Below are 71,350 nucleotides of genomic sequence, written 5' to 3' on the forward strand. Positions count from 1 at the left end.
TTCGAGTAGATTGAACTTTTTATATGTAAATTTTACTTATATGCTAATGGAGTCAAGTTTGAGTCGAATTTGAAAGTTTACCAAATAAAATCTGATGTTCAAATTTAGTTTGATTAGCTGGCAAACAAAAAAAGAACAAGTTCTTACCAAATCGAGTTCGATTCGAGTATCGAACAGTTTGGTTCGTCTTTCAATCCTAAATTTGTTTACTCAACAGGTCAAGTTTCAAATAATCAACTCAATTTTTTAATTTTGCTTAAATTTTGACAATCTATTAATTTTTGTAGTTTAATCTTGTTGACTCTATTAATTATGAATGGAGTTGTGTTGACAAATAATAAGTCAAACTGTAAAACATAAAATTCAATTTACGTATGCTCTTACGAAGAAAACAATAGGATACCAAAAAAAAAAAGTATGACAATCAACAAGAGGGAAAAGAAAGACAAGGTCACTTGTTCTGTTTTTTCTCTTTCATTTCCGCAAAAATAGAATATTTGACATAAGTAGACCTCAAAGTTTAACAGAATTAGAAAGACTTAACAGCAAAGAACCATTACTTTACAAAATCAAAAGTTTAGTGTGTAATTTAAAATTTTTATTAGTTAAGTAGCCAAAAACTTAATAATCACAATAGTTTAATGATCTCATAAGTAGTTTTCCTTTTCTTTTGTCTGTTTTAGTGTTTAGTACTTTTTTGGGATACATTTCAAGTCTAGACAAACTAACACAAACACAAAAAAAAAAAAAAAATTTCATTAAATTCCATATGTAAAGAGCAAATTACAATTTCGTCTAGGATCTCCACAAATTCTTATATTTGAATCTTGATTCGGATGTTTATTAGTTTGATCTTAAACTTTGGCTCTACTTCAAGAGTTTGTCAACTTGGTCGAAAACTACGATTTAAGCATTTTAGAGCTTATTATAGCAATTGATTCAATGCCTTAAAAGCTTAATCTTGAAGTTAAAAGATCTTATTAACCCATTTCTTGTTTGATTAGTTATATACTCCTTCTTTGTTTCTGATTTTTATGTGCCAGGAATTGAATCCTAAGGCTAGAATTAAGAGCCCATTTGCTTCACTAGAAAGATGATTTCTATCTTTCTGTACAGAAAGCATCCATATTATGTACAAATCTATCAAGAACCTAAATACCACCCAGGGTAATAACGTTTTGAAATTCTTATGAGAACCAAAAAGAAACAAGTTATGACCCAGTCGACTACCATTTGTGCACAGGCAACAGAATGAAATTGCTGGAAATAAGCTTAATCAAATGAAAAGATCCTCAGCGCAGATGTTGGGACTGCTCAAATTTACAAAAGCTCAATCAGCTCTGTCAACTCATTTCATGCATAAATTCCCTTCCATTCAATGAATATGCAGTCAATTTCATCATTCTATCACTCAGCAGCTGGTCGAATTCTGTAAGAAAAATGACCTCAAGTTTACAATACTTCAGCAACTTTTAAAGAATGGCAACTGAAAACTGCAGAAAATTTGTAGGAAGCTTTAGTTTTGCCATTTGCTGACTCAGCCAAGCAAAAATTATAGCACTAAAACTTCTATCCAAACATGTGATTCAGGCAGTTCCATAGCAGCTAATGCCTATCAAAATAATGTCAAATGACTGATCTTTGTGCTCAATCTTTCATGTAAGAACATGGTTACGCCTTATCTTGTTATGACTCTTACTACTGATAATACCAATCACAATATACAGAAATGTAGAAATAATGCTACAAATCAGACAAACAGCACGACATATATAGATACCATCTGTATTCCATTCGCTTTTGCACTTTCTGCTTCAGCTGAAAATTTTAACTACAGGCAGAGTAAATTGCTAGATAATTTCGACAAGAAGTTAAAGTTGAAGTAACCACATATGCTTATGAAAGGTGAGTTGAGAGAATACAGCTGCATATAAAATGAAAAAAAATTGTTAAAAAAAGAATCCCCACAATCTTAATACTCAAAAACCATCAAGTGGCAAATAATTTTGAGGTTATGGTGTCGTGGTGGAGAGTGGTTGCTGACTAGTCTGCACAATTCTTGTTGCAGCGGGCAGGTGTTGTTTGATGGAGTATTTGAAACTTGAGGGGCCATTGTATTTTATTGTGTTGGGAAACTCTCTTTCACAAACTACTCTGAATTGACTTCGAGATTGGGACTGCACTAGTTGACTTTGCAACCTGATAGCAGCCTGGTTGATTTTATGATTTTGATACATGATCTGAACGAAGTTTCCCCTGATAGCTAGCCAGCTAGATACAATCAATTCCTTCACAAAAATCAGTGGAAAGCCATAACCATCAAGATTAATCAATTTCTTCACTAAAATCAGTAAAAAGCATAGGCCGAGATTATTAGTGCAGATGTCTGCCCTTCACGCTGAAGATCCTTTGAACTATCTGATTGACTTAGAAGATGGGTGCTCTGATCTTGACATGAAGCACAATGTCCAGACGCTTAGACTCCTGATAAGCATCTTGAGGCCTTTTCTCAGGATTTTGTTCGAGTGGCCACTGGAACACCGAGAAATTCAAGAACTTGCGAAGCATATGGTCAATGTGGTCCAAAAGGTGAGTTGGTCCTTTGAGCCCCTGCCACCAGTACGACGCTTGAAACCAGTTGAGGATTCATCAACGAGAATTGCAAAACTGGTCGCTCCCAATTTGAAAACTGTGAAGAGCTTGAAGGAGAATTTTGCTCGCATTATCACCATTTGGACTTCATTTCCAATTGGTATGTACAGTAGGAGGTATGGAGATGAACACCTGATACACTTCTTGGATTCTCTCTTACAAAATCTGAAGGATATCAGTATCATCTGTAAAGCCGAAAGAATTATCGGTCAGAGGGAAGAACTAGCAGAAGTCGAAGAGAGGCTAAAATATTTGAAAACTTTTCTCTGTCTTATTTTTGTGCCATTTAAATTGATTAATGTCGTGGATTCTGTTGTGAAGCTTGCTGCGGAAATCTCATATAAACTTTTCCTCTGTTTTGTGGATGACGAGTTGGTCACCGGTGATCTGACAAGAAAGCTTAATTCTCTCCTGCCGGAGCTCAAAGAGGTTTGTGGTGGATCTGATCCATTAAGATTGCAAGATAAAGAGCTGATGATAAGTGGCGATGTTCTGGGCTTCGTTGACCTTCTCATTTCTAAATTAATGCTTCTGATAACCAAGGCTAGACTCATGGATGAGCTAAAAGTTCAAATTCAGATCCTGGCTGACGAGCTGAGGTCTATTAGGATCAGGCTCATGGATATGCTATTGCAGAATCCCATTCAAGAAATAAAATCTCTTCATCTCCCGATGGTAACTTTGATCGTGGACGCTGGATTCTTCATTTACTTCTCTCCTGATAAAGTGGGGGATGAAGAGTTAACAATGACCAATCATTGGAGTCGTGGCCTTCGTGATTCGCTTGAAGCCGTCCAAACAATCCATCAACAAGCAACTGATTTATTTAAGAAACACTTGCCTCTGTCATTGCAATCTAATTGCCCCGCCAGCAACGAGTTGGAAATCATTGATTTCCTCATACAGAAAATTGAAGGGGCAACTTTCGATTGTCCGTTGAAGCATCAAATTGTAATGTTGAATGAGGAAATGGTAACCTTGAGAAAATGTTTGAGTGGAGTCGCAGAGCTGATGGGGAACTCACGAATGGAATTTCTCTTGACACAGTTTAGGCACGCAGCCTACCAAGCCAATTATGTCCTCAATTCATTGGTGGCTGGTGAAGGATCGCTCTGGCTTCACAGGTTGGGCATCTTTGTCATCACAAACGATATCAAGATACTGCAGAAAGAGGTGAAAACTATCAAGATACTGCAGAAAGAGGTGAAAACTATCAAGATCATGCAGAAAGTGGTGAAAACTATCAAGATGCTGCAGAAAGCGGTGAAAAACACTTGGAAGGTGAATTTGGACGGTGGTGTTGGCAGCGTTTCCAAGGCTTCTACTCATGCTTCAACACAAATTCATCAACCCCAATCTATTAATGCACCTGACTGTTCCAAGGATGGGATGCAAATCAAACTAGAGGAAGATGCTAATAAACTTGTCGGCAGGAAAGATGCAGTAGCAGAAATAGTTGGGCTACTTACTGAAGGATCAAACCAGCTAAAGATTCTCTCTATTGTGGGCATGCCAGGACTAGGTAAGACTACCTTGGCCAATGCTGTATATATGCATCCTTCTGTTGATACATGCTTTGAGGTTCGTGCATGGGGTAACTTATCTCAAGTTTACCAGAAAGAGACCTTGTTGTCCAGTATATTAGATCAAGTGCATGCCAATCCAAGCCACAACACCAGTGGAAAAGATGTTGGTCAAATGCTTTACCAAAGTTTAAAGCGTAGAAGGTACCTAATTGTGTTAGATAATATATGGGACATAGAGACCTGGAGTGGTTTACGTTCAATTTTCCCTGATGACGAGAATGGGAGTAGAATTTTATTTACTACTCGAAGCCATGGCGTTGCAACACAAGCCAATAGTTTTCCTTATGCTCTTCACCTACTCTCCAACGAAGAGAGCTGTGAATTGCTATGGCTAAAGCTGTTTAATGGAGAAACTTGTCCTCGGGAATTGTCAAGTATCTCAAAGCGCATTGCCTGCAGTTGTAAAGGGCTACCACTTGCAGTGGTTCTGATAGCGGGAGCTCTGAACAGGACAAAGAAAGAAAAAGATTCTTGGGAAAAGGTTGCTAAAACCTTCATCAGGTCGCAAAGCATACAGGAACGAATCTGGGACATCTTAGAAGAAAGCTACAAGCTTTTACCAGATCACTTGAAACCATGCTTCTGGTATTTAGGAACATTTCCAGAGGGCACAACAATTTCTGTATCCAAACTGATGAGGTTGTGGATTTCCGAAGGATTTATTCAGCAGCCAAATTCGGGCCAGAGGAGCTTAATTCAAGAGGCAGAGACTTGCTTGAAGGATCTAATTGATAGAAGCCTCGTACTGGTTACCAGAAAAGGTTCCAAAGGTGGAGTCAAAGAATGTCGCGTTCATGATGTACTACGGGAATTTTGCTTAGCAATACTCAAGCAAGAAAGATATGAAATGCAAGAACACATCTTTCCTGGTGGAATTTCAGTTCTTTATGGTGATTTTAGAAGGCCCGAGCAGAATCTTTTGAGCACTTTCCCTACAACCAAGGAGCCACAGATAAGTTCTTTGACGTACTATGATATGACCGATATAGAAAAAGAATCCAGAGATAGAGAGGATCTGCTTAAACAGAAGGAGTTGAGGGATTTGCATCCTCGAATTAGAGATGGTACTCTCTCTGAACAAGCCATATTCTCTGATTTGATTCCTGTCGGTAGAGGTCTTCTCAGTGAACAGGTGCCTAACCGATATAGACGATTACATTATGGTTTTGTTCTCAAGTATAAATACCTCAGGGTGTTGGATTTGGCAAATGTTCTATTCCAAAATAGCGCCGACACCTCTGATCTCGTCAATATAGCTAATCTGGCTTATCTGAGGTATTTAGCTGTTAGAATTCGGACAACTGAAATCCCCTCTGAAATAGGCAATCTCCGAAACTTGGAAACTTTTCATCTTAGCGGAGCAATTGGTAGAGTCACGTTACCAGAGGCCATTTGGAAGTTGGTATGCTTGCGGGATGTTATAATGGATCATTGTTTCTTCAGTTTCCAGCACTACAGTAGAGAATTTTTTGAGGACTCTTCCCAGCTGGATAACTTAAAATCACTCTCCACGATTTATATATGGCATGGAAATGTTGAGAAGTTGATGCGGATGCTACCTGGTGTTCAGAAGCTAGGATGCATATTTTCAAATTCTTGGCAAGAGTGTTGTGAAGCCAGCAATCTCTTTAAAATGTTGGAGTGCTTGCGTGAGCTTCAATCACTCAAGATGTCCTTCCATGCTATGGCACCATATCCTTTTAAGTTTACTTTACCTTCAAACCTGAAAAAGTTGACAGTATCGAATGCTCGCCTACCATGGGATGAAATTTCAGTCATCGGTCAGCTACCCAACCTTGAGGTTCTGAAACTACTCAGCAAGGCATTCGAGGGACAGGAATGGGACATGAGAGAAGGTGAATTCCAGAGACTGAAGTTCTTGAAACTGGACTCTCTGGATATTGTACAATGGAGTGCCTCTGGCGAGCACCTGCCCTGCCTCGAGCAACTCGTGGTGCTAAGCTGTCAGCGACTCGAGGAGATCCCTTCTTCTTTTGGAGAAATTTCAACTCTACAGTTGATTGAGTTGAAATGGTGCAGCACTTCAGCCAAGGATTCTGTCAAGCAAATTCTAGATGACCAGCGCGATTATGGCAATCATCAGCTCAATGTCACTGTTGTCGGCTAGCAAGGTGGTTACCCATAACCTTCTTGGTTGATGCAGATAGCATATACTCTCACACTTACTTTTGCTTTGCTTCTTGTAATGTCTGTCCTGGTTGAAAGATGTATGTATGCTTCTTTACTGAACTAACTTGTTTGTAACTAACTTGTTTGTCAAACATGACTTGATGAAATTCATGCACTGATTTGGATCCGTTTAATAAACTAGCCGAGTTTAAATGTGTTTGAGAAAAAATCATTGCAAAATGAATTATATTCTGATCAATAATAGTAGCCCAAAATCTTAATGAAAGAAGTGGTGCCATCAGTCACAGGAGATTCAAACAAAATCATCAGCTAAAAACCAAAGCTTAAGGATACTGCAATCTTTTGAAGTAAACTTTTTTATCAAAATTAATCTATCACCAACTCTGTAAAACCCAGGTAACAATATCTTAGAATTCTTTCAAGTCAACTACCGAACCCAAAATGTATTGAGAAACACCGGAAGCAAAATGAAATGAGTAACGGAAACTACTATCTTGTACTCCAAGCAACAAATTGCCAATCGCTGAAAGTAAACAACTTGTATTCTTACATATGTTTCTGTAGGCTAGGATCGCTCACTGACAACTTTTTCATTAACTTCAAGCAAGTGAAAAGATCCTTATTCCAGATGTTGCAGCTGCTCAGGTTTACTTAGGCTCAGTCAACTCTGTCAACTCATCTCATGCTAAAATTCCTTCTTTTCAAATTGATATGCAGTCAATTTTTTCACTCTATCTGTCAGCAGGTAGTCAAATTCTGCAAGAAAAATGATCTAAACTTTACAATACTTCAGCAAAAGTCAAAGAACAACTGCATAAAATTTGAAGAACTCCCTTTAAGTTTTTGTTGTCCCATTGAAAGCACAAATTAGCAACATGGTAGTTGTAGAATTGATAGCCATGCATACTTTTAGCATGAAAATTTCCATTAAAACAAGAAAATCAGGCAGTTCCAAAGCAGTTAAGTCATATCAAGATAATGCAAAAAAACAGGATCTTTGTGCTCACTCCTTCATGTAAGAATGTGAATACATTTTTTATCTTGCTATGACTGGTAATACCAATCACAGTAGATAGAAGGTGACATAGATCACCATCTGTATTCTATTCCTTTTGCACTTCCTGCTTCAGCTGAAAATTGTAGCTGCAGGCAACCTAAATATCTGTACAATTTCAACAAGAAGTTAAAGTTAAGACAGTCAAATGCCTAGCCGAGAATAAGATTTGACATGACGTGACCACATAAAAACATTCACAGGTCTAAGAACAATGTACACAGAAGTTCAGGAACGCCTTTATCAGCACACTGTGAAACTGTTAATAAGAGAGAAAAATGTAGAAATGCCTATAAAATGCCAAAAAAAAAACTCAATCCTAATAAATCAGAAACCATGAAGTGGGCTACAATAGAGATATGAAGTTAATTCCTGCATCATAGGATTACCAGTGTCTTAAGCTGACCAACTCTATATCGAATATTAGGGTCCCCAATGTTGATCCTTCTCCGTTGGCAAGACGAGTTGGATTGAAAATGGTAGTAAAGAGCCTCTGCCTATCAAAAAACTGAACACCAGAATATAACCAAATTAAGGCATAAATTTGATGGAAAAATTAATTAGATTAGTTGTAGCATATTAAGGAGACATAAGGCAATGGAGCTTTCATAGATGAGATAGAAAAGAAGGTTATTTAAGCTCAACTTAGCCATAAAATATGGTCCACTTTACCTTGGATGCCACTTGTTCACACAAATTTAAGTGAAAATTCTGATATTTAATCTCTCATAGAAACAGAAGACCTTCACTATCTTTTCTAGTAAAAGATCATTCAAATGAACAAATTTAATGGATTACATCATGACACATATAGGTGCAGTATCGTCTCATCTAAACCTCCAGTTCTCCCAGGCTGGGAAAAGTTAATGCGTCAATTTGTTTAATTAACCAGACACAGATCCTTTAGAAATCAGAATATACCAGGACTTTCTAGGAAGGAAAATGCATGTGTCTCATGTTACTCATCAAAAGAATCTTCTAAACTCATTCTTGCTTCTCAGTTTTCCACTGCCTAGACGGATAAAGGGGGGAAAGAGAAAAAAGAGAATAGCACATCCTAAAGATATGAGCTCTGAGTTTTGAATTTTTGAGTCCTGCAGAGTTTTACCTGACTTAATTGCCTGACCTGATAGTAATAGAGTTTAAAATATGAACTTATAGCTTGTACTGTTGGCAACTACATCCACATGCACCCTTATGTTAGCATTAGGCTTTAGACACACTACATGCAGAACACTCTTAACCTTGCGTTAGCATTGAGATTTAGTCAAATAGAGAACAATTCATCTGTTCTAACAGAATGAGGCTGTTATCATCAAAATTAATATCAGCTTTCAAAGTTCTCCTCAATTCCTTGAAGTTTCATTGCTTGAGGTTGTAACCTCTACTTGCTTGCTTGCTTACTTGGTCATTACAGTATTTTCTGAATAAAGGCTCAACATACACTCAGTGTCTTTCCCTGAATCAAACATTCTCCACCTCTCCAGATGCCTGTAATGTCATCACCATTTCTCTCCTTTAAGGTTTCTCAGAGAGAAAAGGGGAAAGAGGGTAGAAGGCCAGAAAAAAAAAAAGGAAGTCCAATCACAACTTGTGTAAAAACTCCCTTCCTCATCAGTCACCTAGCATCAAGCCAAACAGTATAAGATTTAGGAAATCATGGGAAGCCATTGCCGAATGCAACCCATCACAAGTTGACCTAATTAAATGTCAAGGGTGGAGTGAAACCAAATTCCAGTTAGTATGTATGCACTTTACATGTGTTGTTCTAATGCTTTCCTTAACTCCACAAGTTTTTGTCTTTGCAATATTCCTTTAATGATCACCTGCATCTTTTGTTCCACCATCCAACAGTTTGTTTAAGTTCCCAATAAGTTTCTGATATTTGTTTAGAGGATGTAGAGAGAATGTCAATTGGATACATGAATCCCCAGATATTTTGAAGCTTGACCTTTTTTGCATACACTGTAGAATGACAATAAAATTAAGTAAATATCATCTGCTTGAATGTTTACACTGATCGGCACAAAATAATGCTTATTATATATGACAACAGCAACAACAACAAATCATCTTACATGTTAGCATTCCATGAGAAATTGCAGCAGGAAGTTCCAATAAAACAGTCAAGGCACTCTTAACTATTTCAGAAATGGATTAACCAACAACAACATAAAATAAATCATGGCAACACATCCTGTCCATTTCACTAATTATTTCACTCTCAATCTTTGAGTGCCTCATTTATGTTACTCTCAGAACAATCCAGAATAGAAGAGTTAATTTCATTTATCGCCAATCAAACTGCCATTTGAAGTCAAATCTTACCTTATGTTCCACCAACAAATTCACTTCACTTAGAAATTACAGATAATAGTACTTGTGACCAGCTCAGTAAGTAAAACTGTTATGTCTCACTATGTATTCGGAAACTCTTTATTTATTATGCATGTATGTTTGGAGAAATACGAAAAAAAATGCTCCAAATTTCATAAATATTGCTCTTGAAATAATCAAACAACAATTAGGAAACAAAAGAACAAGACTCCATAAATGGTATACATACATTAGGTGGAATGGGTTCTTGAGATGTGCTCTGATATCCTTCAGATGGTGGAATAATGATACGACGAATGCCTCCCACGTTCATTGATCTGACTGCTGATTCGATTCCAGATATGACCTGCAAGATCATTATGTTACAGGACCTCAGTTAGTGCCACTCAAATAGGGCGGGGACAAAAAAAATGGGAGAGAGAGAGGAGAAGATGAAGAAGAAGAGAGGGAAACAAAAAAAAATCTAAAGAGGGAATAATGCTGTTTAGAAAAGGTATCACTCAGTTACCAAATTTGTTTTGTTGATGGAATTCGGTTGAAAGAATAAAATATGCAAGATTTATTTCTGCCCCATAAAGTTTTTCATTTTTATACTTGCATGTGGTGGGAATTAACTAGAATTCAGAGCAGCAAATAGAAGTGGTTTTAACAGCCCATTTATGCGCCAGATGTATAGGCACATTCCCAGTTTCCAAGCATCTTTGAAGCACAACTCTATGCAGCAAGAATATCATCAAAGCTTGAGTTGCAGCAAGAGAATTCACAAGTAATACTGGTGTAGTCGCAAGGCTTTCTCACCTTTCCATTTTCCATTTTGCAATTCCTGATTAGAGTATCTAATAAAAAAATCGCTAGAAGTCTCTTTCTCCTATTTGTTTAAGAATAGAAAAAAAGGTAGAAAGTGGTTAAAAATTCCTAATGTCCTAAACAAACGACTACCATATTTCAGGAAAAAATCAGAAACTATAGTATACCGATTTATTGTACAGCCAAATATGAGAGATCACAGAACACAGACACCATTACCATCAAATGTTGTCCAAATCATTATATAACAGGCACCGTGCGAGTCTACTGGCTGTTCATTGGCTTGTAAAATGCAGCTAATAGAGAGACAAATGTCTCTATGGAAGTGATTGAAAATTATATTTTCAATGTTCATGGAGAAAGAAGGGCATAATGCTGTGAAATGGTTAGGAGAATTAGCAAGAAATCTAGAATTATAAGAAGCAATTTCCGGGATTAAAGGTAAGGGATCAATGCATCGATTTGTAATTTCACATCTAGCAGGGAATGCAGAGAAAAAAAATGTCATCAAGAGGTTTCTTTTGACAATCTTTTGATGACTTACTTTTCCTGAACCAAGGATGAACTCAAAAGGAATTGGTTCGCCTGTCGCATCTTTGTGGTCATATGTAGAATCAAATCGCCATCCTTGTTTTGCTGCTAACCTTCCATAGTAATGAATTGCAACCTTTTCAGTGAACATGGAAAGTAGCATGGTTTAATTTGCAGTGTTCCTTTCTATACCTTAAATGCAGCTTCAGCACAAAGCCTAAAGACATATGCACAAGGACTACAGTAAAGAATCACATCATTGTGCATCTCAGCTACATATTCTTTAACAGCCAAGTGCAGAAAGAGTACAGAACAAAAATATATGGGATTCACAACATATATTTACTCAATCACCCCCTTATCAATGCAACCAAAGCAAGCACTATTAGATCAAAAGAAGGCAACTTGTTCCAGAACTAAAAGCACCATAAAATAATTCAATGTAAATCAGAGGAAATATGAATCAGCATTAATGTCATTTTAAGGTCAAGCAACCTAATTTGCTCGATAGAGAAACGATTTTTATCATTCATAGACAAGTATAACATTCACAAGGATCTTGAGGGAAGGGAAAGTAATAATCTGAACAAACTTCCAAACATAATACTCCACATGTACAGCAATTGTTGTGGAAAGTTGGTACTCAGCTAAAACAATTGAAGAGTATCTTTCTCTTTCTCTACTCTGATGATTCCTTAGAAAGATAGTTTAATGTAAACTGTGCTTCTCTCTGGTTTTTTTAACACATATGATAGACATTGATAAGAACTTAGATGACCAGAGCTGAGAGAGGCCCTCTATTCTAAGCTCTTCTGGAGGAAGGTGGATTTCAGTTTACAATAGCAGAGTTTGGTTGTCCTAATCAGAGTCACCGTGACTTGCTACATTCTTGTGCTTCAATAGTAACTATGGTTAGTAATAGAAATTCTATAGCTGTGACTACAAACAGAAAAGGAATGTACATTAGATGCACAAAGTAGGTATGCTCAGTGGTATATTGCATATTGCATGGATAAGGTTTGTTTAAGGAAAATGAGTGTAGCTGTGTTCAACAATACCTGGAATTTGTTCCAGAAGGCTGACTTAATCTGCAACATATGCTAACAATGGAAAAGTTTCTTCCAAGAGACAAACAATAAAATGAAAATCGTATTGTTGCAAAAGATCAATTTGATTTACAGCTTCTCAGAAAGCACGAAATTCGTGTATTTAGCTAGTTTTTAACAGAATACTATCTAGTCTAATCTTTAAGATGATAGAAAGGATAATTGTTCATTTATTTAGACAAAACTGTATGTACATACCTCCCCATTACTTGTATCTGTAAAATCTACTATTAATACAACAGAGCAACAGAGTGCTTCAATCTAGTCTATGAATTGTTTGCATTGATCCTAATTCTTAAAGAACATTTAGAGATTCTAAGGTCCTGAATTTGGGGCATTTTGACACCATACTAGTTGCCATTCACTTGCTAGGCACATAAGAAAATGTCTCTATTCACTTGGCACAAACAATTTTTCATTTGTATGAATCAAACAATATTAAACATCTCCAAATGGTGCAAATAGGTCATGGAACGTATTATGGGAAAAGAAAGAAGAGACAGATCTAATCACAATTATATCTCAAAGTTGAAAAATTAGCATAAGAAAACCAATAATTTAGAAGAGCTACTTAATAAAAAGCTAGTGAATTTGGGTACCTGGCAACAATTTAACAAACATAATCTCTATCCCCACCCTTCTATTTTTCCTAAATCTTGAGATAAAAGTCTAAAGTTAAGCCTTCAGATAAAATCTCAATATAGTCCAGACAGCTATGTCATTCGAGTTGGTATGGACATGACATACAGATACAGGCGTCAAATTCAAATTCCCCACAACAAAGTTAAATCCCAATAGAGCAACCTGCTAATGGCACCAGCAATATCTCAGTGGTTGTAACTTGTAAGTTTTCAGTTCAATTGAACATTTGAATTACTATTTCTTCTAAAGAAATTTAATCACTTCCTCAACTTAGCTAACACTTCCTAATTATAGCTTACAAGCCTTACATAACTGCTTTCTTGGATTACCTCATCTTAAATCCAAAACAGTTAAACTTATGACTCCATAGATGAATAGTAACCTTCTTCGTATGACCAAAAGAAGAAAACACCAAAAAAAAAAAAACTAAAAATATACAAAAAAGACCACAGCCCAGTTGCATGTACCTTATCACCATCAGCAGGAATTGCTCCATCACCAAAGCGAAGGTCCAAGGCCTTGACCCCACCTGAATTGGGAAGCTCTACAAAATTCTGCCCTGTGGGTTTGGACCAAGAAGTTGAAGAATTGTCAAGTGACAATTGTTGTATTAAGCCTGAGAGTGATGTGGTGAGTACAAAAACAGATAAAGCTCTTCTTCTTGTAGCTGTTCTTGATGATGCTGATGAAGGGGCAGATGCAGAGATTTTCTGAAGTTGTGGGACAGAAGAAGAAATGGGCTGATTTTTGCATGCAAAGGAAGATGAAGACAATGGTGTTCCAGCAACATGCGCTATCACCATGGCCGTTAAGGCAGTTTGTATTAATCCAAATGGATTCCTCAGTTCTCAGTAGTCAAGCGTTGAAATACCGCAAAGCACATCCTCAAATCGATGTAGTAAAAAGTAAAAACTATCACTCGGTAGAGTTTTCAAAATGGCCCCTAGAATGTTTGGATATCTAAATTTCATGCTTAAAAATCTTTTGCTAGTTTTGTACAAACTTTTCTCCTCTATCCAATTTAGCAAAGGACAAAGAGATCGACATCACTATTAATGAAAAATCGGATCATTGTTAGATGGATGCGGTTTATTTGAAAGAAGATGTACGTGCCAAAAAAAAAAAAAAAAAAACTCATTAAGAATTTATCTAACTGTAGAATGCTAAACATAAAATTAATTATTTTAAATCACTAGGTAAAAGTATGAGATTGCATTATTGTTAGATTGCAAAGATGGAGCTACAAAGCAAAAAAAAAAAAACTATTCTCTATTTATCTAACAGCAAAATGCCTAGCGTAAAATTAACTTTTTAATTCAGTGGAATATAAGATTTTGAATAAAAAGTATGTCACCTATTTTCTTATATTTTAAGATAGTTTCAAACTTGAATAGAGAATTAAACACAAAAGTGAACACAAAATTATTAAAGTAGCCTAAAACATTTTTTTTTATGGGTTAAAAACAAAAAAACCCTTTGTGATATACCTAATATACATAAAAGCCCCCTGTGATTTCAAAAAATACAAAACGATACCTTATGTTTTGAATTAAATTGTAAACTAACCAAATTTGTTAAATTTAACGAATTCTATTAGTTTACAATTTAATTAAAAATATGATGTGTCGTTTTGTATGTTTTAAAATTACGAAAGGGCTTTTCTGTGTATTAGTTATACCACATGGGGCTTTGTTGTTTTTAACCCATTTTTTATTCCTACAAGAATTCTTGCAATTTGAAGTTGGTTTTTTTTTTTTTTTTTTGTCGAAACGATAGATGTTCTATAACCTAATCTAGCCTAGTTTTAAGGGGAAGGGGAGGGGGTTCGATGTGAGTACAGACTCCATCGATGAAGATCAATTAAGACCGCCACAAATTGTGGCAAATTTGTGAGAGGCAAGGATTAAACCCCTGACCTCCAGCATCACCTTTAATGGTGATGACCACTGAACCAAATGGCCAGCGGCTTGAAGTTGGTTCAATTGGAGTTTTTTTAACCGTGGGATGCTTTTCGTCAGTCCGTTGATGCAATACAGCAAAATGAATAATACATTCCTTTCATTAAAGCAAGGCCCAATTGTCTGATAACGTTTCTTATTATTTTTTTTAATAAAACACATTTAGCTTAACCAGGCAACACTAAAAGTCAAATTCCACACCACATAATTGACTTGCTTCAAGTATTGCCAGGACGCAAATTGTTGGACGAAATTATGCCAAAAGAAGTCAATTAGTGCATAAACATAAAAATGAAATGGTTAGAAGAGGGATTTTGTCCAGAAATTCGCCAAAAAATAAAGCGCCCTCGCCGTCTGTGGGAATCGAACCCACGACCACGTGGTTAAAAGCCACGCGCTCTACCGGCTGAGCTAAGACGGCCTAGTGGCAATTTATACTTTAAAATATAATTATGTTATTCTCAATTTCTAAAAAAATGACGGAAAATGAAAATCAGGAGAGTCTCCTGCGGCCTCCTCACGGCTTCAAGTGAGTTCTAGAGATAGCGCCTCCCTCTTTTTCCCCTTTCCTCCAAATAAATTTGAAAATATATAAAGGCTTCTTCTTCTTCAGCTGTCTTGAGCAAATAATATTCGGCGGCTGAGCATTTTTTCTGAATTCAAATTCCCATTTTTGATTGATATCTTCCTTCTAATAATGGAGACAACAACAGAAATTAAGGCAGGGGGAGGAGGAGGAGGAGGAGGAGCAGAGCAGCCGCAAATTGTGGATGTCAGGTCAGTGGTAGAAGCCGTCTCCGCCGCCGCCGCTGACGATGATGCTGCCACTGACGCACCTCTTTATGAGGTCGAAAGCCTCTGCATGCGCTGCGAAGAAAATGTAAGAAGTTCTCTACTTTGCTCTCTAATTAACAATGCTTTGAGTTACAGTTTCCGTTTTTTATGTTGTCGTTCAATTTAGCATATTTGGGGAATGCAAGGGGAAGAAGAAGAGGAAGTAAAGACAAAGGTTTGACTTTTACAGTTATAATTTGGATGCCTTGAGCAAATTGTGAGTTCTGAATTCGATAAAAGATGGATGAATTATTAGTAGATGCTGGAAGTGAAAAGAATTAATGGTTTTCCTGCATTTTTGTGGCTGTGGGGAAAATGTAACTCTTTCTACTTACTCTTTAATCAACTGTAAATTGGGGAATTAGGGACTGCGAGGGAAAAAAGAAAGATAAGACAAAGGTTTGATTTTTACGATTGTAATTAGGAGGTTTTCAATTAATATAGGTGTTATGAAACCGATTAAGGATAGATGAATTAATAGGAGGTGGTAAAATTGAAAGGAGTAATGGTTTTCCTGCATTTTTGTGGCTGCATATGTTTATTTCTGGTCATATTGCTCGTTTCAGTTTGTTTTTTGTTGCTGTTTCTATGTTGAACTGTTTTTCGTCCCTTTGTTGGTTAGAGCTTTATCTTTTCAGGTTTCATGATATTTTACTTTCTTTGTTATCAATCTGCAGTCAGAATGACATTGATTTAAGTAAGAAAATTTAGTTTTCTCTTGCTTCTGAAACAGAAGTAGAATGAGATAAGAGTTTTGACGTTTTACTGACATGAGTTCCTCTTTTCTTTGCTAACAGGGCGTAACAAGATTGTTATTGACTGCAATTCCACATTTTAGAAAGGTATATCTCCCTTTGCTGGTATCATAGAAAGGTTTGAGAAAAACAAACCTAGAATTGATTGATTTTGTGTTAATTTTTTTCTTCCATGGGTGATCACGACTTTGGAGAGGAAACCACTTGAATCCAGCACATTCTTACTTAAAAAGTTCCCTCTGCTTGCAGATATTATTGGCAGCATTTGAATGTCCACATTGTGGAGAGAGGTAATTTGTTCCTTCTTCAGCTCGGGATAATAAAAATTAGAAGTTGGGTGGGGCAAATCAGATGGTAGGCTTGTAGGTTCTTATGCTCTTATTACTTTCTTAAAGGAACAATGAAGTGCAGTTTGCTGGTGAACTTCAACCTCGAGGGTGTCATTATTGCCTGAAAATTCCATCAGGTCATCGCCAGGTTGTTGTCAATTAAAGTTTACTAGTTATTACATATATTCTAGTCTTGGAAATGATGATAGTGACTCGACATTTAAAAGGTTTCATTTAAATTACTGCTATCCATGTCATAGCTTATCATTTGTTGACTTTCTCAACAAAGAAGCATTTCATGATATCTAGTTAGACAGCACATAAACTAAGGTTACCAAAAGGCAGAAGCTAATAATACTCTGCTAATAACTTATCAGAAGTGTATATTTTAAGACAATCATGTTACAACCTTGAAACTTTGGGCATGATTCCAGGAGCTTTTTCTTTTCTGTTGTTGTTAAAGTATCTTTTGGTGTCTTGTAGAGTGTGTGAGTGATTATGACAAAATATGTGACTTGGTCCAAAAAAAAAAATGCAAGCTTTTGTGGTAGTTCATCTTATTTTGTGCATCTTTTACGTAGTTTTTGAGGATTTTCTGCTTTGCTACTTTTAAGCTTGATGTCTCATAATTAACCAACTGAATCCAGATATGACTCATATCTTCTACCTAGTTCTGTAAATTGACTTCTGGTACTCTTGGTAAAACTTCCTGTTGATTTGAGAGACTGATTGTGCCACATTGAACTTCATGATCCGGCATATGATGTTGCTTAGTCAGTGATGGATTTGATTCTGTATGCCAGTGTACTTATTTGATGTTCTTTTATATCTGTGGACCCATTTCATCACTCTTTCTTATAAGTTGAAAATGTTTTGTCTGTTTGATCTAGTGGCAGGTGCTTTTTCTTGCTTTCCTCAAGCTCCCTTTGCTGGCATTACAGTTTATGGATTATTTTTCTTGATGATTTTTGCCAATTCTTTAATTGAATGCTTCTCAAACTGTTACATTTGGAATTTACATTTCTAGGCCTCTTTGGCTTTCTTCTTCTTGTTATATTGATACTTTTGATGTATATAATTCCTAAATTATTTGATTTGTACTAATTGTTCAGCATTTTTAATTTACTTTTTGGATCATGTCTTGAACAAGGATGACTGGAAATTTAATTTTGTTGCAGATGCTGAATCGTCAAGTGGTTAAATCCGAGTCGGCCACTATCAAGGTATTCTATTAGAGAGTTATTCAAGATAAGGCACACAACTGTACCCTATCTTAGCAGTTGTATAACTGCTGCAAGTCTGTTATATGTAGTTCAAGTTATTCTTTCTTCCGGCAGTCTAGTAAAGGACATTTGGTTGTATACTTGATTAGATGCAGTATGGGAGCTTTGCTAAGTTTTAACACCTAATACTTGACCCTGAGCATCTTTTGCATTTGTGCTTCATGTTCCAGTTGGGCTTTCTAAACAAAGGTTTCCTTTTTACGTTATGCTTACTATACATTTTCCTGCTCATGTATTTTTGCAGATCCCTGAACTAGATTTCGAGATCCCTCCTGAGGCTCAGCGTGGCTCTTTGTCCACGGTACAATTTTTCAAACCTTCTTAGCAATGCTAGAATTTGGTTAGCAATTTGAACAATTTCACTCCTAGTATGTCTTTAGGCCGGGTCAAAGCAGTCTGCAGAATTTTTGGGTGTTTCCTGTGGTCTTGCTTTGAAATTGAAAGGCTGTGTTATTTTTGCATGAGTGAAAGAGGTGTTGCAATTGTATTTGGGTATAGGAAGCAGTACTAACTCTTGAGGAGATTCTCCCACCCTTGCTATAATTTGAGCTATTCGCCATAGTTTTCCCAATCAATTGTTACATAAGTATCTGTATTGTATTTAGATACTGGTAATCTAACAAAACCAAGTATGATCTGTTTATGCAAATTATGATACATAAACAAAAAAAGTTTATGCTCCAAAACCTCTCCTCAAAATTTTGTCTTGAATTGAAGTCAAATGAATTCCAGTGCTATCCCAGGGTGCAGTGTTGTTGCTGGAAAGGTACTTAGACAATAAAAGCACTTTCAGAATGTAACTAGTCCACTCTCCATAACTTGAAAAATAGAGCTTTTGGTACGGAAAATATTTTCATGCCAATGGTTGATATTTGGTGTTTTTCAAACATCTTTTACATTTAATGGAAATTAAAGAAAAAGTGATCTTTAATGACAAAGATAAAACTAAAACTAGGATTATCTTTAGATAGAATTTGTTTCTTTTGCATGTGCCTATTTGCCAAGTATGCGTGTTTCTTATATTTTCAAATAATCACCAATTATGTGCATCTATCTATGGATTCATGAAGTATGCAAATTATCCTTTGGCATGAATTACTACTGTCTAATGAACCATTATGTCTATACTAGTTTTTGAAGAAAAAACTGTGAATAGCTTGATGGAAGGCTTTTTTTTCAAAAAAAAAATTAAAAAATTAAAAAATTAAAAAAAACTAATTGACAGAAAAGTACTTGTTATGCCCCTAAACAACAAAAATAGGCACTTTTTTGAGAGCTGTAGTGGCAACAATTATTCCGTCACAAGCAGCTGCGTTCCCAAGAAAAAATGCTCCTTATACTGCATTTAGGTGAGATTATATTGGCACAAGTAAGTTTTTTTGTTAATCATGTTAATCACATGGAATTAAGAAGCTAACTTTCAGAATCCTTCACTCTTAATTTCTTTCAACATCTTCATGCTGTTGTCAAAACCTGAAATAAAATGTGTTCGTGGTGTATATCCAGGTTGAAGGGGTGTTGATACGAGCTGCTGATGAGCTGGAGGCTCTTCAAGAAGAAAGAAGGGTGAGTTTCTTACATTGAATTTAATTATTGGCATCATAGTTATTCTTGTTTTTGTTGTTAAGTGCTCTATCTTTTGGTTTAGAAATAAATGCCCTAACTCCTAGCTTATTTTCTCAGAAAGTAAATTCTCAAACTGCTGATGCAATAGATGAGTTCTTAATAAAACTGAGAGCATGTGCAGCAGCAAATTCATCCTTCACCTTCATTCTTGATGATCCTTCCGGTAACAGCTTCATTGAGAATCCGTAAGACATCATTTCCTATAAAATTGTGAATGGTTTCCCTTCAAAAGGAAAACATTTAGTTTTTGCAGAAGTCATTTCCTGAAATTCTGATTCCTGTCTTTTTGTATTTGACACTGATGTCTGTCTCTTTAGGTTTGCTCCCTCTCTGGATCCATCATTGACTATTAAGTTCTATGCAAGAACTCCTGAGCAACAAGCGTCTCTAGGGTACCTTGTTGACCCATCACCATCAGGAGAAGCTGGGGATGGAGCATTATTAAATACAGAGAATGGTCCCGATCAAATCCAAAGTGAACCACATGGATCAGTTGGTGCAAGAGCTGGTCGTCGAGCAATTGCTCAAGGTAACAGCACGGAAATTGCTGAAGCATTGTTTCGGTATTCTGCACCTGAAGAGGTATGTCGTCTTCTGAAAGCACGCCTTATGGATTGGAAATTCCCATAACTTGAGCTCTTTTATGCGTTCTCATTAAAGTTTTTGTGGTATTTAAACAGGTGATGACTTTCCCATTAACCTGTGGAGCTTGTGCTGCCATGTGTGAGTGTCGAATGTTCGTTACCAGTATCCTTTCTTCTATCATCTTCTTCACAACTGGTACACAATCTGACAGGTTGCCAAACCATTGCTTAGCAAACTTAGTATAGTGGAGAAGCAAACAATAAATAGGATATTATGTAGGAAACAATTTGGACCGGGTTGCTTCAAACAAATATTTGCAATGCCAGTGGATACTTTTTAGGGTGTCCAACATTAAAGATTTGAAGGGCCCCTTCTTGTCGGTTCATCCCCTTTTAGATGGCACATTCAATTTGTGCACCATAAGTAAAACTAAATCAAAAGAATGCCTTGCTTAAAAGGATTAGGTGTTTTAGTCTAGTTGGAAGGACTTTTCTCCTCAGTGATGGGGCTGAAGGACCATGAACATTTGTCAAATTACACTTGGGTTGACAAGTACAAGGAAATTGGAAAGATGCATAGGAGTCATGCCTCCTGTATGCAAGTTTTTTTTGTTCGCAAATTTCAATAAATTCGCATGGAAAATAGTCAAAAAGTTCTTCACCTGCTTCTTTGTGGTTTCTTCTATTTTTGAAGTCCCCCGTCCATATCTTGACTAAACTTTTATTTCTTTGTAATTTCTTTATGCAATTGTAGTTGTTTCATTTGGTAAGCCTTCACATTAAGCCTTGTTGAGCTTAACCCTCCATAGATATTCCATACTTCCAAGAAGTAATAGTGATGGCATCCTCCTGTGATTCTTGTGGTTACCGCAACTCAGAGGTACTTTTCTGTGGTTGTGTCTATGAAATAGTGGCAAAAATATGGACTAGGCTCTACACATTTCTCTCGCTTTTGACGTGCGCTGATGTTATATTTTTCTTGCAGCTGAAACCTGGTGGAAGGATTCCTCCTAAAGGAAAGAAAATTACCGTTCATGTTGAGAATCTAAAGGATCTTAGTCGAGATGTGATAAAGGTATAGTTTGAGCTTGTTTCGGTATCTATGACTGTGATGTACTGTCACTTTGAGAATGGAGTATATCTCTTACTGGTCGTACTCCTGTTCCCATTATCTATGTTGTGCTTTATATTTACATCTGTCTCAAACATGTGTCATTTGAAGAGTTGAAACATAATAAAGCACTACTTTCCAATCTTACCTTGTTCTAAATTTTCCAAGGAAAGCATGTTGGAGCAACAAATGGCCATTAACTTTGGCTAGAAAGGCATATTAAGAAACCTTATTTTTTCTGCTCATTTGTCACTCTGAAAATATTGGTTTCTTCAGCTGTGTGCTGTATTGGTGATGAGACAACAAAAGATAGAAAGGAATAATAATCATTTTTGGAACTACTAAATTTTTATGTTGTGAAATGGTATGAACAAGAGATCATCCTCTATGAATCCCATTGGAAGTTATAGCATTTACATTCTTCCTTTTTCAAACTTCTTTAATTTCTTTCAGGAAGTGTAAATAGTATGTTGTTATGGTTTTGAGTTTTAATTGAACTTGCAATTCAGTTTAGCGGTTCATTAAAGGAGATATGTTATACTCTTCTTTCTTTTTTTAATCATCCTTGAAAAATTCTAGACCGTAAAACTTTAAGTGCTGTATCTTCTTTGCATTTTGTGGAATTCGTGCCCCAGTATTGGGTTGGTTACCAGAGTAAGAGTCCTCACATGCTGTTCTAGATGTTTCTAGATAGTTTGACTGTGTGTGTGTGCATGATAGGGGTTCATGGTTCGTCCTCTTTTTTTTTTTGGTCATTATTTTTTGAAATTTGTAATTTTGGATCTAAGCAAGAAAGTTTTGTACCAGAAAACTTTTGGCATAGCTTATCTGTATGTGACTTGCTGCAGAGCATCTGATTGTTTACCTTTTCTTGTTTCTAAATTGTAAATTTGTACAAGTTCAACTGCTCTTTGTTTGAATTCTTTCATTATTGTAATCTGCTTATAAACTTGAAGAGTTTTCTGACTTGAAAAATTGGGCCAAATCAGTCAGATACTGCTGGTGTGAAAATTCCAGAGCTTGACTTGGAGCTGACGAGTGGCACCTTGGGTGGGGTTGTGACCACTATTGAAGGTTTGATTACAAAAATTAGTGAAAGTAAGTTTCCTTGTAAATCCTCATTTTATTTCTCTATCTACCAATTTCTTGCACTATCATTTCTTGTTCAATTTCTTGAAAATATAGCTAATATTTGGTTACTCTGTCATTTACTCTTCGCTGGATTAATATCCAGCTTGTGTCTAAGATTGCATTGCCAAATCGGTTTCGTAATATCTCTCAATGATTATTCAGAACTTTGTCATTAGTTGATTGTAGTTTTTGGTTTGGTCCGTTGAAGAGCTACACTTTCTCAACTATTTTTAAGTGGTTTTTTCTTTTTGTGCATCCATTCGTCTTTTCTCACCTTTTAGGTCAATTAGGTTTGGACGTTACTTTGTTCTCCTCCTTCCCTCATTTTCCTTCTTTGCAACACAAATTTGATGTTAGATCCCTCAAATGTGGAGTAATTCTTCATTCTTTTTTCAACACCAGAGTATTTGTATTTTATTGAGTGAGTTTGGATCTAGTTCCTAGTCATTTTGCTTCTCTTGCGAATCTTCAAATCACTCCTCCCATGTGACTCCTCATTCTTCAATTCTGCACTCTGCTCATACTCCCAGATTTTCTACCCTTCTACAAGCTTGTTCACATGCAAATTCCCCGAGTACCCCATTCTTCCATTGTCTCCGTCATGGAGCCAGATTTTCTAGCAACCACTCTTCTTCAAGCTCGTTCACATGCAAATTCCCCGAGTACCCCATTCTTCCATTGTCTCCGTCATGGAGCCAGATTTTCTAGCAACCACTCTTCTTCAAGCTTCCCTTTTACTCCTGTTTCAAACTCAAAGGAGCATTTACCGATAGCCTCATTTGAAAACTAACTCCTTAGGTTTCCAGAACTCCATTACCAGGAGGAGATCTGAGAATATTAACATCTACCTAACGGAGCTTCCTTTCCCCTTCAGCTCCTTCCAGGAGGAAGTTCCTGTGGAATTTTTCAGTTTTCTTGGCTTTTGGAAGGTATAAGCCTCTTCTAAATGGATTTCTATGAACAGAAAGGGGATAGCCCTAGTGATCTATTGATAGGCTCAGATTGTTGTGGAAATTTTAGAAGATAGGAAAATTATATATTCTGCATGTCCCAGAAGTGGATTGATGATCATACCTCAGCGTGCCGACAATTTTATTTATTTATTTTGATTTTGGTTCTAATCTTTGGCAAATTAAAAAATCTTTTGCTTGTGCTGAACTGTTAATGCTAATGAAATTTTTTTTTAAGAGAGATTTTATATATCAACACTGCAGATCTTGAGAGAGTGCATGGATTCACTTTTGGAGATAGTCTTGATGACACTAAAAGAAGCAAATGGCAGGAGTTCATGACAAGGCTTAACAAGGTGAGTCCCTTGTTACCACAAAATACTCAAAAAGTATAAATACATGGCTGAGCTAAAGTGATGCTATGTTGCAAAGTTCATTTGTATTTGGATGCTATGTTCTAAATGCCTGCTCAAATGTTTATGGTTCCTGTACTATCTTCTTCTCGCATATTCATTGGACTTACAAGACATTTATAGAAGAAAAACTTAGCATGAGTTGTCTGTCTCCCCTGAAATTTATGCTTGTAAATTTGTCCCTCGTTTCATGCAAACCTTTTATATAATACAGCTTTTGAGCTTGGAAGAGCCTTGGACATTGATTATTGACGATGCTCTAGCAAATTCCTTCATTGCACCTGCAACTGACGATATTAAGGACGATCATCAATTATCATGTAAGCATATGCCTTCATTCCCTTCCTGTGATGACGATTCTTCTGTATGTAGTCATATTTTCGGTCGATAAAATTATGCCTCCTGTGTACTTGAATAACTTAAAAGTAGCATATTGCTTCTAAAATTACCCAGTCGAGGAATATGAAAGATCGTGGGAGCAGAATGAGGAGTTGGGACTCAATGATATGGACACTTCTTCAGCTGATGTAGCTTACAATGCAGCGGATGCTGCACCCAATGGTGAAACAGAAGTCTGATATGGTGTGCTTGTTTCTTTAACTGAACCATTTGTTTTAACCTTGGGGTGTCTTTGTATCATCATTAGGTCGTAACCTCGTATCACTGTTTCAGTTTTGTTTTATTTCCCTCGTCGTCATTTGCTAGTGTGGGAGAATTTTGCTTGTTAGAATTGCTGCTGTTCACGTGATAATTACTTGTATATCAATTTTTGTTTTCAAGATTTAGAAGGATGAGAATACTTCGATCTATTTAAGGTGGTGTGAACTAGACTGAGTTGATAATGAAGGTGCATAAACAGAACTTGTCTTGCAAAAATTTACTTACCCTGAAAGTAAAACTGCAAAATTGTTCTAATATCTCTGAAATCTACTTCGGATGACAATTTTTACAAGATGAATTCGTTAAAGCAGTTTTGACTGGGTGTGATGTCTACAAGGATAAAAATCAAAGAAAGAGGTAAAACATCTTTACAATTACGCTTTAAATTATTCGGCATATTAGTGTTCATCTGTGAAGTTGACAACGCCCATTTGAGCTTGCATTTCCGACACCACATTATCTGTAACTTGAAATTTCAGAAGTTGCGATTGAAAAAAAAAAATCACAAATTTCCCCCAATGACTTCCAACGTTTAACATGTGTGTTTCCAATTTGATGACATGGTACCTGAAAATTGTTAATTTTATTTGATAAATATCTACATCTATACATATTAACACGAAATATAAGTATCCGAAATGTAATTCAAATATTTAATATAGATATGGACAAACCTATGTGGAAAGAGTAGTACTACTAATATCTCTCTATATAATTCAATCGTAGATTTCTGTTACAAAAATTGCAACTGCCTCCGGCTTCAAATCCTCTGTCCCCAAAATTGTTTCTGTCCCCTCTGTCCCTTATTTGTACAGCTGCCACGTGTCTTTAGCCTTTTGTTAACCCAAATTCAAATAAATCGATAATAATCGGTTTACAAGTTTTGTTAACCCAAACTCAAACAAACCGATAATAGTCGATTGACAGGTTTATTCAAAGGCTGATTTTGCAGATAACTCAAAACTATTGAGTAACTAATTTTAAATCATCGCATTTACATAATTACGAGATGTAAAAAAATTAGAAAGAGCTAAACTTGTTTGTTAAAAATTATGATCAACAAGACTCTTTTTTGTTAAAAAGAAAATAAAAAAAAGTTTTGACTTATCGGTTTGTTTGAGTTTGGGTTAACAAAACTTGTAAACCGATTATTATTGATTTATTTGAGTTTGGGTTAACAAAAGGTTAGAGACACGTGGCGGTTGTACAAATAAGGGACAGAGAGGGCATAGACTATTTTGGGGACAGAGGATTTGAAGCCATTGCCTCCTGGGTACGAATAGTATGATAAGTGTTTCTTGCGCAAGGGAAAAGGAAATGAGGATAGAGTTAAGTGCTATATTAAAATTAGTTAAAGCAATTCATTGCTTCCAAACTTTCTCCACCTATTGATTTATAGAATGCAATCTGCAAGGATGCCTCGTTGCCATTTGGCTATAAATAAATCAGCTTGTCTAAAGAAAATTGGTCTTGAATCAGAGATTTTCTTTGCTTTTTTGTTAAGAAAAAAGGCTCAACGGACAGAAAAGGCATTGGAGTCATGGAAACGAGGAAATTTCTTGGCATCATTTTGCTGCTCTTTCTTCTTACCATTTCTATTTTCTAGTAAGATACTCAGACCCTCTTTTCGCTCTAAAACCTGATTGAGGTAGTGTTCTAAATGTTTATCCATATATATTGGATGAATATTCTTTCTTTCCATTGAATGCTCTGGAACTGTATTACATAATTGCATAGTTATTAAACCCGGCCCGGGGAGGAACTCGGTGAAAGAGGTGGGTCAACGGGTTACTGGTTCAACCAATAGGTGAGTGGTTCAACCAGTGGGTCACTAAATATATTTAAATATTATATCTCATAATTTTTTATCTCATAATAAATATTTGGTTAGTCTAATTTATTATAGAATCATTAATTCTTATAAGAATTAAGAACCTAAATTTAATTAGTAATCTATCAAATTTCAAGTATAAAATGTTATTTAAATGTAATTATCTAGTTTATTTATGAATTTTAAGTGCAAAAGTTTATTAAAAATGAAATTTGCCTTTAAAAAGAATTGTGTAATATGTTATTTTTTAAGCCAATTGCATAATTTATAGAGTTTGGGGAATAATAAAAGGTTATTAAAGATTCCATATAAATTTTGTTTTGAAAAAATAAAATAACAATAAAAGTCTAATATATAATAAAAAGTGAATACAATAATACATAAATGGTGGTTGGTCCAGCAGTGAGTGTATTGTACTAACATGTCGGAGATTTGGTGCTCGAATCTCCTTTCAGCAACTTGATAAAATTTTTCCATGCCAATGCATAAACGATTCTATTGAAAATCCGGCCCGGCTCAATTGCCGGTTCACCGGATTGATCGGTTGAACCGTCAGGTCGGACCGGGTTTAATAACTATGCATACTTGAGTCCCTTTCGCCCACTTTACTTGATTTTATCAAAGGACGCTAATGGTGTAAGCTCTTTTCTCAATTTACCCAAATGCAGGGACTTTAGAGTGCATTTAGTTTTTTCTTATTTTGTAAGCAAAATGTGCAAATGCTCACTCTTTGATTGTTTGAAAAATGTAGATGATGGTGTCATGGAAGCTGAAGCTGCAGCATGCTCTAAACCATCAAAGTATTTTGACGGCCCTTGTTTGTTTAGAGGAGATTGTCGGTTTTCCTGTTCAGAAGAAAATTATCCTGATGGCAAATGTAGCAAGCCTTTTGGCAAATGCATTTGCTATAAGCCTTGTGATGCATGAACAAAAGCACATCTCGCTGGACCATAGTAACTATAATTATGCTTGTGTTGGGTTTCCTTATGTGGAATTAAAAACTGTGGTATAACTAACATTGCGAGTAGTAATACAAGATAACAGATACATACACCATATAATATGAATGTTACCTATTATAGCAATGGTGAGCTTTTTAGTATGAATGAATGTGTACTTATGAATGATTGAATGTTACCTATTATAGCAATGGTATAACTAACATTGCGAATACCTCATAAAATGAATGTTACATATTATAGCAAAGAGCTCGACTTGAGTTCGGTGAACATCGAACTCAAGTTGAGTTTGAGTCAATCAAGTCATCAAATTCAAACCGAGCATAAAGAAATTCAATATGTTAATTTGCGAGCCGACTCGAAAATACATATATACATACATACATATATGCATATATACATATCTACACACACATATACACACACACATGTATGTATATTATTTTTATTTTGATAGTGAAATAACTTATACATCTTTAATATTTTTATTATTTATTAAGGAAAATGACTATTTTATTGATTCTTTAAAAAACAAAATAATTATTTTTATTTTGTAAGCTTGAGTAGGCTCGAACTCGAGCTTGACTATGTTCGAATTTAAGGTCGAGTTCAAATTTGAGTTTTACATTGAAATCTCATCGAGTTCAAACTCAATAAAAAGTGAGTCGAGTTCATTCCGATTAGACCAAAATTCGAATCGATTCAACTCGTTTGCACCCCTAGTTAAAGGTAGAGCCATATACATATAGATCAATCAACATTCCAGAACATGAGGCTTCTTTCAAAATGAAGAGTTCATATGCAATTAATCCTACTCAATCAATATCTTCATATGCAATTTGTCCTACTCAATCAATATCTATATCTATATAAATTTGAAAAGAGATTTTTAGCAACAAGCGTCCACACATCTTCTCACTCCCAATTCCATTTTTCTAGCATTTCACATTTAATTTAATTTATAAAATATATTCCTTTCAACTTCCACATCTACTCTTCACATTTGAAATTGTTGGTTATTTTTTAAAATCATTTCATTTCAAATTGTTAGTTAATGTGCATGTTATCCTATTTGAATTCCAACATATCACATTTCTCGATTGCCTTGCGTTATTTATGATTCTACTCCAATCAGGACTTCTATAATATCATAATAAGAGATAACAAATATAACATCCTTTCATGCTTTCTTATTAATTTAAAAAAGTAAGAGAAAATGTTATTTACACTCCCATTTTTGTTATTCACACTTCAATAACCATTTTGATCATATAGGTTTCATTAATTAGACTATATGATAAAACAAATAGTGGAATTGCAGATAATAAAAAATGGAGTGCAAATAACATTTTCCTAAATAAGAACTAAGAAGTGGCTTTCATGCCTTTCTAATTTAAATAAGTAAGAAGTGGCTCCACTTATATAGGAATTTAGTATGAAATTTATTAGTGGGATGGTAAATAAAGAGAACACATTGCCAAGCTTAGTAAAAGTAAATGATAATATTTTATCTTTTAACTTAGTAATCCTAAGTAAAATGGCAAAATTAAATAGAAAACAAAAAGGAAATAATGTAGTGGATTTAAAAAATCAAGAATGGTACCATTCATGAAATCTAAATTATGAAATCACTAAATAAAAAACAAAGTCCTACTGGCCTTTTAACATGGAAAATTCTTTTGAAATATTCATTTTGATAAAAATAATGATAATAACAACACCAATTCTACCAAAAAATTTTAAAAAAGTAACATTATAGTTTAAGAGAGATGTAGAATATTCGACCCTAAAATACTAATTAATTTGTATATATCTGACCCAAATTAGACCCCGATTAGATTTGAATAAGAGTGCAAAACCCAAACACTAAGGATAACTTTTGGTATCATTAATTGTTTTATGTATTCTTATTGCTGTCTTCATATGTAAATATGTATTTTCTATGTTAATATATATATGTATATATATATTGATTGTAGTACTTGAGGCTATTATAGATATTATTAGTTTTCATTTCCATTTTTAGATGCTAACAATTGCAACCATTGTAATCAATTTTCAATTTTATATTTTCATTATGGTAGGTAACATTAAATACATTGGGCCACAGGGATATGAAGCTAGAGGTTGGGTGTGGGGGGAGGAGGGAGGGAAGGGAATGGTAAGGAGTTGAAAAGTGGTGGAAAATGTTGAAGAAGAAATGTGGATTACAAGGATGGACGGAGAAAGGAGAGAAGAAGAAAGGGGATTGCAGGGATATGATAGAGATGACAAAAAAAATAATAGAGAGAGTAGTATTATGACAGAAGGTACGAAAGTTATGGGAGGCATTTGATGACTAGCTAGCGGGTAAGAAATGAGGGAAATGATGGTGATTTTTAATAAGGGAAACTGCACCAATCGTCCCTCACATATCACAAATGTGAAAATTTAGTCCTTCAGAACAAAAATGATCAGTTTTAATCCCTAACAAACAAAAAATGATCACCTTTAGTCATTTTTCACTTTTCCGAACAAATTTTGGCCGGAGCTCACTGGGTCCACATGCAATGCCCAATTTTTAAAGGGTAAAAATGGCAAATCACTGTGTAAAATTCCCCCCTCCCTCTTCCCTTTCCTCTCAAACCATTCTTGATTTCCTTCTCTCAACTTTTCAGAGGGCCAAAGAAGAACCAGCAGTGGAGATTGGAGAAGCAAGAGGAGAGTTTGTGATAGAAATTCAACAAAATCAGAAGTAAAAGTGAGTTGGGCTTTCTTTAATTTACGTATTTGGTTTGTAATTGATTAATTTATTGAACGATTTTGTTCATTTTTTTTTTGGTGTTTTTGCGTTCATTTTAGGCATTGTTCCCATGACTTTTGAGGAGAAATCAGAGGCAACTCAGGCGGTGGCTGAAGTGGTTGCTACAAAGGAAGAGGTTTTGAAGGAAGAAAAGGAGATGGAGAAAGTGTAGCAAGTGAAGGATGTGATTGATGGTGATGTATGCAAAGAACGGAAGATGGTTGAGAAGAGTTCTTCTTATAGGGAAGAAAGTAATTTCCCTTCTGATCTCAAAAAGTTTGAGAAAAAGGCTTTGAATGATTTGAAATCGAAGCTGGAAGAAGCCATTTTGGGGAACAAGCTCTTTAAGAAGAAGTGGCTAAAGAGGCTCCAAAGGAGTCACCGAAAAAGGAAGGTGAAATGAAGCATACAAGAAGTAGATGGCCTTTATGTTTTCTGCACAGCATTCAAATGCCTCAAGTTTTGGTGCATAGGCAGTAGCAGACAAATCCTCTTGCTTCATGTGAAAATTGCCCCTTCAAATCTCTATTCAGTTTCTCAGCCAGATAGCATAGACAATAACCATGATAGCAGGCTTCACCAAATATATGGCGTAATGACTCTCTTATTCCTTTCTGGGAATCAGCAATAAATGTGATTTGCCTGGATGTTGAGACAGCAGACTTGAGTTCTGACAGAAACCAATGCCAATTTTCATCAGTCTCTTCATCAACAACAACAAAGGCTACTAGAAAGACACTATCATTCTCATCTGCAGATGTTGCAGCCATGGTTCAAAGTCGTGGTCGCGGTCACGGTCACGGTCGCGGTCCGGAACGTTCCACATCGGTTTCGGCATATCGGTCGCGGTCTCGGTGAGACGCAAATTTTAAAGTATTTAATATTCTAAAAATTATTAATAATATAAAAAAAGTATGCTAAACAAAAATAATAAAAAATAGCAAAAGAAATGGCCAAGTCAATCCGTCACGATGTAACTCGGCCGATTTCTCATCTTGACTCGGAATAACTCGGAGTGACTCGGTGTGACTCGGCCGAGTTAATCCGTCGCGGTGACGTCTCGGCCGATTTCTCGGCGAGTCAAGTATCTCGGTATCGTTTCGTCACGGTATCGTATCGGTAAGGGCCGAGACGGTGACGACTCGGCCGAGTCGTCTCGGTCTCGGCCGAGACTTCGAACCATGGTTGCAGCCAACAATGTGCCTTGATACTTTGAGTACAGAAGAGTGCTGTCAAGGAAAATAAGAGGCCGACAGCCTTGCTGAAAACCAGATATTGATGCATGAAACGAGACAAAGAGCTTGTGGAAGCTGGAGTCCTCCTTTGTCATGAATGTGGCAATACTACCTGGATTTGTTTCCATTATCTTTTGACAGAAGAAGGGTAGTTGGCAGTAGGCCTCTTTATAAGATCCCTAAAGCTGCTCACGGGCAATCTCCTTGGCATGCCATGCCTGCGAGTAGTTCAACTGAATGCCATACTCACGCTTTATGTCCACGGCAATATCCTTAGGCTTGTAATTTGGAGAAACTTTCGACTTTTCCTTGATGATATTTCCACCCTTGTTGCTCTATAACCAGCTTTTACCGAAGTTCCTTCACAACTATGCTTGGCATTCATTTTCTTGATGCAGATGAGCTGGGTGGTAGCCAATCTGGCCGCATATATTCTCCAAGGGCAACCTTCAGATTTGCATTTGACAGTTACACTGTGACATTTTTGGAGTTTTGGATGATGAGGAGCTCTACAAGAAGACATTTGGGACTGAGGAGAAGCGCATTCAGTTCTTGAGATGGAGAGTCCAGCTTATGGAGAAGGGAATTCAAAAGCTTGATTTCAAGCCTGGCGGTGTCAATTCCTTGCTTCAGATCAATGATCCCAAGAACTCACCCGAGCCATCCAGGAAGGAAGTTCCTGTTGCTACAAAACAAGTTGTTCTTCTTCTCCAAGACAACTATCCTGAATTTGCAGCCAAAAATATGCTTCTTAGTTTTTGTGTTTTTTTTTCTATGAATGTTTAACTAAAGTTTTGCACACTTGGTCCCTCGCATAATTGGTCAACAGTGATTTGCCACTTTTATCCCTTAAAAATTAGGCATTGCATGTGGACCCAACGAGTTCCGACCAAAATTTGTTCGGAAAAGTGAAAAAGGACTAAAGGTGATCATTTTTTGTTTGTTAGGGATAAAAATTGATCATTTTTGTTCTGAGGGACTAAATTTTCACATTTGTGATATGTGAGAGACGATTGGTGCAGTTTTCCCTTTTAATAATTTTGAGAACTCTAAAAACACATATTACAGAGATTTTTTTAAAATATATGTTAAAGTTTATGAAAAATGCTAATCTAAATATAGTCAACAATCTTAGGGGCACAAGATAGGAGAAAGATTTTTTTTCCTAAAAATGGAAGAAAATAAATTGGTTATAATTTATTTTTTTATATTATAAGTTTTGATATATGGGTATAACATAATATGCTTTGTTGGATATTGATAAATTGATTTTTTTTTTTTTTAGAAAACTCTTCTCACCTTACCATCCAACCTAACATTCTCCTTAAATGCGTTAATAATTCCTCTATCATGGAAATCATTATAAATTAAATTTTTTTCAACATGTTAAGCATACACTTCTTTAAAATTTTTAGTCTATATTTATTTATTATGCTGTACCACAATATATAAATATATATACAATATTATTTTGATTTGAAATATAACCTAGTGCATAGCACGGGTCAAAATACTAGTATCAACAAAGATATAAAACTCATTACCAACCATCCACTACACACAACCAAATTTAATCAAAGATTAGCTTCTAGTAATAGGGGACTACCTTTCAATAACAAGAACAAATCAATTACAGTTGATAAAGTTACAGTACCCTTCTAGCAGATTGTGCAACTGCATAATTCACAACAAAATCATAACTCAATTAAAGTATGGAGGATGGAAAAATAGAATCACAAAAGAAGCCAGGAAGTAAAGTTGAGAGAGCCTGTGATCTGATCAAAGAAGGAGAGTGGAATGAGGACTTGCTGGTGCATGAGTTTGAAGAGCAGGACAGAAGGAAAATAATGCAGATACCACTGAGTTTGCAAAAGGTGAAAGATAGGTTCTACTGGGCAAAATCTAGTACAGGAGAATATGCTGTCAAGTCTGTTTATAGAGTGGCTAAGGAAAGGAAAAGAGGGAGTCGAAACACTAGAAGAATTTTAGAACCAGGCAGTAGTAGAGGAGTGGAGTCACAAAGCTGGAAATTCCTGTGGGCACTAAACATGAAGAATAAGCTAAAGCACTTCATTTGGAAATGCATGCGGGGGATTCTACCAGTTAATTCAGTGATTAAGGAGAAGTGTGAGAAAGGTGACCACATGTGTAAGTGTTGTGGTGAAAGTGCTGAGACTTTGGAACACATGTTTTTCTTCTGCAGTAATGCTAGAGCAATATGGAAAGCAGCTCCATTGCAATGGGATGGTCTAGGGGTTTAGGCATAGCTTTTGGCATTGGTGGGAAGAACTCAAGGAGGCAGTGAGTAGAGAGAATGGGAAGGAACACATTTTGCTGACTGTGAACGTATTGTGGCAGATATGGAAGTCTAGAAATGAGAAGCAGTTTAACAATAAGTGTAGAAGTCCAATAGAAAGAGTCAATAAGGCGGTTTTAGAGTGGAACGAGTATCAGATGACTCAAGAGGAGGGAGGGAACGAGAGAAGAGAAAACAGCAGGAAACTGAGGAGATAGGTGCTGGACTAAACCACAAACAAACTGGATTAAGGTAAACACAGATGCAGCTATGAATAGTAAGAGCAACAAGGCAGGCTAGGGCATTGTGGCTAGGAGCTGGCAGGGGAAGCTGATTGGTACCTGGGCAATCCCAACTAGAAGCTGCTCAAGTGCTCAATAGGAGGAAGCAATGGCAATTAGAAGGTCAATGGTGATTGCTAGGCAAATAGGATGGAGAAATGTAGAGTTGAATCTGACTATAAACAAGTGGTGGACAAGTTAAACACAAACGAAGAGGAGGCTAGCATTGCTACCATTCTTCTGGACATTCGAAAACTAAAAGAAGATTTGACGAATGTTGCTTTTCCTTCACAAAGAGGAGAAACAACTCTGTAAGTTGTCACGTAGCAAATTTTGCTATTAGTCTGATTGATATAGCTGAATGGAAGTACGACTTCCCAGTTTGGCTGCTGGAATTAGTCCAAGCAGATTTAGTCGAGCAGTTGCTCTAAGTGTGTACTTTATTTGGGGTTAATAATATGTTGGCTAAAAAAAATATTAAAGTATAATTCATTATTTTCTAATTCATTATATATTCAACTCAAAACACTATTGAGTATAGATGCACGTAGTGAACTTAGTATCTATCAAACAGCAAATGCCTCGCCACTACCAAACATAAATAGCTTTTAGTTAGTAAGACAAATGTCTCCATACATCAAGTGATAAACTGAACTTTCAGCTCCCTTTGAAAATAAACAAATCATATGCAGCCCGTTTTTCTTCATCTATACATATCAGTAAAAGCCACAAATATGTAGAGCTCAATCGAAAACATCTATCTGATACAATCAATTCCAGCAACAAATGATAGCATACTTTACGTATGGATTAGCTGTTTGGATTAACTGCTCCGTTGGAATTAGCTATTTTTGGAGGTGTTGTTGAAAATGTTTACCGTAACAGTGTATATAAAAAACTTTTACTATAAATATTTTTTGAAATATTTAATATATTGTATGGATGAGATGTTTTTTAAATTATTTTTATTTGTGCATTACGGTAGCATTGTATTTGAAAAACTTATTTTTGAAAAAATGGCCAATCCAAACCATATATTCTATATCCATCGTAACCCAAAGTCCTAATATTATTCAATATAACCTTAGATTAGCTTGTAGCATTAGGAAATTGTCGTAGAATAATAAGAAAAGGTAATAAGAATTGACAAAGTTCTGACCCTTTCCTACCACATCCTTCACCTCTACTACAATCACAAGTTTTGAATGGATCGGTCTATTTTTCAAAAATAAAATTTTCAAATACTATATAATAATATACAAATAAAAATAACTCAAAAAAATCTCATCTATATAATATATCAAATATTTTAAAAGATATTTATAGTAAAATTTTTCATATACATTATTACAATAAAATATTTTAAAAACATCTCAAAAACTGAATTAGAGAGTGGTTTCATTTTGAATTCGCCCCCAAGCCTTATCAACGGTACACAAACAACAAGACAGACACCACTAGCGTTCTAATACAGCCCATCTGGTCAGGACACGCGTTATTTTCACTGCATATACTTTTAACTTCTGGTTTTCTTTCAACAACGTCAAAAGACCACAAAGCCCAACAACTTCAGCATAATTACGAAAATGGGGGACGAAAAATCACAGTAGCTGAAACAGTAACTCCTCCAGCCGCTTTTATATTTGTTATTAGGATACCATTTAATCATTTATATTTATTTACGAGTGAATTGTCAAAATCAAATATATACGAGTTAGTCATCGAAATTTTTTTGTTATTACAAAGGTCACCAAAATGGCAAAAAAGGTCCACCGAAGTCATTTTTATCAAATTCTATCAATAAAAATGTAAAATAATCAATAAATCATTGAAATTCAATTATTTTTTGGTAAAATAATCTTTGACAATTATTTTTTTCTCGATAGAATTTGGTAAAATGATCTTAGTAGCCCTTTTTTGCCAATTTAGTTACTTTTGTGTCCACAAAGAAAATTTGATGTCTAATCTGTGCCATACAGCCTTGTTTGAATTGTTATTTTTAAAAATTTTTGTAAAAAAAAAAAAAATTTATAACGATTATATATATTTATATAGATATATATGTATATATAAATTAAAAATATGTTCATGAAAAATTTAAAAATTTTCCATCCAAAAATCGCATTCCATAGCCGTGCACTCTTTATTTAATCATTCATTTACGCGTTTACGAAAGAGAGGCCTAAAGGGTTTTAGCAAAGAAAGTTAAAAAAGAAGAAGAAGAAGAAAGTATTCATTCAAGAGTAGCTCATCAGCCATTCGCCAGAAAAGCGTAGTGAGTTGCTCTTACAGTCTCAAGACTTGAGTGTGTGAGTGTGTGTATTCAAACAGGCAAACATTTCTTTCGTTCTTGCAAATAAACTAACTTCTTGACTAAGAAGAGGAGGAAACTGTGAAGAAGTAAGAGGAGGAGTTGAAGAAATGAGGATGGAAAGCAGTGAAGAAGATGATGATTTCCCTGCAATTGAGAGTGTGACCCCACAGCACAAGATCGACACCATTTATCAATCCAATACGGAAAAGGTAGAAACTAAAGTAAAAGAAATTAAACACCAACGCCATCATTAATGGATGTCATCAAAACCCCATTTCTGATTTCCTCCCCTTCCCAAAATGATGAATTAAAAGAAATTTAAAAAGAAAAGACAGCTTTCTTCATGATTACTCCACTATTTGATGAGTTTATTGGGAAAAAAGCTGTAAATTTTGCTTCAATAACCTTCTGCCTTACTCTATCTGTTTGAAAATCTGGAATTTTTCCCCCGTTTTACAAGTACATTGGATTCTGTTCCATTTGGACTAATTGATGAGTTTCTTGCAAAAAGCTGTAATTTTTTGATGTGAGTTTTGCTTCGATTTGTTCAGCTGAATCACTTTCTACAAAATCTTGCATTTTCGTCATTTGTAAGTGCGCTGAATTCTGTCCCATTTGGTCTAATTGATGAATTTCTAGCAAAAAGCTGCAGTTTCCGATGTCTTTCTTCCCCAATTACACTGCATTTGTCCCTTTTTGAATCCAGTGATTTATATCAAATGTAATGTCAGCAGCAAGTGTGGTTGCTGTGTTTCCAAAATGGGTTTCGGCAATTTCCTGGTTGAAGCTGTAAGATTGCTTTTTTGCCTTTACTTTTTCCAGTTTAAAGTTCTTCTCGGTGTTATTCTCCAACTCCTTTAAAGTATATTAAAAATTGCTTCATGTAATGTTGAATCTAGAGTTTATTAATAGAGCGTACTTTTCACGTTCCCCTCCCCATCTCCCACTCCTACCCCCCGAAAATGGGGAAAAAGAACAAAATGGACATGTTCTGTTAGCAATACGTATGTTGTTGCAGCTGAGATGTTCTAAGTTTATAGCTAATCTTTTGATCTTTTGCAATTGAGTATTCGTATTTCTCTATTTTATGTAGGGCATCAGAAAGATTTGCTTTGAGCTTTTGGATTTAAAGGATGCTGTGGAAAACTTGTGTGGTAATATGCGAACAAAGTACTCAGCTTTTTTGAGGTACTTTAGTGGCACTGTTTAAGTTCTTCTTACATTATACAGCATAAAGTCTCTCTAGATTGTATGATCTCCCATTTTTTGTTGTTTGAATACTTATTATGTGTTTCAGTATGCATATATCTTGTCTCTGCTTTCCTTTCTTGGTGTAGAGGGTAAAAAGTAATGCTAATCTATACTAGCAGAAACTTCTCAAAGTTATTTATTTGCCATGATTGGCGACTTCAAAAGATCTTGAGGATCAAACTTCCTCTTATGTTGAGTTTATTAGCTGATAGAATCTCGGATCTAAAGTACCCCAAATAAAAGACAAACATAATGGAAAATGATTTTAACATGTTTGAGGTGTATAAATTAATACTTCTTAAAATTAGTCTTGTTACTAATTTCTTTTTTTTTTTTTTCAAAATTAAGCCAAACCTGAATTTTAGTAGCTTGAAGTTGTAAATGCAGTCATGCCAACATACAATATATCGTATGGTACAAAGATTTAACCACCACCTTTTGGGAAAAATCATCTGACAATGCACATTTTCGGTTTAGTCTAGCCACGTCTGCATTTAGGGAGGGGTGACATGTAATTTTCCTAGTATCATTTTATGAAGATTCAGTTTCATGAAATATAATAAAGTTCTTGATTCTGCTAATTCAGCTAGCAATCTCTACGTATTTGGTCTATAGATTAGATTATATTTGGATTATATTTGATGTGGTCTTGAAGTTTCAACACCTCTGATACCCTTTTCAAGATATAAATGTAGGATTTAAAATGTGCAGTTTTTAGGCTCTTGTATGGTATATGACAAGACGAGCAAACCTTTCGACTTCCAAGATATATTATATTGTTACAGTATTCAAGGAGGAACTTATGGGAATGAGATTATGACCATATTTCTTCCTAAAAATGATTTCATCAAGACCTCTCAGACAATGCAAGGAAAATTTGAAATGCTGCCTTGACTTCTGGGATAATATTGCTTCATATCCATATTATTTTTGAGGGTTGCCTCATCATTGCTGAAAATTCACTTCTAAGTTTGTGAAATTGTGCACAATTATGCCTTTAAACTTACTTAAAAAGTCTTAGAAAGCTTTTAGTAAGCACTACTTGGGCTTAGTTATGCAAAATCTGTTCTACTGTATAATAAAACTATGCACTATGAGAGCCAAAAATTATACAGTAGGTTTAAATGGAAAAAAATTAGCAACTTATTTTGAGTCAAATAATGTCCTTTGAATATGCTTGTGAAATCTTTTCGTCTTAACAACTTTGGTGCCTGGAGTCTAATGCTGATGGATGAACTGCATTTTTTTTTTTGGAGTTTTGTACTATTGCCATATTTTAGTTCTTACCTGTTTTACTGCTGAACCTTAGAGTCTATCCTGGCTCTATCTGCCAGAAAAGAAAATGTCAGTTCAGTAAAAGCACTATACTTTGTGTTAAATGTTTTCCTTCACCTTGCTGGTTCCATGGCTGCTCTACAACAGCTCAGTTGCCCTGCACTTTAAATAACTTTTCTTGTTGTTTCTGATGTTTCTACAAGATTAAATGTCTAATATCGATTTGCAGATTATGTGAAGAAGTTGTGGAAACGGAGCATGAGTTAAATGATCTACGAAAGCATATTTCTGCTCACGGAATCCTTCTTCAGGATTTGATGACTGGTGTTGCTCGAGAATTGGAAGAATGGACCCATGTGAATGATGACATTCAGGAAGTTGAGTATAGACCTCAAGTCCTTGAGCTTGACAATACCTTTTCAACCGAAGAAGTGGATCAAAGGATGGTATTCTTGGAAAATATAGATGTTCTCTTGGCCGAGCACAAAATGGATGAGGTGATAGAGGCCATAGATGCTGAGGAAAGAAGTCATCCAGAGCTCAAAATTTCTGCTGACACGTCAACTAATGAACCATCTTTCTACAGGACTGCTTTGTTGGAAAGAAAATTGATACTTGAAAACCAGCTTGTTGATACAATTGAGCAACCATCAATTGGCATTGGTGAATTAAAAAAAGCTTTATCTGGCTTGTTGAAGCTTGGGAAGGTTCCCCTTGCACATCAGCTACTTCTCAAGGCATATGGATCACGCCTCCAAAAAAGCATTGAGGCGTTTCTTCCACTGTGTCCTTGTTACCCTGAAACATATTCAACATCATTGTCAAACCTTGTTTTCTCTTCTATTTTGTTGACAACAAAAGAATCTGCTAACTTGTTTGGTGACAATCCTGTTTATAGTAACAAAATTGTTCAGTGGGCAGAATGGGAGATTGAATCTTTCGTAAGGTTGGTTAAGGAACATGCTCCATCTTCTGATAGTGCTACTGCTTTACGTGCGGCTAGTGTGTGCATTCAGGCTAGTCTCAACCATTGCTCTGCCCTGGAACTGCAGGGACTTAAACTTTCAAAATTGCTCTTGGTGCTTCTACAACCATATATCGAAGAAGTCTTGGAATTAAACTTTAGAAGGGCTAGAAAACAAATTCTTGATTTTTCGGGAAGTGATGAAAGCATGCCGTTATCACCTCGATTTGCTTCTCCTCTGACTACTTTTGCAACTTCATCTGACAGTTCGCTTGTTGAAAGTGGAATCAGGTTTATATTTATCATCAAAGTGAGTGACTGTTTGTATGATTCATTTGCCAGACTAAATCTGCTATAAGCTGCATGGGCACATAATTTTGATAGAGATGATGCACGACATGTCTTGCTCTGTAATAGATTGGTTCCCGATTGTAATGTTTTTGAACTAACTTATGAATTTAGTTGGACTTCTTACTGATAGCCTGCTGCTCTTGCATGGGATGTTTTGACCTGGTCTGAGAGTGCATAATTTGTTCCATCTTCTGGAAATTATATTATGCTGCTCAAGATTGCTGGCTGTCTGTTCTGTTTCTTTTGGTTTTGCCAGATGTCTGAATAAGGGTTTTGTACTTTCATTTAAGATTCACCATGTGTAAAATGTTATGCATATGATTTCTTAGATCCTGGGCATGTGCTAGAGAAATTGGGATTGTGGTGGCTTCTTTAAATCTCTTTCTGTATGATTGAATCAGCTTAATTTTCAACTGCTTGCACTTCTTGGGATTCAAGCTTGTTGTAAAAGTTGGTATACGCTTCTTGTATACCAATGATGAGATGCGAGGAACAAGTCTAATGTCTGGGTTTTTTTAACTCATTACAGGACATAGTGGAGCAGCTCACTCATCTGGTCATTTTGCACTTTGGAGGCAATATATTGACAAGAATTTCACAACTTTTTGACAAATACATCGATGTATTGATTAAAGCCATACCTAGCACCTCTGAAGACGAAAATCTTACGGATCTGAAAGATGTCCCTTTTAGAGCTGAAACAGATTCTCAGCAGCTTGCATTATTAGGAACTGCTTTCACTATTGCTGAGGAACTATTGCCAATGGTAGTATCCAAAATAAGGAACATTTTGAATGAAAGCAAGGAAGCAGGAATTGGACCTGTGGAAAATGTAATGCCTTCCGCAAATAACACATTGGAGTCTAAAGATTGGAGGCGTCAGCTTCAGCATTCCCTCGACAAACTTAAGGATCATTTTTGCCGACAATATGTTGTTAGTTTTATCTACTCCAGAGATGACAAAACACGATTAGATGCACAGACTTATTTACAAGAAAAAGAGGAGGGTTTGTTTTGGGATTCTGATCCACTTCCATCACTACCATTTCAGGTTATCCTCAGTCAGCCGATGAAAACTTTCTTAAGTCATTCTACATGTTACACACTTGAAGTGATTTTCCTTTACATGCCTTTTCTGATTACTTTTAGCAACATGGTGATCTGTCATTACATCTCTGAGTAAGTAATTTGAGATTTATCTCTTTTGCATCATTTTTTATACTCATCTTTTTTTATTCGAGAAAAGTGCATTACCTTTGGAGATTGTTCTGGAGGGGAAAATCTTTTACTAGAATATTTTTTCTTTGTCTATCTCTAATTATTTATTTACTTATTTTGGTCTTGTTGCTTGCTACTTTTTTTGTTTGTGCTTATTGGAATATTTATTTTGATCAGAAAGGCAAGGAACTAACTTTCCTTTTCTGTTCACATAGGAAAATTTTTTTTTACTTAGTATGACCGTTTGCTTCCTAAATTCCTGGAATGATGAATTTTTTGTTCTGTTCAGTGAGTATGGACTCCATATTTCTGCTACGCACATAATTGCGGGCAGCAAATCAGAGGCCTCAAGATTTAGAGGTCCTGGGATCAAATCCCCTTTCCTCCTCTCCGCTTCTTAAATCCCGCTCCTCCCCTACTAAATTAAAAAAAAAGAAAAAGAAAAGCCGATTAGAAGGATTCATTTTTGTTTTAGTCATCTATAAGCATATTAGAATGATTCAATTTTGTTTTAGTCATCTACTTTGCAAATATAGTAGAAGAAGAATTCTTGTTTTGGACCTCTTTATTTTGATTTTTGGAGACTAATGATTTTTGTTTGAGGTATATTCAGGCACTATTTGGGAAGCTGCAGCAATTTGGAATTGTAGCTGGAGATGTTTTACTGGGAAGAGAAAAATTACAAAAAGGCTTACTAGCTCGTCTAACAGAGACACTGGTGCTATGGTTAGCAGACGAGCAGGAATTTTGGGGTCACCTAGAGGATGATTCAACTCCTCTAAGGCCTTTAGGGCTGCAGCAGGTATATTTTATCTTGGCTGCTTGTTTTCTTCTAATCCTATTGAAATTAATGAAATGAAAATGGAATTAATTTGAAGATACATGATGGCATGGAAGACAGTACAACTGAATCATTTGTAACCATTGAAATGACCAAATTTGAAAAGCAAAGCAAAAAGACCCAATGTTTCCTTTTCTGATTGGAAATAGTGGAGCTTACACACCTTCTAATTGCAACTGATGGAAGAGTTTGCTGAAAAAAATGCTGGCAATGGCAATGGTGTTGATTTTTGCACCAGACAGCCCTCATTTATATAAACTGTGTACTAATGATTTTTATGGTCAAAACATGAATCTGCAGACAAAATTCAGTGAATAGCATTTTATCCTGTTCTGGGGAGTATTGTCTTTACAAGTACTTGACTTTGAACAAAGATGGACAAGACCTTGTGTTAAATAAATCCATCATTGGATCTCAGTCATGGGGCTGAAATATGGTCTGGAAGAGAGTTTTCAATACAGCTGCAATATTACAATCGGTCATCTCAGACCAGTTCTCAAGCATGCTATTTTTTTCTTACATAACTTGGTTATTTGATTTACACCTTCAAGTTTCATAACTATATCATTTCTCTTTGCAAATTTTAGTTTAAGTTGATATATTATAGCCTTCTCTGATTTTCTTATTTCTATCTGTTCGCTGTTTTGTAAGCCAAAATATATTTAGTCCTGCTAGTTTCATTTTACCTTTACTCTTAACTGAGCTTAAAGTTGGAAAAGTCAATTGCGGAATGGAACCTTGGAGGTCCATTTGCAATACAATTTTCTCTTTTCAAAATTTTTATAAAAGAAATGCAGTTTTAATGTAAATCTGCTTTCTGAGAAACACTTTTTAAGCTGCTTTGAAAAAGCTAAAGCATATGAGAAACAGCTCCTTAGCCTTAGCTCTATAAACATGTATTAGCAGAAATGCTTGAGTAATGCTGCTCTCATTCACTCTTGTATGGGCACCTGTTGTGCAGCAAAAATATATATTAAACGGGATTTAGAATCAGACAGTTCCAGGAGGATTTGGATTGGGGTATTAATGTCATCTTAGTCTGTATGTGCTAATATAACCGAACTTACATAACAAACTTAGATTTGAAAACTTCTATTGCTCAGCTTGTATATGCTTCTGTGTGTATATCTATGTAGAGTTTAATCATTAAAAAGCATTAAGGCCGAGAGTAGCATATCTGTGGGTGGTAAACATTCCTGCTATACGTCCACAAGGTTAGGCAAGCAGGAAGATGGAGTAAAGAAATTGAATCTTTATCTAATACATGAGTGGCTTTTACCTGGACTCAGAAAATAACAAGAAAATAAAAGATGAGAAAAGAAAGAGGAAGGTCTGATCCCATACCCAGGATTACAACTTGGTTATATTATTAAATGTTTCAGGCCAAATGAAGCCAAAAGTTCGAAATATTTCATCAAACCAAAATAATTTTGAGTTTTGAGAATTTATAAGGACACTGCAAATTAGTTATGTGTCTATAAAGTCAGTTCTGTTCGGTTGGCGGCCATCAGTGATCTGCATTAGGTTAGTTAGTTTATCTAATGCTTGTCAAAACTCCGACTGTTTAGGAGCAGAAATTGCTCAGAACTATGCTTGCTACAAGAGAAATCGAGATACATTTGGAACTATTGATTTTTATTGTCTCTCTTTCCAAATCAATCTTTAGTTTAAGTTAGAAAAAATCTTAGGAGCTGGAAATGTATTACAAACGTGGAAGTAATGTTTCGATATTCAAACTTGACTAGAGAATGCTGATTAGGTGATTTTTGCAAAGAAGGAATATTCGAGGAAGGTGTAAATGGGACGAAATAGATGGAAACTGGATGCATCCAATTTTGAATAGGAAGAGTACTATTTATTTGAAGTGAGATGACCTTTTCTCGTGAAATATATGAATCTTGGAATGAAGCATTGTTGAGGAATACTGAAATAGTATGTCAATAGTGACTCTCATGGGACCTTACTTTCTCTCTAGGGAAGAGGTCAAAGATAATATCTTCATCAATCAAGCAAGACAAGGAAATGATATTATGAAGAAGTTTCTGTAGTTTGTACTTAACTTGAGCACCACATTGGTGGTGGACTGTTTATGCTTATGAACTATTGGTTGGCTATGGACGGTTTCTATGATTTTGGCACCTTGATCATTGAGCTCTAACTGAGTCGTTTTTGCAGCTGTCTCATTAGGAACAGCTTGTCTTTACCCATTACATGTTACTTTAGAATAATTTAAACCTTTCCCTCTCCATGACAGTTGATTTTAGATATGCACTTTACTGTGGAGATTGCACGCTTTGCTGGGTATCCAAGCAGAAATCTACATCAGGTAGCATCATCCATAATGGCTCGTGCGTTCAGGGCATTTTCTGCCAGAGGCGTGGATCCTCAAAGGTAATAATTATACTTTGATGATGAAAATCCTGTTGCACTGGTTTATCTTATACTAACAGGAAAGCGCTTTCTTGTCAGTGCCCTACCTGAGGATGAGTGGTTTGTGGAGACTGCGAAAGGTGCAATAAACAGGCTTCTTCAAGGAGCATCTGGTTCAGATACATCAGAGATTGACGAGGATCATATCATCATGCATGATGATGGTATCTCGGACCCTGATGCATCACCATCTTCCCTTTCATCTATGGATGGCTCCGGCTCTGAGTCATTTGCCTCTGCAGAAATGGGTGATCTGGAAAGCCCCGTCTTCTCGGATACCGAGAGCTGATTCATTCAAGCTGTTAACCTAGTCTGGAACGATGTAGAGAGAATTTTGTTGAAGATCTATATGCCTGTGATAGTCTCTCTGTTTATGTATGTCTTAATGATGCTGTTATAGGATAGCTTGCCAGATAGATGTCACTCATTGCATGTTTAGTAGCTCTAGAATTAAATTAAGCATCAGGAGTATAAGCAATCAATCTTGTACAAGTGCTGTTAAACACTTGAGTTGTAGGATTATTATTATTATTGTTATTAGAGCAAATGGTGCTGAATGTCATCAAACAATAGGCTTTTGACCATTTTTGATCACTTAAACTTTTTTGTTAGCCAAAAATGTCACTCAACTGTTAAAAGTGCAACTTTTTGGTCATTCCGTTTGATTCAGGCGTTAATGCAAACAGAAAGGATCACACATGACAAGCACGAGCTTATTTGGAGTGGAGGGATTAAAATGTCTTTGAAATCCTGGAGGGACAATGTGAAAAGATAGAAAATTGTCCTGGGGCAAAAATATAAACATCAAAGAATTAGAGACTTTAGCTAAATTGCATTAATGTCCTTGAACTAAAACTAATTTTCAAACAAAGGTCCTCCAGTGGACAGGCGTATCCAGCCATCATCTACCATCAACAACGGTCCAAAGAACAAGGGATAATTGCAGAAACCTCCCTTGAGGTTTCTGACATTTGCACTGACCTCCCCTGTGATTTGAAAAATTACACTGACTTCCCCTGAGGTTACTAATCCTTTGCAAATTCAGTCCAAATGATTAAAATATTATTTTAGGGAGTGAAATTAGAATTTTGTACCAGATTTGTCCTTTGTGCTACATGTTCAATGAATGACAAAGTACTATAAATCAATTAACAATTAATAAACTTTAAAGAGTATAATTTATGGGCAAATACGCATTACTTATTTAAAGTACCAGTTCTTTACGGGTATTTTACTTTCAAACATTTAATTTATGATAAATATATCAATGTTTGTAAGTAAAATTCAAAAAGTGTTACAGTAATATTCTTGCAAAAAGGAAATTAATAGGTTATTTATTTAATATAAATTAAATATTTTTTTAAAAAAAAGAAATGGCCCATAAAGTATTAATTCTTTATGGCTTTCATCCATTACATGAATAAAGTATTGGCTCTTTATGGGTATTTTATTCTGAATCATTTAATTTATATTAAATACATAAATGCTTGTAACTAAAATTAAAAAAGTGTTATATTAATATTTTTACGGGAGAGAGATTGGTAGGTTTTGTATTTAACAAAAATTAAATATTTGAAAGTAAATGCAAATCTGTATTTGAGCGTAAATATTTGTATTAAATTAAATATTTGAAAGTAAAATACCCGTAAAGAGCCGGTACTTTAAATAGGTAATGCGTATTTGTCTATAGACTATACTCCTTAAAATTTATTAATTATTAATTGATTTGTAGCACTTTGTCATTCATTGGACATGTAGTACAAAGGGCAAATTTGGTACAAAATTCTAATTTCACTCCCTAAAATAATATTTTAATCATTTGGACTGAATTTGTAAAGGATTAGTAATCTCAGGGGAGGTCAGTGTAATTTTTCAAACCACAGGGGAGATCAGTGCAAATATCAGAAACCTCAGGGGAGGTTTCTGCAATTGTCCCAAAGAACAAAGTTAGTAATCAATGTAAAGATCATCCGACTCGAAATAAACCCCCAAAGAAAGATATTTCCATAGAGCCCAATAAAAAACCCAATCAAAACCTATGCAAGATTGGCAAAGGAAGGGCTGGGGCTGCTGTTGCCACCGTGTGACTGGATTATTTTAGTTTTTAGTACAATTTAAACTACATCATGTATGAAAATATATTTTCTAAAAAAATTTCTTGTCTTCCTTATAACTGTCCATGAAAATTTTCAAGGTGTCAATTACTTACCAAAATCCGTCTAAGTGGTTGGCTTTGAGTAGATTTAATTTATCTACACTCTTTACTGTCCCACCATGACCTCGATATAGAGAAACATGGACAATTACTAGATATCAATTCATTTTTTAATCTACATATTTTGGTTTCAAATTTTATTTACTGTCTTTTGATTAAATGGTTATTAGGAGCAAGGGTAATTTTGTCAATTTATGACCTTTGATTGAAATATTTAGTCTTGTTCAGCTGATAGAGGAGGCAAATAAAATTTTAAAAATTTCAAAAGAGCTAAGTGATATTATGAGAAATTTTAGGGGAGGTTTCTAAAATTATCCCTAAAAATATTACACTTAGTAGTTGGGTGACGTCTTTGGCTAAAAACAAAAAACGTTTAGTGATCAACAGCTGTCCAAGCTAATAGTTTAATGGTAGTTAGTGCCATTGCTCTTATTATTATTATTACTACCACCACCAGAGTTGGCAAAAAAGTCCAAAATTCAACAACCCGCCCAACACGCCCATTAATTTTAAAGGATGGATCGAGTCAATTGGGTTATGGGTTTTATTGGGTTAGGTAAAAACAATCCAACTTATTCATTGGACGGGTTAGATTTTTTATTTGGGTACCCAATACCCAACTTGTTTAAAAGTAATTCAAAATAATAAATACAAGATTCAACATACATATGCTCAACTATTTACATTTGGACATGTGTTAATAATTCATTGATTAATTTGTATTCAAAATTCTCATATATATATTTTCAATCAATTTTTTTAATTTTTATTTAAAAGAAAAAAGAAACTTAAAATAAAAACTCATGTTTATTTTACTTTTACAATAGTAGTTAAACTTACTCAACTTCTATAATAATTTATTATGCCTTTTAAGAGTATGTTGCTTTCCTCCCCTTTTTTTTCTTTTTGTTTTGTGGCTGTTCTCAAGTTGCTACTTGCTTTTGTTTGTTAATATTTCATGTACGTAAAATAGAGTTTTAAATTTATTCTAATTGTTTTTTTTAATATTTCGTGATTGCTTTTGTTTGTTAATATTTCGTGTACGTATAATATTGTACAAATTTCTTTTTTAACCTTTTAGCATTATATAATTTTGATTCTTCAAATTTACAAACAAAAGCTTACTTTGTATCAGCTATTTTTTGCTAATTCAAAATAATGCGATCCCGATGTGGTAAAAATGTAGAATAGTTCATGAATGCTCCTCTCATTTATTTCTTAAAAAGTTTGGTATTTTCCTTAATAATTTTTTGGGGACCAATACCAGTACTTTTTACAAGCATATAATATTTTCTGCTTTATATTAGAGTTGTGGTAATTCTAAAAGATTAATATGACCATAGCATTAAGTATGATCCTAGATGATTCTAATTAATCAGGTGATGGATTATCTAATTGTATCAAATCAATAAAAAAATACCTTCTAATATATATATTATATTTATATAGATCATGATATTAACTTCGAATCTATATAGTTGACTTGCAGATTCTATTTTTTTTTGATAAATTATGGCAACTTGGGCATGGCTAGTCCAACAATTTCATTTCGTCTGAAGCAAATAATTTCCCTCTTAATTAATTTTAGCAAGACAATTAATTTTCCCTCTTAATTAGCGAGTCCAAGAACCAAAATGCAGTAATGTCTCCAGTCATTTAATGGAAGAAAACAATTTGCATATTATCCCCAGAATGTAGTTCTGATGCATGGACCTTTCACAACAATTTGCAAAATTTCTAGAGTCATGAATCATAAAATTTTGAGAATATAAGGACTAAAGTACAAACTTATTTTCTATAATTTCAATATTATTATACAACAAATTATATGTCTCTTACTTACATTTTCAAGTATAATATAATCTAGCATTCAATAATTTAAATACATAGAATATTACAATTTACAATAAAATAGATATGAATAGTAAAAGTGCTAATAAGTTGTGACAAAAATAAGTTTCAATCAATTAGTAGTATTAAAAAGTATAAAGTAAACAATTTTTTTAGCCAATCTATTTAAATGTATAATTTATTATCTAAAATTCATAATACAAGCAATATAAAATATTATTCTATTTATGATGTGTTTGCAAAGAACTTAAGAAGTGAGTGTGTGTTTGTGTGTGTGAAAATACATTTATGTATGTGAAAATGTGTTTATATGTGTGAAAAAAATCTTTTTTGTGTTAAAATATATGACAGGTGCCGAACCTGTGCAATAATAATTACTAAAAAGTCCTAGTTACCACCACAATTAATATAGAACAAATCCAAGTACTGGAGCAGGGACCCTAGGTGTGCAATGGGTTACTTGATTCACCCTGTTCCCGAAGAGTTTGCTTGATCCGATATACCAGATTTGTCTATACAAATATTAATTTTGCGTACAATGGCAAGTAGGGTCGATTTCACAGGGAGCGGGTAGGAAATTATTTCTTTCCAAATCAATAAAATGGGGAATGATTATTAGGATGAAACTGAAAATAAAATAAAATAAATAAAATTCAAACGATAACTCCACAAGTACAATTTATTAAAAATAGCAATTAACAAAATTATACCCAAAGGATCAACTGCTCAGGCACGGTCCAATTAAATGATCATCGATGCAAAGATATTTCATCCATTCATTACTAGGTTGGTTATAGTTATCAATAAGCTCTGACAACCAGTTCTTCCTTACTTTTTTGGCAGTCAAGGTACGACCATTGACTGCTTCCCTAACCAGATAACAACCCTAGGTACGACCGTAGGAATTTAATTACCCAATTGCATTAAAACTAGAAGAACCCAACCCTAACCAATAAACACGCTAAGAGGGTTTATTTAAACTAGATCTTACGCTTCCCCATCATAAAGCCAATTATGGTGGCTGCCACGAGGTGTTAACTAAATGAACAATTACGGATTTTATTTAATTAACGTGGCAGTAGACTATTAAATTAAATCAAATACCCGGCCGTTGATATTCAATTAATAAAATTCCCATGAACAATTATTCAGGAACGCACGAATAGCAATAAATTGGAAGAAAATAGTGAAGATTCGATTAGATCTCACAGGTATTATGGACCGCGCCCTCGCGTCAACCTTTGGGTAGAGGAGGAAATTAGCCGCTCCTCATCGCATCAATTCACGTGATTCAATTGACATCATCCGCACAATTACCAAGAATCAATTGCCCAAAATTGGGGAGGATGAATTAAGTGAAGAAACAACCGAGAAGGCCCTGACTCCACCTTCGTTTTGGAGCCGCAATTACAAAGCAAAAGGCTAACCGAAATTGTCCAGAGCAAGCGTAAAAGTCATAAAAGGAAAATAGCCGTCTGGCCTATTCTAATTGCTACCGAAGAAGAAAGAAAAAGGGAAAAAGCGTTTGACAGATCTGGGAAAAGAAAACTAAAACTAAGGTATTGATTGATTGTGAATCTGGCTTTTCTATTCTTTTATAGCCGTCGCAGGAGAAAGGCATTAGGAACAAGGCTTTTTGTCCAAGGGCTCTGATCTTACGCATCTGGTACACGTAGACCGGGTTTCTTAATTGGGCCTCTTGCTATTGGTCCCGCGGATCCGGGTTTTCGGTAACATCTACCTTTTCTGGCTTGGCCATGCCCTGAGATGAAGGATCTTCTGGAAATTTGCCCCAAGAGATTACTTTTAACGCCAATCATCTATAATTTATACAAATATGAAATATGAGCAAAACCTCAATACTTAGCACAGTAAGTAGCCAAAATTAGGACAGAATAACAGTGCAAAATGTGCCAAATAACTGCTCTATCAAATCCCCCACACCTAGACAATGCTTGTCCTCAAGCATTTCGGAGCTCAGAAGTACAACCAAGATAGCAGAGGTCATGCAGTAGTCTATACTAACACAAGCATCCCTTCTTCCTAACAGTGTTGCCAAAATTAAGACATACCGGACAGGTAGTAATTCACAGAAAATATATGAATACTAGGAACGCTCAAATCAACATCACGGAATGGCATTACCATAAACTTGCACATTTATCACATCTCCACCACTCGAAAGTGAACTAAATATACAAATCAAAGGGATTTTAATAGGGTTGTAATGAGATTTAGGTAAAAGGCGGGATAAGAAGGTAAAAATAGGGTGTAATGTGTCAAGAGAATGTCCAATATCCACTACATAACCACAATGCTTTACCGAGGCAATTTCTCAAGTAGGGCGTTTCCATTTGCTGTTTTTATTGTACAAGTGTCGAAACTCGTTCCTCTTTTTTTTTTTCTTTTGGAGAGGACGTCTAGCAAGGCGTGGGCACGCCCTGGAAGACAGAGTCTTCTGCTCACCAGCTTTTTGCTAATTTCTCTCCCTTTTTTTTTTCTTCTTTTCTTTCTTTTTTTTTCTTGGCTTTTCTTTCGATCTCAGATGTACAGAAACAACACCATACAGCATCTTTTTGACAATACTTGCGCCCATAGATTTATTTGCCTTGCATAAGTAATGAATACATCCCTTAATGACACAAGGTTGAACAAGAAAGTCTAAAAAGGTCATGGGTTATCAAACACGGCTAACAAGCAAAAGTAAAGGATAAAAGCTCAAGTTGGTTCACTATTAGAAAACGAGATGAAGGCATGGTTTGTAGAAAGCTAAAGAAGGTCAAATCCTAAATGCCCTTATCATTTCAAATGCATCCAGTTCAACAAAATGTGGTCTCGACATGTATAAAATAGCAAATTCTAGAATGCCGATACCATGTGTGATACCCACTCAATCAAACAAAAATAAAGCAAACAAGAATAATGTGCTCATATAAGGCTCAAAAGCTCCCAAAAGTTTCAAGAATGGGTCAAGTCCAGTATATCAAACATTCAACAATACTGTCAAGGCAAAACGAAATGCATAGCTAGTATATCTAACCACATGCCCGTGCACTTTGATTGAGTTATTCATCATAGCAAAGAAGTCAGCTAACTACATTCTTTTCCTTTTCCTTTTTTTTCATTTTTTTTTGTTTTTTTTAACGAAGCAAAAACAAATAATAAAAGCCGTCCCCCCCCACTTAAAACCTACATTGTCCTCAATGTGCAAAGATAAATGAAATATTAGGAGAAAAGAAGAGAAACTTCCCTGACCACCGGGGAGGGAAAGCGAGACACTAAGGTGGAGGAGGGTGAGGCGGCGACGGACGCAACACGAACAGGAAGGAGAAGACTGAAGCAAAAACAAAGTGAAAAGGGATTAGACAAGATAGGATAAAAAAAAGTAGAAAAGTAGGGCTAGGAGAAAAAAAAATTTTCTTTTTGACTTTCGTTTTCGGAAGGGTTGGAAGGCGTGGGCATGCCTTGGAAGTTATAGTTTTCTGACCGTCAATTCCAAAACTCCATTCCTAAGGTGTGACGACCTAGCGTGGGCATGTCTAACTGCCAACTTCCTGTCACAAAATAACAACCCACTAAATGACACTAACACTTAACAAAAACTTCAAAAATATAAGAAAACTAAAACAAAAGAAGCCTTGGGTTGCCTCCAAAGCAGCGCCTTTCTTTAATGTCTTTGGCTAGACATAGCACCACTCTTTAGTCTGAATGTAATTGAATTTTTCTTGTAATTGGTGGCCCTCCTCCGGGATCCACGTGGCCATTGAGTGCAACATTTTTCCTAAATTTTCTCTTCATTTTCACCTCATAAATTGCTTTCATCCTATAGGACTTGTTCGCAACAACCTTGAATTTACCCCTACAAGCAAACTTAGAAAATTCTTGCACAGAGAGATTAGTGGCATAAATAACAAATACAGAATGAGAGTTAACAGGATGTTTCATTGTATCAAAAATATTAAAGTGGACTATTTCTCCATCAAATTCCATCGTGAGAGTACCCTTACTAACATCAATTTTAGTCTGGGCAGTACTCAAAAATGGTCTTCCTAATATAATGGGTGATGGATTTGGGGCACTTCTATCATCCATGTAAAGCACATAAAAATCAGCAGGAAAAATTAATCCATCTACTTGCACTAAAACATCCTCAACTATCCCATCCGGATAAGCACATGTACGATCAGCCAATTGAATTATTATCCCCGTTTCTTTTAAAGGTCCTAAATTTAGGGAATCATAGATTGACTTAGGCATCACATTAATAGAAGCCCCTAAATCTATCATGGCATTTTTGATACTAGAATGTCCAATCTTACAGGGGATAGTAAACATACCTGGATCTCCGCATTTGGGTGGAAGTTTCCTTTGAAGTACAGCTGATACATTCTCTCCTACCATCACTCTTTCATCACCCCTTAGCTTTCTTTTGTTAACGCACAAGTCTTTCAAGAACTTTGCGTACTTGGGTACCTGCTTGATCGCGTCCAATAGGGGGATGTTTACTTGAACTTTGCGGAACACATCCAGGATTTCTTTTTCCTTTTCTGCCCTCTTTGTCTTTTCCAACCTGCAAGGAAAAGGAGCTAGATTAGATTTAATAGGGATCGAAGGAATAGATGTTACCTTAGGCTCTTCGCGAATGCGCCCTTCCTCTTCAATTTCCTTTTCTATCTCCTCCTCACTTTTGCTTTTTGAATTTTCCACTTTAGGCCCTTCCAGTTCCTTACCACTCCTCAGTGTCATGGCACTTACATTTCTAGGATTTTTCTCAGGTTGCGATGGCAATTTTCCATAGCGTGGGACTCCAGGGGATTGATGGCAGTTGCCAATTGGCTTATTCGAGCATCCATGTCTTTCATGCCTGCTTGGTGTCCTGCTGGAACTGAGCTATATCGTGGTCAATGACCTGGTCTCCTGCTGGAGCTGTCTAGTCTCTTGCTGGATCTGGGCGGTAGTCGTAGCCAGACTTTTGACAATATCCTCTAAAGAACTCCCTGTGTTGGAGGATGAAGGTTGGGGTTTCGATTGCCATGGTTGCTGAAACCCTGGTGGACGATTGAAGAGTGAATTTTGTGGTCGATTTTCATAACTGAAATTGGGATGGTCTCTCCAATCGGAATTGTATGTGTTGGAGTACGGGTCATACTGCCTGCGGGGCGCGGGCACGCCTCCGGCCATGTTTACCTATTCCGCCCCGTCCTCTTGTAAAATGGGGCACGTGTCCGTGCAGTGGTCCATGATAGTGCAGATGCCACAAACTCTAGCTCGCGGCGTGTCTCTCATGGTTAATTGCCTGACAGCAGACGTCAACTCTGACAGTTGCTGCTGTATGGATGAAGTCTCTGTGAGAACCCTGAAAATAGACATATAAATATCAGTGCATATTTTATTTACATTTTAATTCTTTAATAAATTTTAGCACTAAGTCCAATTGTTTTTAAATGAGTTCGTAGAAATAAACGTTAGGTGCAAAATAAAAGAATTGTGCTAAACTACTAAACTTCTTAGTTTGTTACATTAACTTCATATTTCTATGTAAACTATTTCATTGATCTAATAATTAATTTCTTTGAATTCTAGTATGGTAATTAATTGTTTTGCAATAAAAGTGTAAAGATAATTTCTATGTAATAAATAATATAATTGTGCAATATTGAATTATTCGGTTTGCTATACTAAATTAATATTTCTTGAGTGGATTAATTCTATACTTTAAAATAAATCTTTGATTTCCGATAACTAGTTTTTAAATCGTTAATAAATGTTAAATGTTAATAGGAATTTCCGCGTTAGATGAAAACCAATGAATTTTAATAAATATGATTCTAATATACTAAACATACTTAAGGCGTGAAAATTCAATAAATATATCCTTATCTTTCTTTGTTTTCACAATAAGTGCGTAAAAATAATTTTTGTGTGCAAATTGACACCCTTGGATTAAATTATTATTTCATTTGACTTTATATTACTAAATCGATAAATTTAGAGTTAGACTAACTCTAATTCCTGAGAAATAATAATTGGAAATTCTAATAACTAATTTAATCGCTAATTAATATAAGAATTACTAGGAACCTTAATATTCAAGTTTAATCGATAATTATTCGATAAAAATGGTAGGTATATTAGGATATAATTAGGCGTTCAAATCACACTTGGGGATAATTTTTAGAATTAAGTTGGAATTGAGAAATTAAGTTGAGATTGGGGAGCAAAGTGAAAAGACTAAAATACCCTTACCTCACCTTTCCATGCAAACCAAACAACACGTTTGACCGCAAATCAAATCACATTTGTTATTACCAATTCGATACGCAACCAATTGTTATACGAAATCGATTCTTACACGAAACCTTTATTCCTTAAACAACGGCACCATCAAACCATCCTTTCTATCTCACGGCTAAAACCACAAAACCATTCACTCCAATTCACATTTCATATCACAAATACAAACCGCAACTTCCTTTCTTCTCTGCACAAGTAAACCACAAACCGCTTCCTCTCTTGATACCGAGACACCACCATCACCAAGTCTCATTTTCTTCTCTGCGCACTCCACCGAAACCACTGCAATTCCTCTCCACAACCACACCTCACCTCGTGATCATCGACGAGAGAGAGAGAGTGAGCTGCACCTTGCAGCCGAGAGGAAAGAAAGAAAAATCGTGAGCTGAATCTTCTCTGGTCTGTCCGTGAACTTGAGGGAAGAAAGGAGGGAGCAAGTGGAAGTCGTGGGAGCTGCTGATCGTCACCACCTTCATCAGACCCAGCCGCAACTATTGCAACCAGAACCAGCACTTCAGGCCTTGCGCGCGTGCCGAGAGGAAGAAAAAAAATTCAGCTCTGTCGTGTGAGTGAGTTGCACTGTGAGGTAATTTCTGGACCATTTTAGGTTGATCAAGAGGTAGATTGAGCCATCTAGGGGCATGCATGTATTGTTTGTGCAATCGGATGATGAAATCAAAGCATTAGAAAAATCTGTTTTGGAAGTAAATGGTTTTGCCGAAAAGCTGAAATGGAGATGCAGCTTTAATTCTGTTTCCCTGAGGCAATCTGAATTTATATATGTGTTTCCCTAACTTAAGACAAGATGATTAGACTTTGCATGCAGCTCATTTGCTCGGATAAGCAAGAAATAAAGATGAACAAGAAAATCTGTTGCACGCAAGATCATCCGAGAATAGTCGTAGGAATTTCTGGAATTGTGGATGTTTATAGCTGCTGACCGAACTTGTTCTGAACTGGATATGATAAGTAACTTTATTAGGTAGCTTCGCATGTTAATTTTGGGTGCCTAATATAATGATCCAGCCAGAGAAAAGTTTACATTTTATGACCATTAGCTGCTAGCATTTTTTTTTTGTGATAGCCGAGAGCTTGACTTGAATAATGCAGCCTTAATTGGTTTAATCCTGTTGTTCAGAGCTTATAACCGTGATTAGCCGGGTAATAACAAGATAAGTAAGCTTTTCATGTAGTTAATTAATTGGGTTAAAACAGAAAAATTAATTGAAACAGAAATCTGCTGCATGCTTGATCGTCCGAAGATAGCTGGAAAATTTCTGGAATTTTGGAGATAATTATAACTGTGATTTGAACTCGATTTCTGAACTGGAAATGTTTATTTTCTAGCTAAGTAGTTGCATGAGGAAGTTAAGAGTTTAAAAGCTTGTTTTAACCAAGAAAATAAAATGAAAACAGAGAGTTTCTTCATGCATGATCAACCGTGTCTAGTTGGTCAGATTTCTGGATTTTTCTGGATGATTTTAGTTGCTGAATGAATCTGGTATTGAAGTGGAAATTTTTAATAGCTAGCTAAGGGTTTAAATGCTGAATTTGAGTACCTAACACCATGTTTAAACCAAGGGAAAATTTGATCTAAAGTATATTAGTTGCTGGAATTTCATATGTGATAGTCAAAGGTTGAGTTGGAATCTTAGCTTGGTTTGTAATTTTTTTTCCTTGAATCATGATGGATGGAAATGCCTGGAATATGTTGTTTTGGAGTTCTATAAGAAATGTATGGATGGTTTGAATAAAAACATTTTGGTGTTAAAAGAGAAAAAGGAGTTTTCACAAGTGAAAAATTGAAATTTCAGATTTTCGGATGTCCCTGACCAGTCTCAATAAAATGTCTATATCTTGGTGTAGGAAAATCCGTTTGAGGCGCCGTCAGTGGCATTTGAAACTAGAATCATAGGCCTTTGTCCTGTAGAAATCTCGTATTTTTCCTCCATGTGTACTACTGTCTGTGAATCCTCAAAGTAGACTGTTTTGTATGAATGTTCTGTTTCTTCGTGAAACTGAATTTGGATTTGGATTGAGATTTTAGCTTACTTGTGGTTTAAATTCTTGATTGAATTGTGGTTGGAAGTGATTGATGTTGTCAAGGGCTAATGATTGATGAAGCCCTTGGCCATGTGAATGATTTTATAAGTATTACTGGGTGATGAAATTTAATTGCTAGAATTTCTTGGAGGCCTTGCTTTTATTTTTATTTGTTTAAGCTGAGCTTGCTGAAACCAAGTGCTAATGATTGATGAAGCCTTGGTCATTCATTTTATTTTTATCAGAAATGCATTTGTTGAAATCTAGGGCTAATGATTGACGAAACCCTAGTGATTTGCTATGTGATTTTGCCATATTTGATCCATAATATGATTTCGAAACGGAATCGGAGCTGTGGAAGTCGTTTCGACCTTGCGAACTCGGGTAACTGTGATCAAACTAATCAAAAATATTTTTCGGCTAGTATTAGATTATAAAACTCAATATCTAGTGTTTTGCCTAGAACTTTCCAACCCGATAATTTCCTTTAGCTCAAACTAGCCTTGATAGCTATAGTAAATAAATTCTATAGCTTTTGAAAACCCTAAGTCTTATTTTAATTCCTTTTCTTTTCATTAAGTATTGCTCTTGGCTAGTTAACTATAGGAAAAATTCCAAGATACGAGTTTTACTAATTTTAGTGAAAAACTTGGGAAACTTACTCGGCAAGAAACCCTATTTTAGGAAAAATAGTTTTTAAGGATAATTTTTGCAAAAGCCGTAACTTTAGAGAAATGTTCAAAGTAACCTTCTAACTTTGATATTGAGAAGTTTGTCGACTTGTTTCTAGTAAATAATACTAGTTACCCTCTTCTAAGGAAAACTATAAGGAACATTTTTACTACTTTTGTCAAGCTTCAACCTAAATAGATTTTTTGAAATTTCTTGAGAAAGTAAACTAGTATTATATTAAATAAATTCCTATGCGAATAAGTTTAAAAATTGAATAGACAACTTATGGTTTCAAAATTTGGTATTCTAGGATATTGCGAGGGCGCGGAATTCGATTCCCAACTTGACATCTGAACTTCACTTTTGGTGAGTGTCCCTGCCTGTTCTATGCTTACCTGCTTAAAGTACCTTCTTGACTTGATATGTGATAAGTTGAAAAATTGGTTTCTGATCCATCGAAGTGAGCTGTGTGTACTTTATCGCACTAGCCGTTCGAGTGGTGACTTGTGCAAAACATTTTTTCTCCTGAATCCATAAATGTAGTTGCGTCGTTGGGTGAATCCCTCGGCTTCTGTATCCAACTACCATAAATCTAAATGTAGTTGCGTCGTTGGGTGAATCCCTCGGCTTCTGTATCCAACTACCATAAATCTAATTGTAGTTGCGTCGTTGGGTGAATCCCTCGACTTCTGTATCCAACTACCATGACGGGTATATCTCGAGTATACTACGTCCTTAGTCGGTGAGCGGGCCCGGGACAGGGGTATGAATGGTGACGGTTTAGGTATCAAAATGAGACGCTCTACATGGATTATAAGTAGTGAGAGTTGACGGAGTGTCAACTACGAGAAATGGTGATCAAGCGAGGAAAATGGCTCCTGAGAGCCCACGTATCCTACCTTGTGTTGTTATCCGCTTTCTAACTGTTTAAATTTGCTAAGTTATTAACCGCTGTTTGATATTATGTGATTGCATGTTTTGGGGCACCACTGAGCTTTAGCTCACCCCACGTTTATTGTTTTCCTTAACAGGTTCTGGAAACTGAAAGCTGGATGCTTACTTATGTTTACCTTTTTGATTGTATTCGAACACTATGACTTATTCTGTGGGCTGTAATGTGTTATTTGGGATAATGTAATTTCTTTTTTTTTTTGATTGCCACTTGAAGCTGGAAAATGTGTAAACCCTAATTCGATTACTTGGTTTGTAAGTTTGTTTTTGGGATTTATGTATTTTATCTCCGGATTGGTACGACTTTATATCTTTGGTACGTAGCACGTGGGACGTTTAAGAGCCTCGACTGGTTATTTTTATCACTGCTATCTCTGAAGTTAATGTAGATTTAAGGATGATCCTATTCGGGAAAAGTTGTTTTGTAATAGATTAGGTTATTCTTTGAAAGGTTTTGGGTTAGAATGCTTGCGTGAGTCCTGGCGAGAGCTGGGCAGACGGCCCGCCAACCCTTTGGTTCGCCTTAGGGGGAAGTGGGGTCGCCACAGTCTCTACCTCGTTGACTCTACGGGGAGGGTTGCTCTCACGGAAGCCAAATTGCTGAGAGTTCTCTGCCATGGCTTCGATAAGCTCCCATGCTTCTTTCGGTGTCTTGTTTGCCAGTGCTCCCCCACTCGCAGCGTCAATGATACTCCTATCGGTTGATTGGAGCCCTTCATAGAAGTATTGGATTAACAGTTGTTCACTAATTTGATACTGCGGGCATCTAGTACACAACTTGTTAAACCTTTCCCAGTATTCATACAAGGACTCACCGGGATACTGTTTAATGCTGCAGATCTCCTTCCTCAAACTTGCAGCCCGGGATGCAGGGAAGAATTTTTCCAAAAATTTCTTTTTCAAGTGTGCCCATGTGGTAATACTACCTGCTGGTAGGTAGTATAACCAATCTTTCGCTGCATCCTTGAGAGAGAAGGGAAGGCTCTAAGTCTTAATCTGCTCTTCAGTGACCCCAGGAGGTTTCATACTAGAGCAAACCACCTCGAACTCCTTGACATGTTTGTGGGGTTCTTCCCCAGAAAGACCGTGGAACGAAGGTAGGAGGTGAATCAACCCCGACTTCAGCTCGAAGGCGGTATTCTCAGCCAAAGTGGGGAATGTGATGCACAAGGGCTGGTGAGTCAGCTCCGGGGCAGCCAACTCCCTTAATGTTTGGGTGTTGGCCATGCTTGCTTCGTCTTCTACTGACTCGTTTGCAATAAACGAGTGCCCTTCTTTTCGTCTCTTGGTCTCTTGCCTCCGCCTACGCGCTGCCCTCTCAACCTCAGGGTCGTATATCAATTCACCTGTGCGAGAAGAACGGGGCATAAACTAGCAAAAATACCAAGAAGAATAAAATAAAATGAAAACTGAATTTGAAAGGAAATAAATAATCCAAACGCACGCTCCCCGGCAACGGCGCCAAAAATTGGCAGGTGTCGAGCCTGTGCAATAATAATTACTAAAAAGTCCTAGTTACCACCACAATTAATATAGAACAAATCCAAGTACTGGAGCAGGGACCCTAGGTGTGCAATGGGTTACTTGATTCACCCTATTCCCGAAGAGTTTGCTTGATCCGATATACCAGATTTGTCTATACAAATATTAATTTTGCGTACAATGGCAAGTAGGGTCGATTCCACAGGGAACGGGTAGGAAATTATTTCTTTCCAAATCAATAAAATGGGGGATGATTATTAGGATGAAACTGAAAATAAAATAAAATAAATAAAATTCAAACGATAACTCCACAAAGCACAATTTACTAAAAATAGCAATTAACAAAATTCTACCCAAAGGATCAACTGCTCAGGCACGGTCCAATTAAATGATCATCGATGCAAAGATATTTCATCCATTCATTACTAGGTTGGTTATAGTTATCAATAAGTTCTGACAACCAGTTCTTCCTTACTTTTTTGGCAGTCAAGGTACGACCATTGACTGCTTCCCTAACCAGATAACAACCCTAGGTACGACCGTAGGAATTTAATTACCCAATTGCATTAAAACTAGAAGAACCCAACCCTAACCAATAAACACGCTAAGAGGGTTTATTTAAGCTAGATCTTACGCTTCCCCATCATAAAGCCAATTATGGTGGCTGCCACGAGGTGTTAACTAAATGAACAATTACGGATTCTATTTAATTAACGTGGCAGTAGACTATTAAATTAAATCAAATATCCGGCCGTTGATATTCAATTAATAAAATACCCATGAACAATTATTTCAGGAAACACACGAATAGCAATAAATTGGAAGAAATAGTGAAGATTCGATTAGATCTCACAGATATTATGGACCGCACCCTCGCGTCAACCTTTGGGTAGAGGAGGAAATTAGCCGCTCCTCATCGCATCAATTTCACGTGATTCAATTGACATCATCCGCACAATTACCCAAGAATCAATTGCCCAGAAATTGGGGAGGATGAATTAATCGAAGAAACAATCAACGAAAAACCTGGCTTCGTCTTGTATTGGAGCCGTAATTACAAAGCAAAAGCCAACGGAGAATTGTCAAAGGCGAAAGGAATGAATTCAAGAGTCAGAGTCGCATAAAGCAAAAACTACAGAAAAGAAGAAAGTCTCCAATGTCTGATCCAAAGCCGCAGAAGAAACAAAAGAAAAGCAAAAGCGTCTGACCCCAATCTTCCAAAAAGTAAAACTAGAGCTAAAAGAAGTGATCCCCGAATCTTGCTTTTTTCCTCCTTTTTATAGCCGCCGTCAGTAGTATTCCTCCCAGGAGGAGGCTTTTGCCTAAGGGGCGCTGATCCCACGCTCCAGGTTCACGTGGACCGGGGTCCGGCTTTTCGGTAACGTCTACTTTGTCTGGCGTGGCCACGCCCTGAAATGAAAGGTCTTCTGAAAATTTACCTCAAGATATCATTTTTAATGCTAACCACCTACAATTCACACAAATATCAAATATGAGTGAAATTCCATTTCTTAGCACCATGAATAGCCAAAATTATGACAAGATGACAATGCAAAATGTGCCAAATAACCGCTCTATCAATATATGTGAAAAAGTTTATGTATTAAAATGTATTAATTAATATGTTGGGTCATATTTGGGTCATGGGTTTAAGATAACCCAATATGATCCAATCCAAAATCAACCCAATCTAAAGTTGGGCGGGTTGGGTATAACCCATTTAAGTGAAAATCCAATATTAACCCGCCCAAAACCCACCCAACCCGCCCAATTGCCAGGTATAACCACCACCACCACCACTGTTATTAGTATTAGCATTGGTATTATTAATATTATTACTAGTATTATAATATTATTATTAGTATTTCTATTATTAGCATTACTATTATTAGTATTTATATTATTAGTATTGCTATTATTAGTATTGCTATTATTAGTAGTACTATTATTAATATTACTATTATTGTTATTGCTATTATTAGTAGTATTACTATTACTATTACTATTATTACTATTGCTATTATTATTATTACTACTATTATTAATATTACTATTATTTTTATTGGTATTATTAGTATTATTACTATTGCTATTATTAGAATTATTAGTATTGCTATTATTATTATTTTTACTATTATTAGTATTACTATTATTACTATTATTACTATTATTATTATTGCTATTACTATTACTATTACCGCTGCTACTACTACTGCTGTTGTTGTTACCATCGTCGTCATCATCATTATTATTATTTACGTGCACACCTTTAGCTATTAGATAAGTGAATTGAAAAAAAATAAATGAAAGTTGAGGAAGGGACTGTATAGAACTCTAAGAAAATATTAGGTAAAATTAAATGGTTTCGTGTGCCCTATTATTTGTTATTAAAATAGGTGGGGGTACTGTTGGAGTACTTTAATAAAAAAATACAATTATTATTCAATGATTTTCAATTACAAATTTGATAACACAAATGAGAACTTTTGTAATGCTATTTTCATAAAAATTTGACCGTTATACATGGCATTACAAACTATAGTGTTTCAAAACTAAAATTTTGTATAATCATTAGATTTAATGTCAGTTGTCAAGGTTGTACACCTATAATATTCTAACTATAAATATATATTCAAACAACATATATCTTACATTATAACACCTATCTTTCTTACTCTTGATAAGGAGATACTTCTACTATATTCTACTACTTAACCAGTGCTAGATATATTACACTTATTTTAGGTTTTTGTCTAACCCATTGGTGTAGATTAGGGTAAACTACACTCAGAAATAGGTTAGAGGTGAGGTGCTAAAATTTACTATGTCACAACTCATTTTAAAGAGAGCAATCTAAATTGTGTCTCAACTCATGCAGTTGAACTTTTTTATGATACAAAAGTTTTACATTTTTTCGTGCAATATTGAGGTCAGATAATCTAACTCATTTTCTAATTGAATTTAATTTGAGAAGTATTCATATTCACTTAGTTATATTTGGCCCAAAACCAACACCAACTCCCAACATTTCCCTAATATGAGCTTGGCGATTAGAACGGCAAGAAATAAATGGAGAGGGGAGAATGAGTTCAAACGTTGGCTGCTCCAAAGCAGGAACCTTTTAAGAGGAGGCTGATATTATTGATTGCTATTCACTCTTTGGGGTAATTGAGAATGAATAAATTTTGCTAACAAGGGAGTCAATTCTTCCACATGTCATAATTGCGATATTTTGCTTTGTTTTCTAGCAAAAAAAAAAAAGATTGTGACTTTTGTTCATTTCACAATAGAATTCACCAAAAGCAATTTAAAGAAAGAAAAAAAACTTGATTGTGACTTTTGTTTTATTTCATAATAGGAATCACCAATACAAATGTTTAAGATCTTTTAGGTCAATTATACTGTCTCGACTCCTAAGCTCTCACCTAAAATGAGCTAAATGATATAATAGGAAAGCGGAGAATGAGTTCAACAGTTGACTGATACAAAGTAGGAACATATTTCAATTTTCCCTAGAATCGTTCCCGCTAATAGAGATTGACCGGCAAACGTGGTTCTGGGATCATAGCAAGTGAAATCCTCGGATGAGTTGTGAGTCCATAGAGTTCTTCCATGCAAATTTCTTCTGGTTTCATGCCCTGAGGCAATTTCCAGTTGAATCCATGCAACAAGTTGGCCAACGTTGATCGAACAAGCTTGATTCCAAGGTTATAGCCTGGACACCTCCTTCGACCTGAGCCAAATGGCAATAGCGCAAAATTTTGTCCCTTCAAGTCAATATCCTTCTCCAAAAGCCTCTCTGGCATGAATTCTTCAGGAGAATCCCAATATTTTGAGTTCCTACCTATACTCCATGTGTTTATAAACACCGTTGTTCCTTTAGCAATGTGATAACCGGCTACAGTGCAATCCTCAATGGCATAATGGGGTGCAAGCAGCGTTGCCAGTGGATGTAACCTAAAAGTTTCCTTTATGATCGCCTCTAGAAAAGGCAGTTTTGAGAAATCAGCCTCTTCCACCCACTTATCTCTCCCTATCACTCTATCAAGCTCTTCGGTTGCCTTTTCAATGAGACGTGGATGCTTGAGAAGTTCATTCATTGCCCATTCTACCGTGGTAGCTGAGGTATCTGTACCACCAGCGAGTAAGTCCTGGACATGATCAAATATTGGTAAAATTAGTCCTGCCCTGATCCTGAATTGGTGAAGTATCATGCTTTACAACAGATTGAAAGAAAAAAAATCCTTAATCAGAAGAAAGCAGTTATCTTTAATGGTACATTATCCTAAGCAAAACTGCTAGCTTCGAGATTCGGTAAGTTAAAGAGGTAAAGAGATCTAGAAATTTCATTAAACCACGAGAAGAAATAGCACCTGAATTAGCCCTTTTATCTGATCTCTGGTGAGTTTGACCTGGTGATCAGGATCTTCAGCATATTGCAATAGAATGTCCACCATGTCCTTGGGGACAAAATCTTTCTCCGTTTTCCTCCTGGCCTGGTGATCATCAAGCACATGGTTATGGAATCTATCAAATTTCTTGTAAAGTTCTTTCATTTGCTTTATGTAACCCTGGAGATCAAATCTGTCGAGCCACGGTATCCAATCCCCGATATTGAACACACCACCCAGCAAAAACCATGTATCTATCATCTCTTGGAACTCTTCAAAGGTAACTAGAGATCCATCCCCTTCAGATTGGGCAAAGTACTTGTTACTCAAGACCATCTGGCTTGCAGTGGAGAGGGTAAGACGTGTTAGATGATCTCTCATAACTACTGGCTTTCCTGAGAGAGCATACAAGCTAGAAATGAAAGCACGCCTTTCTTCAATGCGTATGCTCTCGAAGGAGTCAAGTCGCTTTGGATTAAATATTTGGGTAAGATAAAGTTTACGAGCTTGTCGCCAGAATGGACCATAAGGTGCCCATGTCAAATCGGAACAGTTATAGCTAGTGTATTTGCCAGCAGCAGTTGTAGGCCGAGAAGCGAAGATGTTGTCATGTGTTTGCAAGAATTCTTTTGCCATTTCAGGGGATGAAGCTACTACAACAGGGCTGGAACCAAATTTTAGTTGCATGATTTCTCCATATTTCTGGGACAGCAAGTGTAAGGATTGATGTGGGATTGAACCGAGGAGGTTCAGGTTGCCAACAATAGGCCATGGTTTTGGTCCTGGTGGATGATTTAACTTCAGGCGTTTGTGAGTGGATATTTTTGAGAGAAAAGCCAATGCAACAATCCCTGCCAATGCTAAGAGTAGCCAAGTCTCTCCACCTGTGGGGGTTTAAATACCGAACTTCAGTGGGGGTAAAGGTTGAAAAGGTTAATCCGTGGAACATGCATTGAATTCGAATTTTTTCTTCGAATAAAAGATTTAAAAACTAAGAAAAAATTTGCATAGTGGTGTAATGCAACTAAATATAACAAAAATAACTATTGTTGAAATAGAAAATGTTACTTATGTTGCTAGAAATACATATGAAGAGAGTTTAGGTGAAAAAAAATTGAAACATTGATGAACAGATTTCGAAAATATAATTTATAAAATTAGAGAGAACAAGTATAGTCTCCAGAAATTTAAGACGGAAGTCATACAATTCACCAAATCTTTCTAATTGTGGTTCTAATTGCAAGGCCACGACCAGAAATTTTTGAGAATCAAAACCAAAAAAAAAAAAAAAAAAAACCCCTAAAGCAAGCTCTACTTTTGCTAGTGAAAATACAAACTCTTCCAATAATATGAAGGCAATGAAATTAATGAGGTGAATAGATTGAGCCAATATGATAGGTAAACTGGCATTAAATTTCCAAAATAAACCTGTAGTATTGACCATTGAGGGAAAAATATCAATTAGTGATTTGTGATGTTGACTCTGAATGACATGAGGTCAAGCTTATCCAACGATTATGCCCATCAAATCACTTAACTTTGCTAAAAGCCTCTAAATTTTTACCAAATGTCTCAGCTTTTCAATTTTATTACGCCACTTCTTGCCAGACATAGACATTTCTTTTGTCAGAGTATAGAAGTTGTAGGAATCTGAAAAATAGTTGATGCCGTGCCGCATTATCACATCTTAATTCTCGATGTTTGCTTGCGAAACACTGCTCCAAGACTTCACGCCTCCGTATCTAATTGGCTTCAGTTTCAAAGCTAAGTTGAAATTTACAATTCTTGGATGTCTCCAGTGACATCTTATAGCACTAGTAAAAGCTAAGTTGAGATCTGCGATCAAATCATTTGGTTTCACAGTATTTGAAATAGTTACTCCTACAGATTATGCATACAAGTATAGGAACCACAAAATATATCTCATATAACCTAAAAATTTTTAGGTATTTGCAGGGGAAAAATCAAATTTTATATGACTTTGGGGGACAGAGGCCCCTTAGTTCTGTCCTTGTCTACAAGGCAAATGAAAATATAGAAACACTTCCACAAAAGATTAGGGACTTTTGCTGTTACTATATAACTAATGTAGATAATAAATGTAAACATTAACACGACAAGACGCAAAAACACAACAATCATTTTGCACATTAAAATTAGTGTCCTATATTTAATCTCCAACATCTAATTTCAAAACACACATCTCCACTTTCAAATGCACTTTGCTATTACTATTACAACAGTACAATACCCTGATCCTCCTAGAACATCACTTGTCAGATTTTTTCTGTACAGAATCCAGTGAATTGATTAGGAAATTGTTTGTTTCCCATTTATTTCATTAAAGATATAGAATAGAAGCATGAGTGAAACTAACACAAAACCAAATGAGGTATGTCTACATTAAATTGTTCTACGACACCATCTAGCATAATTGAGACAACCATACTATCTGGCATACTTTTTTCAACATTTTATCATTGGTTCGCTTAAAATAACAAAAAGGTTTTGTCCATGGACAATTTTACTAAAATATCGAGTCTGTTAGGATAGGAGGTTATTTGAAAAGAAAATCTTGGAATGATAATGTTGTACTTTTGATAATGTGATATATGTGAAATACAAATGTAATTAGTAAGATAAAAAAAAGTCATTGAAAAACTGTGTTTGATGTAATTTTAAAAAAATTGGAAATAAAAACCGATCCAGACAACAAAATAATATTCAAGAGACATTGGATTTGAGTAAAATATCATCAGGCTTTTCTTCTTAGAAGGCATTGGACTTTTGTTTGAAAGAAAAAAGACATTTATTAAACATTTCTGCAAAATGTACTTGGGTGACATTTTACTTTTTTTTTTTTTTTTTGAAGTAGAGTCCTCCATGAGTAATAGGTTTCTACCACAAAGAAGCAGGCCCAAACAAAGGGACTCTAGGGTTCCTAGATTGGTGAATTTTTATGTTCTTGTTTGATGTTTGAAAAATGTTTATCAAGCGTGACATCCCATATTCAATATATTCAGTTCATAGGTTTTAGATCTAGTAAGCTTTAGGCCAAGTTTCATGTTTGAGGGGGAAAATGGAACGTCTAGTACTGTTAATTCCTCTTGGATGCACATTTTAGTAAGTAAAACTGCATTAGTATGCATGACTAAAGAAGTGGCTAATTTGCATTTAAACAGCCAAACAATCATCTTATTGAGAAATGATAACAAAAGTAATTTAACAATTGATTAACTAATCATTATGCAAGCTAAAGCATTGACAAAAAGGACAATGAATTATGTGATGATAAGAAGGAAATAAATGTAGACAACAAAAACAGGTTCAGAAGAAATACTCAAACTAATTAGGTTGAATTAATTCCTAAAACTTATAAGCAGTCGAAAGAAAAAATTAAGAATTTGGAGGGAGTTAAAACTCCCGTTTGTGATTGACAGGGACCAAAGCTTGAGTTGGACATCTCGACAAAATAAAAAATGTATCCCGGCGTCACTTCACTTTTCTTTGAAGCAGAGTCAATCTTCAAACGTAACAAAATTTCAATTACAAGTTGGAAAAGTATACTTATTGTTTCCTTGTACGCATATTACCCTTATAGTTATTTGATGAAAAAAATTGTTAAAAACGTCTCTTATATTTTGTTAAATAAAATTTTCTATCACATACTTTTAAAATATTAACTTTATGTACCTTATAAAATTAAGATGATGAAATTTGATTCCAATTTAAGTCTTCGACAACTTTTTACCATGAAATCACTATGTGACCCACATGCAGTCAATTTTTATATACGAAAAGGTTAGATCTTACTTTTTTAGTGCAAAACCAATATGATATGTGTTAGATTATACCTTTTTAGGAGTAAAAATGAATACGAATCAGACCATTTATTTAACTATAAATAGGATTTAATCTTTTTGCTCCAAAAAAAAAGATTATGTGTGGGTCATGTGATTGATTTAGGGTAGAACGTGAACGAAAGCCCAAATTAGGACCAAATTTTATGTATTTGATTTTGTAATGGATATAAAGTTATTATTTTAAAAGTTAACAAACATTTCCTTTATTCACATATGATGAAAGCTAATGTATAACTTCTATAAAAAAGGAAGTATTTGGTAGTGAGTTTTAAGTCCAATCATAACCTTACATATCGAATTTTAAAAGCCAACATAAGCACGTTCCTTAAATTTAGTGGCTAAATATCATTAAATTGGGTATAATTTTGATTACCCACCCATTTTAAACATATTATTATGAAGGGTCTGTCTAATAGATGCCTATTGGACACTCGCTCATATATATTTCATGTGTTATATTTTAAGAAATATAAGATTAGTTAGGAAAAGTAAATAAATACTAGAAAGGGTAGATAAGATTAAATAGGAAAAATATATAAATGCAAAGAAGGGTAATAATTACTAATATGTGTATATACATGGTAGATTAGGTGAATTCGTTAAGATATATTTCGTGATAAATTTTTGAAAATATAAAATTAATTAGGAAAGTAAATAAATATAAGAGATGATAAGTAAGAATAAGTAGGAAAAGTATATAAATATAATGGAGGATAATAATTATTGATATGTGTATATATATATTAGATTATGTGAATTTTAGATTTATCAATAAATGCACAATGGACACCCGTGAGAAAACCCTATTATGAAAAATTGGAAAGGAAAATGGTTATAAAAAATTTATCAGTCCACTCTTCTTTGAACCTGTTGTAGTTGTAACCACTTCCCTTCCCTTCCCTCCTATGCTGCGGCGTTCTGGCGTGGAAAAATATGTCGCTGCCGCAACGGTAACACAACAATCACAGAAAGAAATTTGTTGATTGGTGAATAAGATGACACATGGAGATATTTGTTCATTTAGTGGGGTTCCACTATCGAAAATTTCAAAGATTTGGTATGGCTTCGTTGAAAAGTAAGATTTCTATATTGGTGAATCATTTATGTTTGAAAAGTAAGATTTGGCTTGACTAAATTCAATGTTTGGAAAATGTTTTTGACATCAAGTGTACACTGCATGCATGATGCATCCCTTCCGAGTTCATGGGCTTTGCCCAAAAAAGAAAAAAAGTGTGATATGGATTCAACTTGTAAGTATATATAATTTTATACTATTTGCCAACTAGTATATAATTTTTTTTTTTTTACAACCACATCAGCAGCTAGCACTATTGGTGTTACACAAATATTTACACCTCAATCATCAGTAAGGTAAGCCAGAACACTCATCTATTGAAACACACATGACGTTGGAATTGACAGCTTACCCTATTAATCGGACAAGGGTCACAGACGATTGCAGGTGCAACTGTTCCCAACGATTTTGGTCATTTTCAACAGCACGTAAGTTTAATTACACACGTCATAATTTTATTTGCACAACGTGTAACTTTAGTACAAAATTTTATGGGTCCCACACACGGTATGAAAATCGATACACAACTTGTGATCTGGATCACACAATTTGTTGAGGCCAAATCATGATCATTAACAGATCAGGAGAATGACCGCTCCTGCCCCACTTCCCTATTAACCTAGATTGTTCGAGAGGACATCTTGGTGACTTTCAGATGAGGCTACTTTTCCCAGGTGGTAAATCATGATGGACTATCTTACAAAACATTAAACGAGTTCATGGAAAAGTTAAATGAATATGTGCTTGCGGAACTGTGATTTCAAGGGTTAGACTGCGACAAGATGATGACTTCCATTTGTCTTGTTGCAGGATTTGTTTGTACGCGGTTGAAAAATGTGGCATCGATAAGACGAACCGTGAGTTGATGGCATTTCACTATGCTAACTTTAATTATTTCTCGATTGTTGTTTTCTTTACTGGAGATAGAGATACAAAAGTTTCTCTGCCAAATCAAGTTGCACCCCAATTTGCCATGTTCTTGGCCACTTTCTTTCACATGAGATGAGAGCAGGGTTTAAAAAAGGGTGCATTTTTCTTTTGTGATTTGGCAAATCTACTTGCGTCTCAATATCGTTTGGACAGAGTATTATTTAAAATATTATTTAAAATAATTATTATAATATTTTTATGATATGATATATGTGAGATAAAAAGATAATTGAAAATATAAAAAGATGAGCTGAAAAATATGTTTATAATGTAAATAAAATATTATTTAAAATAATTTCACTATCCAAAAAAGTATTACTTCATTAGGAGTTTCTGATTCAGGTGGAATGCCACTTCAGTTGCAAGAGAGGAGGAATTGAACCAAAAAAGCAAAAAATTATTAAATTGGAAACAGATACATTGTGGGGCGGTATATATATATATGATAAAAAATTATTGAAAATATAAGAAATAATTGAGAAATGTATTTATGATGTAAATAAAATATTAGGGAAAATAGCCAATTTCATCCTTAAACTTTTCATTAGTGCTGATTTAGTCCCTAACTTTTATTCCTAGCCAATTTGATATGTGAACATATTTTGCAGTTCCAATTAAGGATTTCCGTGGCGGCTTCACCACCTAAAACTAATCTGGCTCTTAACTGACCAACCAAACAATGGTATTTTAGGAATATCACTTTTGGGATTATAATAAATCAAGTAAATTGTGTAAAAAATCACAATATTAAACTTTTAAAAAGTTTTACCTGGTGATTTTTTACTTGATTTAAAATTTTTATTTGGTGATTTTTTATACGATTTACTTGTTTGATTACAGTCTTGTGATAATACCCCTATTTAATTAGTCAATTAGGAGTTAGATCAGTTTTAGGTAATGGTGCCACTGCGAAGGTCCTTAATTAGAACTGCGAAATAAGTTCAAGTATCAAATTGGTCAGAAATGAAAGTTAGGGACTAAATTTGCACTAACAAACAATTTAGGGACGAAATTGGCCATTTTTCCAAAATATTATTTGAGAAAAAAATTGTACC

The 71,350-nt window shown here is 35.5% G+C and overlaps 6 protein-coding genes and 1 non-coding gene across 9 annotated transcripts; 3 read left to right on the forward strand and 4 right to left on the reverse strand.

Moving 5' to 3' along the window:
• The first annotated feature begins 2,382 nt into the window (after positions 1-2,382).
• Positions 2,383-6,366, forward strand: LOC113782132 (putative late blight resistance protein homolog R1A-10). The gene has a single exon (XM_027328043.1). It carries the CDS (start codon positions 2,383-2,385, stop codon positions 6,364-6,366), a length of 3,984 nt encoding a protein of 1,327 aa, XP_027183844.1.
• A 409-nt stretch (positions 6,367-6,775) lies between these two features.
• Positions 6,776-13,701, reverse strand: LOC113783636 (peptidyl-prolyl cis-trans isomerase FKBP17-1, chloroplastic-like). 3 transcript variants are annotated; one of them, XR_003469935.1, is made up of 6 exons: positions 13,334-13,701; positions 11,132-11,254; positions 10,010-10,126; positions 7,833-7,951; positions 7,397-7,551; positions 6,776-7,145 (listed from the first exon to the last, which is right to left on the reverse strand). XR_003469935.1 is itself a non-coding variant. In XM_027329828.1 (5 exons), coding segments are annotated over exons 1-5 (696 nt in total). In that variant the 5' UTR covers positions 13,670-13,701; the 3' UTR covers positions 6,776-7,144. The 3 variants fall into 3 exon arrangements, 2 of the variants coding, with proteins under 2 accessions (XP_027185629.1, XP_027185630.1); XM_027329828.1 differs by lacking the exon at positions 7,397-7,551; XM_027329829.1 differs by lacking the exon at positions 6,776-7,145 and having other exon boundaries at positions 7,160-7,551.
• Positions 13,702-15,172: 1,471 nt separating this feature from the next.
• On the reverse strand, positions 15,173-15,245 carry TRNAK-UUU. The gene has a single exon. It is a non-coding gene; the product is annotated as a tRNA-Lys (tRNA).
• A 130-nt stretch (positions 15,246-15,375) lies between these two features.
• Positions 15,376-24,682, forward strand: LOC113783635 (zinc finger protein ZPR1 homolog). Its single transcript, XM_027329827.1, has 16 exons — positions 15,376-15,704; positions 16,456-16,500; positions 16,663-16,703; positions 16,809-16,890; positions 17,921-17,965; positions 18,270-18,326; positions 19,532-19,591; positions 19,709-19,836; positions 19,969-20,233; positions 20,332-20,398; positions 21,045-21,115; positions 21,221-21,310; positions 22,336-22,444; positions 23,692-23,783; positions 24,055-24,160; positions 24,294-24,682. Exons 1-16 carry the CDS (start codon positions 15,522-15,524, stop codon positions 24,416-24,418), a joined length of 1,566 nt encoding a protein of 521 aa, XP_027185628.1. The 5' UTR covers positions 15,376-15,521; the 3' UTR covers positions 24,419-24,682.
• Positions 24,683-30,527: 5,845 nt separating this feature from the next.
• On the reverse strand, positions 30,528-32,072 carry LOC113782133. Its single transcript, XM_027328044.1, has 2 exons — positions 31,257-32,072; positions 30,528-30,831 (listed from the first exon to the last, which is right to left on the reverse strand). Exons 1-2 carry the CDS (start codon positions 31,433-31,435, stop codon positions 30,528-30,530), a joined length of 483 nt encoding a protein of 160 aa, XP_027183845.1. The 5' UTR covers positions 31,436-32,072.
• Positions 32,073-36,136: 4,064 nt separating this feature from the next.
• LOC113783835 (exocyst complex component EXO84C-like) lies at positions 36,137-45,063 on the forward strand. The gene is made up of 7 exons (XM_027330068.1): positions 36,137-36,407; positions 37,292-37,386; positions 38,954-39,998; positions 40,569-41,090; positions 41,871-42,059; positions 44,353-44,489; positions 44,568-45,063. The coding sequence occupies exons 1-7, from the start codon at positions 36,306-36,308 to the stop codon at positions 44,815-44,817; spliced, it is 2,340 nt and encodes a 779-aa protein (XP_027185869.1). The 5' UTR covers positions 36,137-36,305; the 3' UTR covers positions 44,818-45,063.
• An 18,500-nt stretch (positions 45,064-63,563) lies between these two features.
• LOC113782134 (flavonoid 3'-monooxygenase-like) lies at positions 63,564-66,105 on the reverse strand. The gene is made up of 3 exons (XM_027328045.1): positions 66,021-66,105; positions 64,410-65,311; positions 63,564-64,187 (listed from the first exon to the last, which is right to left on the reverse strand). Exons 1-3 carry the CDS (start codon positions 66,103-66,105, stop codon positions 63,564-63,566), a joined length of 1,611 nt encoding a protein of 536 aa, XP_027183846.1.
• Positions 66,106-71,350: the final 5,245 nt, after the last annotated feature.

The sequence above is a fragment of the Coffea eugenioides genome, chromosome 9 (genome assembly GCF_003713205.1).
Source record: "Coffea eugenioides isolate CCC68of chromosome 9, Ceug_1.0, whole genome shotgun sequence".
NCBI classification, from domain to species: Eukaryota; Viridiplantae; Streptophyta; class Magnoliopsida; order Gentianales; family Rubiaceae; genus Coffea; species Coffea eugenioides.

Coding starts and splice junctions, on each gene's coding strand:
- LOC113782133 (XM_027328044.1), bottom strand. CDS start 31,435: ATGGAAACAAATCCAGGTAGTATTGCCACATTCATGACAAAGGAGGAC. Junction 30,832..31,256: donor GGCACATTGTTGGCTGCAAC/CATGGTTCGAAG, acceptor CATGGCTGCAAC/ATCTGCAGATGAGAATGATA.
- LOC113782132 (XM_027328043.1), top strand. CDS start 2,383: ATGTCTGCCCTTCACGCTGAAGATCCTTTGAACTATCTGATTGACTTA.
- LOC113783636 (XM_027329828.1), bottom strand. CDS start 13,669: ATGGTGATAGCGCATGTTGCTGGAACACCATTGTCTTCATCTTCCTTT. Junction 10,127..11,131: donor TCATCCTTGGTTCAGGAAAA/GTAAGTCATCAA, acceptor ATGATCTTGCAG/GTCATATCTGGAATCGAATC. Junction 7,952..10,009: donor AAGAACCCATTCCACCTAAT/GTATGTATACCA, acceptor TCTGGTGTTCAG/TTTTTTGATAGGCAGAGGCT.
- LOC113783635 (XM_027329827.1), top strand. CDS start 15,522: ATGGAGACAACAACAGAAATTAAGGCAGGGGGAGGAGGAGGAGGAGGA. Junction 15,705..16,455: donor GCATGCGCTGCGAAGAAAAT/GTAAGAAGTTCT, acceptor CTTTGCTAACAG/GGCGTAACAAGATTGTTATT. Junction 22,445..23,691: donor GATTACAAAAATTAGTGAAA/GTAAGTTTCCTT, acceptor TCAACACTGCAG/ATCTTGAGAGAGTGCATGGA.
- LOC113782134 (XM_027328045.1), bottom strand. CDS start 66,105: ATGCGGCACGGCATCAACTATTTTTCAGATTCCTACAACTTCTATACT. Junction 65,312..66,020: donor TATGTCTGGCAAGAAGTGGC/GTAATAAAATTG, acceptor AAACCCCCACAG/GTGGAGAGACTTGGCTACTC. Junction 64,188..64,409: donor AGATAAAAGGGCTAATTCAG/GTGCTATTTCTT, acceptor GATCATGTCCAG/GACTTACTCGCTGGTGGTAC.
- LOC113783835 (XM_027330068.1), top strand. CDS start 36,306: ATGAGGATGGAAAGCAGTGAAGAAGATGATGATTTCCCTGCAATTGAG. Junction 36,408..37,291: donor ATCAATCCAATACGGAAAAG/GTAGAAACTAAA, acceptor TATTTTATGTAG/GGCATCAGAAAGATTTGCTT. Junction 39,999..40,568: donor GGTTTATATTTATCATCAAA/GTGAGTGACTGT, acceptor AACTCATTACAG/GACATAGTGGAGCAGCTCAC.